This window comes from Arachis stenosperma, chromosome 9 (genome assembly GCF_014773155.1).
Source record: "Arachis stenosperma cultivar V10309 chromosome 9, arast.V10309.gnm1.PFL2, whole genome shotgun sequence".
Taxonomy (NCBI): Eukaryota; Viridiplantae; Streptophyta; class Magnoliopsida; order Fabales; family Fabaceae; genus Arachis; species Arachis stenosperma.
This window is the reverse complement of record NC_080385.1, coordinates 15,547,130-15,619,218: the sequence shown is the minus strand read 5'-3', so window position 1 is coordinate 15,619,218 and position 72,089 is coordinate 15,547,130. Positions and strand designations below refer to the sequence as shown.

At 34.8% G+C, this 72,089-nt stretch overlaps 5 protein-coding genes, 1 long non-coding RNA gene and 4 pseudogenes across 6 annotated transcripts; 6 read left to right on the top strand and 4 right to left on the bottom strand.

The window, feature by feature from the left end:
* Nucleotides 1-18,078: 18,078 nt before the first annotated feature.
* On the top strand, nucleotides 18,079-24,310 carry LOC130947417 (extra-large guanine nucleotide-binding protein 1-like; annotated as a pseudogene).
* A 4,304-nt stretch (nucleotides 24,311-28,614) lies between these two features.
* LOC130948579 (pentatricopeptide repeat-containing protein At4g01400, mitochondrial-like) lies at nucleotides 28,615-32,854 on the top strand. Its single transcript, XM_057877354.1, has 2 exons — nucleotides 28,615-28,983; nucleotides 30,329-32,854. Exon 2 carries the CDS (start codon nucleotides 30,647-30,649, stop codon nucleotides 32,024-32,026), a length of 1,380 nt encoding a protein of 459 aa, XP_057733337.1. The 5' UTR covers nucleotides 28,615-28,983; nucleotides 30,329-30,646; the 3' UTR covers nucleotides 32,027-32,854.
* Nucleotides 32,855-32,919: 65 nt separating this feature from the next.
* On the top strand, nucleotides 32,920-33,456 carry LOC130948580 (uncharacterized). The gene is given in 1 exon segment (XM_057877355.1): nucleotides 32,920-33,456. A coding segment is annotated over 1 exon segment (537 nt).
* Nucleotides 33,457-33,774: 318 nt separating this feature from the next.
* Nucleotides 33,775-35,488, bottom strand: LOC130949133 (large ribosomal RNA subunit accumulation protein YCED homolog 2, chloroplastic-like). Its single transcript, XM_057877945.1, has 4 exons — nucleotides 35,479-35,488; nucleotides 34,970-35,124; nucleotides 34,113-34,158; nucleotides 33,775-33,947 (listed from the first exon to the last, which is right to left on the bottom strand). The coding sequence occupies exons 1-4, from the start codon at nucleotides 35,486-35,488 to the stop codon at nucleotides 33,775-33,777; spliced, it is 384 nt and encodes a 127-aa protein (XP_057733928.1).
* Nucleotides 35,489-36,135: 647 nt separating this feature from the next.
* On the bottom strand, nucleotides 36,136-37,755 carry LOC130948581 (uncharacterized). The gene is made up of 2 exons (XR_009073101.1): nucleotides 36,942-37,755; nucleotides 36,136-36,410 (listed from the first exon to the last, which is right to left on the bottom strand). It is a non-coding gene; the product is annotated as an uncharacterized LOC130948581 (long non-coding RNA).
* Nucleotides 37,756-40,475: 2,720 nt separating this feature from the next.
* LOC130949132 (pentatricopeptide repeat-containing protein At4g01400, mitochondrial-like) lies at nucleotides 40,476-41,842 on the top strand (annotated as a pseudogene).
* A 1,247-nt stretch (nucleotides 41,843-43,089) lies between these two features.
* Nucleotides 43,090-45,578, top strand: LOC130949131 (pentatricopeptide repeat-containing protein At4g01400, mitochondrial-like; annotated as a pseudogene).
* A 1,391-nt stretch (nucleotides 45,579-46,969) lies between these two features.
* On the top strand, nucleotides 46,970-49,313 carry LOC130949130 (pentatricopeptide repeat-containing protein At4g01400, mitochondrial-like; annotated as a pseudogene).
* Nucleotides 49,314-57,397: 8,084 nt separating this feature from the next.
* On the bottom strand, nucleotides 57,398-61,812 carry LOC130948052 (ER lumen protein-retaining receptor-like). Its single transcript, XM_057876759.1, has 6 exons — nucleotides 61,587-61,812; nucleotides 60,755-60,966; nucleotides 58,739-58,879; nucleotides 58,573-58,653; nucleotides 57,530-57,657; nucleotides 57,398-57,437 (listed from the first exon to the last, which is right to left on the bottom strand). The coding sequence occupies exons 1-6, from the start codon at nucleotides 61,810-61,812 to the stop codon at nucleotides 57,398-57,400; spliced, it is 828 nt and encodes a 275-aa protein (XP_057732742.1).
* A 4,713-nt stretch (nucleotides 61,813-66,525) lies between these two features.
* On the bottom strand, nucleotides 66,526-69,590 carry LOC130951982 (cytochrome P450 CYP82J17-like). Its single transcript, XM_057880742.1, has 3 exons — nucleotides 68,917-69,590; nucleotides 68,320-68,671; nucleotides 66,526-67,305 (listed from the first exon to the last, which is right to left on the bottom strand). The coding sequence occupies exons 1-3, from the start codon at nucleotides 69,519-69,521 to the stop codon at nucleotides 66,703-66,705; spliced, it is 1,560 nt and encodes a 519-aa protein (XP_057736725.1). The 5' UTR covers nucleotides 69,522-69,590; the 3' UTR covers nucleotides 66,526-66,702.
* Between the last annotated feature and the right edge of the window lie 2,499 nt (nucleotides 69,591-72,089).

Here is a 72,089-nt window from a genome sequence, read left to right as displayed (position 1 = left end):
ATTGCTCTTGTTGTTCTTTTTAGTTTCAGTGAAGTGCTTATAGGGCTTAACTTCCGATTTAGCTATTTCTGTGATAGAAGAAGAGTATATTATAGAATACTAGTGAATCTTTCTTTAGAGTGCCGCACCTTACCCATCGTGTAATGACAGTGTGCCTTCACCCCATGATCTTAGTGCTCCGATTGAGCCTTCTGTATCTGTAACTGTAAGTGCATATGTATACACTAATTTATACGTGGGTTCCGCTTCGGGGAAGACGAGTTGACTCCACAAAGCAGAAAATTCTTGCCTCGGATATTCCATTAACGGTTACCTAGCCCAGGAAAGAAAGGGAAATCTGCTAGAGGCACCTTCCTATTCCTGCAGAGAAAGGTAGCCAACCTGGGATAGGTTGCGGCAAAGCGATATAGTAAAAGAAGAAAGATAGACTTCTTTTATATAATATAAGGACACCTTGAAAATACGCACCCTCACAGAGATTGAAATGCCGCTCCGTTAACCGCCACTCCTTGGACGAGAGAAGGTCTTGCCATTGCTTTCGTTCCGCAATTTCCACAGCCGTCCAAATCTCATTTTGGGAGACCTCCCTCCCCTTCGACCACCGAAGTTCCTTCCCCTTATTATAGAAAGTGGATTGGATTCCCGGGAACCTGCGGTAGCGTCCTTTGCCCCGCGCTCGCCGAAATGTCGTGAAATCCTTGTAAAAAGGGTTCGACCGCCATGCCCCATACCATAGGGAAGTTCATCTAACATCTCGAATTTCTCCATTCTCGTCATGCCATGCTTTTTCATTCACTTCTTTTCTTCGTCGCTTCTTCCCCTCGTTCCCTTTCTCTTGGACATCTCACTTGAAATGCAATCAATGCATTCATTCTTTTCGATCTTATACTCAGATAGACTGAACACTCCCCCAATTTTCATGAATAAAGAAAGGGATAAACAACGACATCTGTGAACTCGGGTAGGCTTAGTTAGGGCATACCTCTGCCCTAAGCTAACAGCTTTCTTCTCTTATGTATGTAATAGTTGGATGAAAAGATCGCTCCTATCCTAAATGCAGCCGTGATCAACTATACTAAACGATTGATTCCACCCACTTTCAGCTATATCAACAAGGGATCCATCCCTTTAGTCACGGTTGGGCACTCAGTACTGGGCACAACAAAACTCAGGCCATGCGGCTGCAAAAGGATTAGACGTCCTCCCATGCTACGGTTCCCTGCGGTCCGAACCCGGTGCCGCATTAGGTTAGGGAGCTGGGCTTTTTTCGCTCCTCTCACATTCGTTCGAGCTGCTTCGCTCCTCCGCATCCCAAAGCGCGCTGCCCTCCTAGGCGCACAACACTAAGTAATCCAAGCCAACCCACATTACTGACTAACGGTGGATAATCATATTTCTTAGAGGTACTAAATACAACTCCATGAATGAGCAAGATGGAGGTTGCATTAATGATAAAGATCTCTGGGGAAACCGCTAAAAAAAGATTGAACATGTGGGAGGCGAACGAATTCTGTTTTCATTTTCCCCGTATGGAGCGCTGAGTTACTTACGAAAGTTGTACCGAGGGGGTGTGCAACGTCCTTCCCCATATTCTAAATAAAGAAAGCCCTTTCCCACGTTGCCTGCCAACTGGTACTTTCGGGTCATCAGGCCCCCCCCCAAACAGGCTACGCCCGCGGAGCGGAAGAGTGCTCATCCGGAATAATCTGTCCTCTTTCTTCAGCATCTCTAGCGTCTTTTCATCTCGATCTGATACTCTCTTTGGCAACTCCGCCCCTGTAATAAAGGGACTGAACCTCCATTTTTCATTTTTCTCGTAATGCTAAGATAGAAAGAGCTTTAACAACTAGCACAAAAAAGAAGATTAGAAGGAACTTAAAAACTAGCAGGGAATACCTTCCTGCTCCACAACTGGGAAGCACTAACTACGTTCCGTAGCCTTATTTCGGGCAGGGCATTTCCTTGCTCCACTTCGTCTAACAGCAAGATCCGCTACCAAAATCAATTAAAGCACCCAGGCGCCTATCCTAGCTTTAATCCAATAGCTTTGCTATAGTAGTAGAACGGGCTCTCTAAAGGGCAGGGCTTTCATAGAGTTACTTACTCACAAGCATTATAAGAAGAGCGAAGCTAGTCTACTAACTTATGTTATTAGTGTAGAGTAAAGAACTGCTATTCCTTTCCCCCGTCCAGGACCATGGCACTTCTTGTTCCAATGACAGATCGGATACTTTATTCCTTTCTCCTCTACAGGATCAGGAGGCTAACCTCTATTAGAAATGGCTTTCTTTGGTTGTTCCGCGGGATGCCTTTTCGGTGACGTATAAAAGAGACAGCTTGTGCATCTTTGCTTAAGATAGAAAGCTTTTTTTAATTGAATTAGCTATAAGCTTAAGAATGCCATGCTTGATTAATTAGGAGAGTCAAGGGGGAAGGCTATATTACTATTTAGGGGCGTTAGCGTAGCTCACTTCTGCTTAGTTTCACTAATCCTGAATATGAATACCCTGTGAGCTTCAGGCAGGGCAAAATTAGAGTAGCTCCCCGTCGAGTGGGGGAACAATGTAATTGTAGAGTAAGTTCATTTCCCGTTTAGGATTTCTCTTGACTTCCTCTAGTAGCTAGTTTAGAGTTCCCTTCCGAGCCTAGTAAGGTCTTGAAGAGCAATCACTTGGACCTCTACCGTATCTTACTTACCCCAGTTCCGCTTAATCCCTATTAAACTTCTTCTTCAGCCCATGATTGATTTATTGAACTCGGCTTTGACTTCCCCTTGCCCACTAGAGCTGTTCCTTCAGCGGAAGAACTTATCCGTCCTCCCGTTGATTGATAAGGGGTTAGAGAATCTAATCACTCCCTAGAAATGCCATCCCCTCCTTCTGTTCAATCCCTCCCTCGATCCTTTGCTTCGTTGGTTTGGTTGCTTACTGATACCCTTCAAAGTAGTGTTCAAACCCCCCTTTTCTTTCGTCTGTCAATCGTTCCAGTCCCTTTACTAGGCAGCAGCAAGGAAGATCTCTCTTAGCCCTCGTTACGTTAGCAAAGGCAGTTCACTCGTAAGGCCCCAAGGTAGGCTCGGTTCCGGTAGAGCCTGGAGCGACCTGAAGATGGGGCTCACCCTTCCCTATGGAAGCTAAGTTCTTGATGAATGAGAATGTTATTCCAACTCCATGATCTCAGGTTCTTCCTCGGCCCCTTTCTCGTCACTTTTACCCTAGTTTACTGCCTTCTCGTACGAACGCTTACTTTGGGAGTGTCTTTATAGGTGGCACCACTTGCCGACCTACCGACCTCTAGGGGTGGCAAGCAGGGAAGCCTGCCCCGCCCCGCCAGTGAGGCGGTCCTAGAATCCCACCCCACCCCGCCTAACTGCAGGCTGGCAGGCTAAGCCCGCCAAAGCTCCTCTTTTTTTTATACTATTAACTACTAAATAATATATATAATTTTACAACCATATTAATAAATTTATAATTTTTAAAGACATAAAAAAATTATATTTTTTTATATTCACAAACATTAAAGTCTTTATAATTATAAATATCTAATAAACATAATTATAAACCAAATTTTCATCCAAAACATAATTATAAATATTATCTTCAAAGCAAAATAAACATAATCCAAAACATAATTATAAATATTGTCTTCAAAACAACATAAACATAATCTAGAACACTCAATTTTCATCTTCATACTCTTGTAAATTGGGTTGGGGAAGTTGGATTTTGGCAAAAAAAAAATTACAAAAATATCCTCTTACAAAAAAAAACTAAGCCCGGCGGGGAAGTCCGTCCTGCCCTGTCAAAACTCGCGGTTTAAGCGGTGTGGGTTAGACGGACTTTTGCTCTTTGGTAGTCCCAATTTTTCAACCCGACCCACTTTTTTTAGCAGATTACGCGGAACGACCCGGCGAATTTAGACCCATTTGCCACTCCTACCAACCTCGCCACTCTGGTTCTGACCACCTCTAATGATCTTTTCACCACTAATATAATGGATGACTGAACACAACATATAATAAAAAAGAATTCTTTGAAGAAGAAAAAAAAAAGACAAAAAAAAAGTCACAAAATATAAAAAAAATATTAAAAAAAGGCAACGCAGAAGAGGAAAAAAATAAGAAAAAAAAACTTAATTCTATTAAAAAGCACAGTATTACAAAACTTAATTAAATTTAATTACCAATGACTTAACTACCCTACCTTTCTAGTCTTCTTTAATTATATGAAAGTGAAATAAAAAGAAAGGAGCAGGACATTAACACTGACGCGTTTTAGTTTGGTCTTTGGGACCGGTTGGCTGAGGCAATGGAAATTCGCTATTGGACTTGTCATCTTTCAACTCCACTATCACTCTATCTAATCATGTATCAAATTCACTACCAAAAATGAAAAAGCTTTAATTCACCGGTATGGCCAAACAGTTGCACCAAAAGCACATAAAAGGAAACGATTATAATTTATAAATTTCAAAAGCATAAAATTAAATATTATTCATAGCGTCTTTATTCGCTAATGTGAGAATATATGCAATTAAATTTATAAAGATAAAAGTATGTGCAAACTAATTAATTCTTTAGTTCGTAATCAGTTATTCACGAGTGATCACGACACTGATCTCGTGGCTTGTAGGCAGAGACTGATGAGTTCCAATGTATTAATAAGCTTCATTTACTAAATAATGATGATTGAGAGCAGTGGTAGAACCAAAAAAATTTATAAGTGTTTCAGACATTTCTTTTGAACCAATAAAATCACTTAATTCATAGTACAAACTAAATATGATTTGTAAGATCTTGAATAACAACTACTAACGATTTGTATAACTCAAATGATATGAAATGATATTTTTATATTTAAATAATATTTTTATATTTACGTATCTTATCTAAACTTTTTTAAAAATATAAGAAAAAATTAATTAAATTCATCACCTAAATTAAAATTGTATTTGTTTATAGAAATAAAATACTGAGATAAAAATATATAAATATAAAATTACATTTAAAAGATGAGACATTTACACATTATATTAATTAATATATTTTATATTCTTTCTGATAGAAAAGACACAAAAACACTAATAAAAAATATAAGTTATTTTTTTCTATTATTTTTATTAATTTTTTATAATTCTATTTTTATCTATATTTTTCTTTCTAGATCTTTTATATAAAAAAATTAGAATAAGTTGAACTTTTATAATTTATTCTTTTTTATATTTAGTTTATCACTAAATAAAATATAAAAATACTAATTTTAGTATATCTATCCTTTGTATCTTATTTTCAATGTCATGCTTTATCTTATTCTCAAAACCGAATGCAACCTAAGATACAAACAATAATAATCCTTTCAGGTACAGTTTTCACACCCACATAATTTATATTACCATTATTTCACCTCAAAGATTCTTGTGACTTAAACTTCGAAATTTCTTTACAAGTATTCCACCCATGTGAAAATGTCAACGCAGAGATGCAGTCCAGAACAAGAAAATTTATCATAGTTTTATCTTTATTCTACAAATTTATGTTCTATGACTACAAGACGTAATCCTAAATTCACTTTCAAAACATTGGCGCGGTTGCGGAGAACATGATTGCTTGTTGTGATTCTCTTTTTTGAGTTAATTTTTACCACTTACTTATGATAACTATTGACAATATCACAAATCCTTATGGAGATACCTAAAATTTCAACTATTTCAATTATTCAATTCCAAAATTAATGGCAACTCAATTTTTTGATACTGCTCATCGAACAACAGTGGAACATTTATCATTGCTCAGTACCTCGGTGTTATTGACCACGGATGCGCCTCCATTGCTGTTATTAGTTGTACCCTATTCGATTACCAAAAACATCACCATTCAAGGATTATATTTTTCCTATGACTAACTACTAATATTCTGCCATTAATGCCAATAAAAGTAGAAAAAAGTTTGGAGAACATACAAATACTAAAAGTCAAGCTCAAATTGTTTTGGTCAACACCACCCATGGTAGTCACTACAAAAAATTGTTCAATTTTAAATTTTAAATACATGCCAATGAACGAGTCCACCATCATCCTCAAGTTAGCACTGCCATCAAATCAACTTGAACAAATAAAATTGCACTCCTTCTATAACCCTACAAAGCCAGAGTTGTTGCTTCCCATAAAAAGGACAGTTGCAACCACCTCTTTCAAAACATCTTCATGTAGCTATCGCAAATACATCCTAGTGGATGCCTCATACCACTGTGAGCTCTCAGTCATGCCTCACACTACCGCTAAAGAAATTCTATCATCGCCAAATCACATTGCCACGATTTTAGAACACAGTCGCCTCTGCAAGTAAACGACATCACAGTCTCCCTTAATTCATACACACGAAAATTACGATTGACAGTAATGAGGAATAATATTTCACAGCCATTTATGTCAATCTTCAACCCCAAACTAGAAGATTACTCTGGCCAAAAGTTTTATGACTTTTATCACTAGTGGCCAACATTAATGAAACTTGGATGGTAACTGACGATTTTAATGAAATTAAGGATGCTTTAGAAAAGAAATAGTGGAGTGACTATTGATAAAAGGGCTTGTGTAGCTTTTGTAGATTACATTAACAATTGGGGGTGACTGCAACAGATTAAATTGAGTAATTTTTCGATAAGAATTTTTTTAAATGAAATATTTTGATGCTGTGGGGATGGTGGTTCATCCCGCCCACGGTGAGAACGGTGGCTTTGTCCCACTCACGGATAGACAAGTTGAGGTTGGAGATCCCCTCTCTTGTGTTGCGATGGACAAATTAGGTTGAGAATTTCCTCTCTTGTCGCATCGAAAAATTGGATAGAAGGTTGATGATTTCCTTCGGTTCAATTCCCAACTGTGGTGAGGACGGTGGTTTTATCCCGCTCACGCCTTGAGGTTAATTATCCTTATAATAAATGTGAATATAAATAATTACGATTTTGAATTCGAATTTGGTTATGATTGTGATTATGTTTGATTGAAATATGAATATAAAGAGTGTGGCGGACACTATATTCCAAGAGTGTGATGGATACTATATCCCAAGAATGTGACGAGCACTATATCCCAAGAGTGTGGCGAGCACTATATTCCAAAGGTGTGATGGGCACTATATTGCAAAAGTGTAGTAGGCATTATATCCCGGAGTAGTATGACAGGTACTATATCCCAAGAGTGTGACGGGCACTATATCCCAGATAGCACTACCTCCAGTGAGATGGTGGAAGGTTGAGGATTCTCTTCTTTATGTTTCTCCTAGAGAAGCACAACAGAGAGACAATGTTCATGTTTAGCTACCGGATGTGTCGAGTTCAGAAGTTTAATCGACACGTGAGCTCATAGCCAGTAGGGTTCAGAAGTGTTACTAAAATGTTTAAAAAAGTGTGACTTTAAGTGTTGCCAAACTTATATAGCCACCATAATCATCATAACCATAGGCATCATAAACTCTAGCGTACATGCTATGGTGCCTATATATATATATATATATATATATATATATATACACACACACACACACACAACCAGACCTTATTTAAGTTCAAACTAGACTCATTAAATATATTAGCTCAAATCCATTCTCAAGTTCAGTTCACACGCTCATGAGCACAGCTTACCAATGTATTATTAACTCAAACTAGACTCATTAAATATATTAGTGGTTAATTTTTTTAATGTAACTTTATTATGACCTACTTCACAATTATATGTTACTTTTTTTGTAAGCTCATCATTTACTTTAACCTAGTTAACAATTTATAATAAATAAAGTTTTTGACCTCGGTGTTTAATTTTTTAGAGAATAAACATTTTCGATCCAAACAGAGTTACATGGGAACAAAGCTAAATATGTCATAATAATAAAACTGAGCACAATCATCTAAATATAAGATACGACACTGAATACAAATCTGAATACAACGCTGAATACAATATCAACTAGAACAGACTACTTCCTCAGCGCCTTCTTCGCATACAAGGATGTGGTGTATTTGTCTGGAGGCGCAGTCTGTGTCCGTAAGTTATACGGATGACCCTGAGACACACTGGCGTCAAGCCCACTGCCAACGTCAGGATGACTGAAATCTGTCATGCTCGCACCACCAGTGTCATACAAACCGGAGCCACTCATTCCCGGAGCACTCGCTCCACCAAGATCATACCAGTGCTGCAAGTCGTATCCCAAGTCTTCCTCTTCCCGCTCCGGGTACTCATTCAAATCAAACAACTGGCCGCGTGGTGGTGCGGAAGGACCGGGCGGATCTACATCACCGGTTGGATCATCAAAGTCGAAGTCACTGGCATGACCTGAAGTGGCGCGACGACCACCAGAATGCTGAGATGTAGCAGGCCCTTCCTGTGGTGGCGGCGGGGATAGAAAATATGTATCTCTCAGGACCTGAGAGAAGCTGATGGTGTCAGATCCACCCAACGGACTAAAGTGACCCTCGGCTGGAATCACCAACTGTGGTATGTAGGGCTCAGGTGCCTGAGGCGGCTGTGATTCTAGTATATATGCTGCCTGCTGCTGATATGCTGGCCACTGCTGGGCATATACCGGATCCTGAAACTGCTGGGCATATGCCGGACCCTGAAACTGCTGGGTATATGCCGGATGCTGAAATTGATGGGCATACGTTGGATCTTGAAACTGCTGGGCATATGCCGGTATCTGAACCTGGTGCTCATATGCCGGGACCTGATAGTGGTGCTCATATGCCGTCACCTAATTATTAATTAAATACAATTAATAGTAATTACTGATAACAATTTATAACCCTAAATGTTGATAATAATCATCATAATACTAGTAATTAATAATAATACATGTTCCTGCTGCTCACGAGGCGGGACTTACTCCTGAGGGTTAGCTGGTTCTTCCTGTTGCTGCTGTGGTTCATCGGTGCCAACCTCTTCACCTGCAACTCTATCTGACAGTCGCAGGTGCATCCCATACTGCTATGTGTACCACTCGTAGTACACTGGGAGAGGATGGAAGTCAATAATCTCCTCGCCTAACTACAATGTGTTATAGCGATCAAATCTCCACCTATTAACCCATTCACTGTAAATCTCTCCCCAGTCATGGTTCTGTGCTCTTGTCAACCGCTTGCAATGATCACGACCAAGGTCGAACGCCGGGCCTGATGGAAGCTGCTGCATCCCGAACTGTCGTCTAACTCGGCCCGTCGGGTGCCATTCTATGCACTCGAATGACACTAGTGGCGAATGGGTGGAGCAGATAGCCAAGTGGGGAGCGAGGACATCCGGAACTCCCACTCCCATATACGTCCGCCATATAAATTGCACATTAGTTACCAAGAGGCCGATTAGAAAAATTATTCATCTGAATAAAAATATTAAACATTAATAGTTAAAACATACATCGTCAAATCCCCTGTTGTCGAGTGCTCACCTAAAATGCTCTGTAGGCCGCCGTGTATATCTTGTATGTCGGTGTCAATGGCTCCACCTAACAAAAACGATAACAATAATAGTCACAATGACGATAGCAATAACAATAACGATAACAATAACAATAACAATAACAATAACAATAAAAGGCAATACCGTCGCGCGAGTGGAATACCAACATCGACGAGCTGATCGCGGGATATAGGTGCCAGGAACGGCATACGCTCCCATGCCCAAATAAAAAGCAGTATCAATGGGCCATCCTTCTCTTTGCAGTTGTATCGTGATGCACGATACAACGATCTGTATAGGTGTGCTAGACTGGCTGCCCCCAACTGTATGCTAAATCCAGTGGAAAACCCGAAGTAGTGGTAGAAACTTCGAGTTCAACGAAGTGGTCGACTTATCCGGAAACACAACCGTTCCGAGCACGCAGAAAATGTGCGCCCGAACGTAACGCTCAATAGACTCCTGAGTGTCACACGGCTCGGTATCTCTGCACCGCCGGACCCAGGGTATACTAACCTTACCCAATACGTGATCCTGCGGACCGGGCTCCCGACCAAAACACGTGATGCAGTTCTCCACCAAAAATTGGTGACTGCTGTCTGATCTACCGTTAACGGGCCCCCTATCAACCGGGAGGTCAAAAATATATGAAACATCTTCCAATGTCACTGTCACTTCACCGACCGGAAGATGAAATGTATGGGTCTCCGGCCTCCATCTTTCGATCAAAGCACTCAGTAATGCAGAATGACCTCTCAGTTCGCCTACTCGTGAAACGTGTTGAAACCAGTCAGTGCTAGTGAAGTTGCAGCTACCTCGTTAAAGGTCTCTGACGAATCTAATTTTCTGGGCAACAAATTCCTAATAGCTTGCGAAAAAAATTAACGATAAATAATAATAATAAACAACAACAACAACAATGCGGTTACTAATCCTAATAATACTAGTTATAATAATAACAATAACAACATTATTATTATTATTATTATTATTATTATTATTATTATTATTATTATTATTATTATTATTATTATTATTATTATTATAGGATAGGTTCGTGCTGCTCTCTCAACGAGGTTTATTGCCAGCGATGCTCAAAGACAGGCTTTTCTACTATTCGCTACCCGCTGACAGCTATCGAAAATCGTAAGCAACTCCGCGGCTATTATGCCACCCCCAGATTTAGCATGGTGCGAAAAGAATTTATGCGATACATCAGAGCAATCATTTATAGTATCTCTTGCTACGTATAATAATAATAATAATAACACGGATACTAATCCTAATAATACTAGTTATAATAATAACAATAACAACATTATTTTTATTAATAATAATAATAATAATAATAATAATAATAATAATAATAATAATAATCATCGAATATATATATCATTAAACATTAAAAAAATTACTTACTCATGGAGGATGATCTAAGTACTCAATAATGTGTTATTCAGGTTTAGTAAAATCACGAACTATTTTTTATTTTATAATATTTAACCAAAATTTTCTATTCTTCTCCTTCCTCACAAAATTTCAGCAGAACCTTGTAAATTAGAACCCCAGCAACCCTTGCCTTTGCTTCCTGCGTTTTGCTTTCAGTTTGGTTTATAGACTCCATCACCACCCTCTTCAAACACGTGGCGTTCATGCAATATGGGAGCCTGCCAAACGCAACTTGCGTTTTGCTCCTGACTACTGCCAAATGCAACTTGCGTTTTGGGAGTTCCAAGTGGTCAACATGTTTAGCATTGCCTGCATGCAGGGAGCAGGACGGACACATTTCGAGGCTTGAACTTCCTCCTCTGCCAAACGCATGTTACGTTTTGGAGCCAATAGCAGCTCTGCCATTTTCAGGTGTACTCAGGTGTACCCAAAACGTAACCTACATTTTGCAGGTTACTGAGATTTGTAGATCCACATTTGTGGATTACACTCCATGAAACAATATATCAGAACAACACCATTTTGTCTTCCATTCTTTAAATAATTTGTCGCAAAGAAAATGGGAAGGAAAATGATTATTTTCCATTGTTTGGTTGAGGAGGAAAATTAGAGAGAAAAAATGGATGGAAAAAAACTGGTAGGGCCCATCAATTTTTCTCTCTCTAACATTGAAAAGAAAATAGAGAGAAAACTAATGTTTCTCTCTCTACTTTTAATACTACCACTTCACTTTTTCAATATATTTTATAATATAGGGATAAAATTATCTTTTTATAACATTTCTTTCCTTCTTATTTTCCTTCTATCCAAACACATCTAAAGAAAATAAAAATTCACTCAATTTTTTTTCCTTTTCTTTCTTTCTTTTCTATTTCCTTGCTCTCTATTTCTTTCTTTTCTAGGCAATTTGATAAATACTTTTTTATTTGGTTTTAATTACTTTGCAAGAGCATTCTTTTACTTTTTCTATTAAAAGATAATTAGTAAATAGTTTTTTTTTTAAAACACAGGACTCAACACAATAGGTAGAGCAATAGAAAAAGTTAGACACTACAGTCCAAACGTATAGAAAATAAGACCACAACACAAAGAAGAACCCCCTTATGTCATCTTCGGCATAACCATCAACAATTAAAGGAATCCACATATTTCCACTCATTGGAGCTCATCACGGTCATGTTGATAATTTCTTCAACCCTTTTGTTTTTATGCTGAAAAATTCTTCTATTCCTTTCGATCCAAATGTTCCAAATAAACGCACAAAAGCATCTCAATCGCTACTCCCTATCCTCTTTTCTCCTCGGTTCCTCTGTCCAACATAGGAAATATTCTTTCATCAAACTCGAAAAAGGACCATTGTCGGCCAAACACTGATATCCACGCACTCTACACCTGTCAAGCAAATTCACAGCTAAAAAACAAGTGATGTACATGTTCCACATCATTATTACATAAAACACATATATTATCTTCCTGGTTTATAATCCCAAATTGGCTTAGCCTTTCTTTTGTATTCACCCTACCTATTAAGACAAACCAAGAAAACAGCTCCACTCTTGGTGGAACTAAACCTTTCCAAACAATCTTAGTGAAGTTGTAACTGGTAACCTCCTCTGGGAGTATTACCTCCTGCAAAACCTGCACAAATGAGTTAGTTGAAAAAACACCTTGTCTATCATATTTCCACACCACTCTATCCTCTCTGTTATTTACTAACTTCACAGGTCTCAATTCCTCATGTAAATATTTTAGAAGCTCCAACTCCCATTGAAATAGTTCTCGCCTCTATTAGAGGTTCCAAATCCACTCTAACCCATAATCTCCTATAACAGATCCACATTGGTTTGAAACAGAGAAAAGCCTGGGAAACCAATCCTTCAAAGATCCACAAAGTAATCATACATCCTCCCAAAATTGAGTACGTCGCCCATCACCAACCTCCATAGACAAGCCTGTAACCATCTTATCCCTTATATGTTGATTCGTTATTTGTATCTGGCATATATCCTTCCATGGGCCTCCTCTAGTAGGTAGCACTTGAGTTGACAACAGCTCATTAGGATTCAAATTATGACATGAACATACCACCTTCTTCCACAACGGGCATTCCTCCTTTGCAAACCGCCATCACCACTTAAACAGTAGTGCTGTGTTCCGAACCATAGCATCTCCAACCTCCAACCCACCTAATTTTTTAGGTACCTACACTACTTTCCATCTTACTAATGCCATCCCATTACTACCATCTTCCTTACTCAACAGAAACCTTCTCTACAGTGAGATCAATTTCTCAGCAACAAATTTTGGTATCTTAAACAAGCTCAAATAATATACTGGCAAACTATTCAATACTGACTTGATCGGCACAAACTTTCCAGCTTTCTTTAGTATTTTAGCTTTTCACAGACTGAGCTTCTCCTCTACTTTGTCTATTATAGGCTTCCAAGTCTTTACCAACCTCGGATTTGCTCCTAAGGATATTCTAAGGTATTTAACTGGAAGTGTATCTCCCTTACAACCCAATAAGCTACACATATGCTGGACCCAATGCTCGTCACAATTTATTGGTATCAAGCTCGACTTGTCAAAATTAATACTGAGGCTTGACATCAACTCAAAGCATCTCAGAAGCCTCTTGTAATTCTTGATAGTCTCCTCTTCTGGCGGGCAAAACAGAACTGTATCATCAGCAAATTGAAGATGTGATAGCTCTATACTATCTCTCCCAATCGACAACGGAGATATACGGCTGTTCCTGACTGCTTCTCCAATCATTCAATGTAGCACGTCCACAACCAAAACAAACAAGAAAGGAGAAAGCGGGTCACCTTGTCTCAAACCTATTTCCATCTTGAATGACTTAGACGGCAAACCATTTATCAAAACCGATATAGATGCGATAAAACCCAATTTTGTGGTTTGTCTTGTGTAGAATTTAGGGGGTTTTATCAATATTTTCCACACTTATTCATATAAATTGCATGGTTTTGTGTTTCCTTCCTAATTTTGCTTCATGCTTTAAAACATGCTTCTTTGACCTTAAAAATGCTATATTTTAATCCTCTTCTATTACCATTTGATGCTGTAATGCGTTTGTTAAGTGGATTCAGGATCTATAGGGCAAAAATGGCCTAGAAGATGGAAAGGAAGCATGCACAAGTGGAAGGAACATGAAGAATGGAGCTTTGAAGAATTGGTGGCGACGCGCACGCGTGGACGCATGTGGCTAGGACTGGCGCGCAAAAGCTCGCAGACTCAGATGACACGCACGCGTGACGCCCAGCACGTGACTTCATTAATGAATCGTGACTGGCGATTTTCTGAGAGGCTCCAGGCCCAATCTAAGCTCAATTTTGCATGAAAAAACCCAAGGAACCAAGGGGGAAAGGAGGTCACACTCATTTTAGGGAGTACATCATCATTTTAGCTAGTTTTTTGTTCTTGTTTTGTAGAGAGAGAAACTCTCACTTCTCTCTAGGTTTTAGCCTTCTCAATTTCAATTTCACTTGGATCCTTTGGTTAGATCTGAATTAATTCGATTTTACATTGCTTTAATTTGTAGATATCATTCTCCTACTCTCATTTAGTGTTCTTGTTATTCTAGTTATTTTGGATCTTAGATTTGGATCTTGTTTACATTGATTTCTATTATTGCATTGAGGAATTTCATGTTCATTGTTGTTAATTGCTTTGTTGTTGTTAGTTGTTTGTGGTAGATAATTTCAATTTGAATTCTCTTTTCAATTTCACAATGTTTTTCATTCTTGCTCACCAAGTGTTTGAGGTAATGTCACTTGTAGTTATAAAGTAGATTTTCACTCTTGGCTTGGGGGTTGGGCAACTAGAGACACTTGAATTGTCAAAGCCTTTTGTTGATTGATAATTGGAAATTGCTAGTTGACTTGAATGCCACTAAAGCTAGTCTTTCCTTAGAATTTGACTAGGACTTGTGGACTAAGTTGATTATATCCACTTAACTTTCCTTCATAGTTAGAGGTTAACTAAGTGAAACAATGGTCAATTCGTGTCACAATTGATGGAGGCAATGATGATAGGAATTCCAATTTCCACCCCTAGCCAAGAATTTTACATTGATTGATTGTCATTTACCCTTGTTAGTTTAATTTTTGAGTTTTCTTATTCCAATTGTTAATTGTTCATTGCTTTAGTTTCATGTTCATTTACTTCCAAGAGAATTTTTAACCAATGACGTGCATCTCAGGGCAACTCCTAGGGAGAATGACCCGGGATTCTACTCTCAGTTATTGATTTATAATTGTGGTGACACATTTTCTATCTTTGGTGCGGGATAGCTTGTTGGTTTAGACTATACTCACGACGGAATTTTATTGGTAAATTCTAGACCGACAAATATCTCACATCAAATTTTGGCGCCGTTGCTGGGGAGTTTGCATATGTGTGTCATGTTGTTGGTTAGTATAAATATGTTGATATGTGAATACTTGCATTTTCTTTGATTGTTTGCGAACTTAATTGTTAGTTAGGATTTTTAATTGTTTAGTGCATTTTATTGTCATGAGCTCTATATCTCCTTCATTGAATGACGCGTTCATTACCGGATCCGAGCCTAACCCCTTTTGATCATGAAATTGAGAGAACTATATCACATCTTAGGCAAGCTCGGAGACGGATAGCCTTTGGAGGTGGTGAAGGGGTTTCTACCAATTCACCAATCTTATCCGATGTTGAATCCGAAGCATCATTTGAGGAAAGAACTATCTACTCTTCCATTGATACTACTAATACCTCTTCTATTGATTTAGGTACCAATATTATGGCCGCTCCAAGAAGAGTCACTCTTAAGGAGGCGGGTGCTCCGGATTTTGTTCTTCACCTGCTTCAAGTGCGTCATCTGGATTTGAATGCCAATTTTGAGTTCAAAACCGCTTTGATTAATCTTCTACCTAAGTTTCATGGTCTTCCCGCTCAAGACCCTATTAGACACCTTAGAGACTTTCAAGGTGTATGTTCAACTACTAGGCGGGAGAGGGTTCCGATGAGGTTGCCATTTGGTTATATGCCTTCCCATTCTCTCTTGAGGGAAGAGCTAAAGAGTGGTTCTACACCTTGTCCGATGAGATTGTTACTAATTGAAATTTGTTTAGAAAGAAATTTTAGACAAATTCTTTCCTTCGGAGGTGATGGATAGGTTAAAGAAGGAAATTTCATGCATTGTCCAAGAAGAATTGGAGACTCTCTATGAGTATTGGGAATGTTTTCAGAAATTTTTTGACTCATGCCCTCTCCACATGATTGACACCTTAGTGTATATTATAAATCAAAATATTATAAATTAATTTAAAAATAAATAATTCATAGACTAAAGAATTTTTTTAACTAATTCATAAAAGTTTTTTAATTTTGATATTGAATTCATAATAATATTTTTTAATAACGTATGAAATTTGGTGTGTTTTTTTCATATGGAGATCACAAATCTAATCTTTCGATTTGTGAAGTTTAACTTTTTTTTTAATTTTTAAAACACAAAACTGACCCTCTGATTTGTGAACGTATACAAATCTGATCCTTCAATTTGTGAATTTTAATTTTTAAAAATTTTAAAATACAAAATCGTCCCTCCAATTTGTGAACTTACATAAAACCAATTCTTCGTTTGAACTTACACAAATTTGACTCTCAGATTTGTGAACTTTAATCTTTAAAATACAAATCGAACATTCCAATTTATGATTACCTCTATACTAAATTAAAATATACCACTTCTCCACAACTGAAAATAATACAACATTAATTCTATATAAAAAAATCAGCCATTCATAAATCAAATGACAAAAATTTTTAAAATTACTCTCACAAAATAAAAATAACACCTATTAGTTTCTTATGCAAAATGTAAGAAAAGTTCAGTGTTATACACAATAATTTAGAGACTAAATTTTGAATTTAAATGTTTATTTTTTAAATATTTAATAAAAATTGATTAATTTTATTGATAAAGTAAAGTAGTAAACACAATAAAATATATTATTTTAATAACAATTTATTATAACCCAAAAGTTATTATTATTTTTTGGCCCAATACAATAAAAACATATCTATAATGAACGTTTCATTAGAATCAATGTGTTTAATTAGAAAAGACAAAATCTAAATTTTTATGCATGTATTGTGACATCTGAACAAAGTAATAATAGCAAAAGATAGATAACCCATGTCAGATTAGCTTTTTCATGTGTAAAAAAAAAAACTTATTTTTACACCATAGAATTCACCTTTTTAATTTATATATTTATGAATCAATACTAATCGATTTCTCATTTTTATCCACTAAAAATATTGGTCCTATATTTCCTTATATTAGAGATTTGGTATTACAATGATGCACTGAAAAGAAAGGAGACCTTAATAGATTCATGTTAAACTAATCAATGATATAACAAGTGCTAAATTGATACACTAATGGTTACAGATAGGGGTTGCAATGGGTAGGGTAGGATGGAGTTTAGAGTCAATTCTAATCCTATTCGCGAATTGAGAATATCTCAACCCTAACCATACTCGTTCTTAACCCGCGGGTACTCGACCCTATCCGTAGGTTAAAAAAAGATGTAACATTATTATATAACTTGATGATAATTTAAAATAGAACTGACTTTTATGTTAAAAAAAGATATTAAATTATCAATTACTGATTTTCTTTTAATGACTAAGGATCTTTTGTATTTAGCGAGAAGTATTTGGTTTAATATCCACTTAAAATATATTTTATATAAATATATAATATATACATATATAGGGTGCGAGTTGGTCGAGTAGAGTTGAGACTCAACCCGTATCTTACCCGACTCGCACGAGAACTCTAACCACACCATACCCTACCTGCTGGATCAGGTTGGCAACTCTACTCGATCGGATAAAATCGGGTTGGGTACCTGCAGGTAGAGTACATATTGCCACCCCTAATTACAGATTTATTGGGAAAATTTGAAAGTTTGAATAATGAATAATAAATAATAAAAAATTTTATTTTTTGTAACCAGACCAGTAAAAGTCTGATATGTTTTGGAATTTGGACCATCCAAATCAGAGCCGTTAAAATGACAATTTATCCTAAAACAATATTGACTTTTGATTCGATAGTGTTTTCCTTATTTTTAATTTTCAAGTGCTAAAAACTTGTCACCACCTGCAGTAGCAACTAGCAAGTCAAACGAAGCCAGGTTCATGGCTGACCCCAAATCCTCGAGCCTCATCTAGTCACCTTAGCCTTCACGGCTTCACACCCAGTGTGTATATATATGATGCCATAAACAAACATACTTTACACTGCTGCTCCGCGTTTTCGAGAAAATCTCATTCTCAGTTTCACTCATCACCTTTCTTCTTACTCGACAGTCGGTGTTCCTTTTCTTTGTTTACATGGCGGAGCTAGGTACAAGCAAAGGGGGCAATGCCCCCTAATTTTAATTTTTTACATGTAAATTATATATAAATTTCAGTTTAGTACTCCTTAAAATTTTATTTTAGTCTTATTTTATTGTGTAAATATTTTTTGCCCCACTCCAATATTTTATCTAGCTCCGCAATTACATTAGATTCCAAACTCCTAGGCGACCTTTTTTTTTGGTTTAGAAATAAAGAAAGCAAGAAAGAAAGAAAGAAAACTCACACTTTTTCCCTTTATTTTGAAATGTTAATTTGTGGTTTTGGTTTGAACATTAGATGTGCTTGAAGAGCTTCCATTTTTTATTTTCCATGTTGACGGTTCCATTACGTTCATCAATCTTGGCTCGATATTCCTCGGGCTGTGTCGCTAAGCGTCGCCATGTCTATCCCGATGGCGCATCCGATGCCGGCGCCGGCGAACTGCAGCACGAGATTCTCCAAGGAGCTCAAACCGCACGGCACAGGACCAGCGTCTTCTCCTGCTTCCATGAGAGCTTTCAACCGAAGCAGCAATGTCGGTTCCGGCGACGGCAATACCACCGTGTCTCCGACCTCTGTGATCGCCTTCGAAGACGGCGCCGGTCGGAGCAACGACGCGGGCGAGTTCAGCAGCGAGGAACAATCGCACGAGTTGAGAAACTTGCATGGCGTGAAGGAGAGTTCAGATTTCAACTATTCAAATTGGGCGTTCACCGATTCCTTATTGAGTTTGGATTTCGAATCGTCTAGTCATTCATCTGCAAAGAATGCAGATTTTAACGACGAACGTGAATATGCGTGTGATGTTAAACGTGCACCTATTCTTACTTTCACTGTTAATAATGATTCAGATAATGATGATGTTGATGGTGATGGTAATCGTAATGAAGCTTTGGTCGATGAATGTGAACCGGTTAAGCCGGCTCCTGTGACTAATGGAAACAAAGGTTTGTGCTACCGGTGTTTCAAGGGTAGCAGGTTCACGGAGAAAGAGGTGTGTCTGGTTTGTTCTGCAAAGTATTGTGGGAATTGCGTGCTTGATGCTATGGGTTCAATGCCTGAAGGAAGAAAGTGTGTTGATTGTATTGGGTATCCAATTGATGAGTCTAAAAGAGAGAGTTTAGGGAAGTGCTCTAGGATTTTCAGGAGGTTGCTTAATGAGTTGGAGGTTCGGCAGATAATGAAGGCTGAGAGGTTTTGTGAGGTGAATCAACTTCCTCCGGAGTATATTTGTGTCAATGGGAGGCCACTTTCGTTTGAGGAACTGGTTACGTTGCAGAACTGCGCTGCTCCTCCGAAGAAGCTTAAGCCGGGGAGTTATTGGTATGATAAAGTATCTGGTCTTTGGGGAGAGGTATGTTTGTTCTGTTTTTTTATATGCATTTGTATCATTGATTATTGGTTAACTGCTTGTGATTTGTTGTGGATCATGATTGTTTTCTGTAAATTTCACAGGAAGGACAGAAGCCTTGCAGAGTCCCCATCTGAATGTTGGGGGTCCAATCAAGCCGGATGCTAGCAATGGGAACACGCAGGTTTACATCAATGGCAGGGAAATAACAAAAGTTGAGCTCCGAATGTTGCAGGTTGAAATTATATTCCATAATTATATGAAAGGAAAATATTTTTTGTAGGAATTTAGAAGGATGTGCCTTAAACTCCTAATAACTTGTTCGTTGTTAAACAAAATTGTTGTTGTTTGGCAGTTGGCAGGAGTTCAATGCGCTGGTAACCCACATTTTTGGGTTAATGAGGATGGTTCATACCAAGAAGAGGGACAGAAAAATATAAGAGGGAATATATGGGGAAAGGTGATTTTCCTTTTTTTTCTTTATTTCTTTATTTATTTTTTGTTTTGTGAAGACTATTTGTCTTATTTTGTTTGTTTTCTTTCATTATAACACAGTATTCTGTTGCTTGTATAGTCTGGAACGAAGCTTGTATGTGCTTTACTGTCCCTGCCAATTCCTTCTAAATGTTTAATTTTGTGTGGGGAACGAACCTCCAGTCCAGTTAGCAAAAGAGTTCCTGATTACCTTGAGCATGGAATAGTTCAGAAGCTCCTCTTAGTTGGCTATGGTGGATCTGGAACAAGTGCTATTTTTAAGCAGGTGGTTTTTCATTTGTTAGTTACTAGTTGGAAAGATTATGTTGGACAAATGTGGGTGGTAAGTGTGCTCAACAAAATGATAATTCATGTAACTTATAAAACTGACATGTGAAATGCTTTTGGGAGTAGTAGTCTAAAGTTTAAACATAAATACAAACTTAGTCATAATTCTTTTTGTGATATGTTGCAGTGTAGTTGATTGGGCAACAGTTTCCTACTTTGTACTGATTCTTTCTCGAATAAGATATCTGTTTCTAAAAGCTAAGAAATAAATATAGTTAGAGAATTGTAAATGGTTATGGCAGGCCAAGATACTTTACAAAGACATCCCTTTCTCAAAAGAAGAACGTAAAAGTATAAAGTTGACCATTCAAACGAACGTATATTCCTATATTGGTTTACTACTTGAAGGTCGTGAGCGTTTTGAGGAAGAAAGTATGTGGAATATGAAGAAAAGACAATCTGATGTACTTGATTCTACAGGTATGAGTTCAATTTCTCCTTTTTCTTCTACTAAATTGACTACTTGGCCTAGCTTTCTTCCTTCTAAAGCACCATAGACATGGTTTAATATGCATCAAATGGTCACCATCTAGTTGGTCATCCAAATGTAATGAAGCTTAGAGACTTCCTTCACAGACAAGCAACTGAGGCTTACCAATTCCATAATTCTGTTTTCAATCTGTTATCAATTCTGTTTTGAGCAATTGGTAGTTACTTAAGTTATGCAAGACTATATGCGTGTGGAGTGTGTAACCTCTAATTGTATATAAACTCATCATAATGTTCTAGGTCATATGCTGAAAACCCATATTCAATTCAATATACAAAATCTTCAATTCTGTCAATTATCTCAACTTCACATTCTCTGTTTTGCTTCAACTCAATCCTTCTTCAGCCCTATTAAAATGGTTTGCAGCAAGCTTGTATATATGCAGAATTGGTGTGTATTATTAGTGTCTAAAATGTCTTCAAGTGCCATTATGGGTCACAACTTTTAGTGTGTACTAAAATGAAATAGTTATATCTTACCTTGTTCCATCCAAAGTGACAACTGTAGACTGAACATTGAAAATTGTCACACACACACACATAGGACTTTACTACTATGGGATGCTGCTCAAATTAAATTTAGAATTGTAAAAAGGAAATACTGTATATCAAGCAGAGAAATATCAAATTTTGCTTGTCCATTTGTACTAAAGATTGGATGATTCCATTGTGGTTAACAACAGGAGTCAGTTCAAACAACAAGACAATCTATTCCATTGGCACAAGGCTAAAAGCTTTCTCTGATTGGCTGCTGAGAACTATGGCTTCGGGCAAACTTGATGCCATCTTTCCTGCAGCTACTCGTGAATATGCACCATTGATTGAGGAGATGTGGAGTAGTGCAGCCATTAAGGCTACCTACAAAAGAAGAAGAGAAATAGAAATGTTACCAAGTGTTGCTAGTTATTTCTTAGAGCGGGTATGAGCTCATTTTTTTGTTTTTTTGTTTTTTTGTTTTTTTTTTCGTGTACATGTGCTCTTGACACTTTGATTGCATATGATCGTATGGCTGACATTTACATATTTATATAATTGCTTGCTTATGGATGAAAATGCTAAGAGCAGGATGTCTTTTGAGTTGGTGGCGGTGAGAGAACTTTAAGAAAGACATGGGTGGATTTTGTGACTAGATACTGGAGTCCTCTATTGAGTAGGATAAATAAATATTTAACTCTATGATATGTATGAAAGGGAACAGCTAATTAAGGTACTCTTTAAGAACTCCAGGCTGGTAAATTTGTGCTTAGGCAAGAATTTCTTATGGATGATATTGTGTTAAAATTCTGGGTATAAGAAATCTCAAAATGTCAATAACTTTTCACAACATAATCTTTTTGTAATGTTTATTTTGTTCCAAAGAGTAATTATTATTTATTTGAATATATAAATATCTTGTCTGATTCTGGTAGTTTAGGAAATTCTATCTATTATATCAAACAGATTTATCTTTGATCAATTAGGACCCTGTGCAAATAAAAAATGAGCAAACTGATGGAGGGTAGGGATAATGATTTTTACTTGTTGCTTAGGTTAATTCTAATCAAAGGTTTTGGTTACTGCATTCAGAACATTCTATTATAGAGAACCTTAATCAAGGGAAGTGACGGTTGTGCTATAGAAAGCATTTAAGTTCCATATAGAGAGTTTATATGAGCCTAGCATATGCTTTATACTTTCTCAGGTCAATTATTTGGCTGGTCGTCAACCCCTTTCTTTTATGCTTTTAGTTATGCTAGCTAAATAATCTATATGATGCCAAACCAATAAACTTATTCTCTTTTTAAGCGAATATTTTTTCATCAGGAGTGTCTATGAAGTTCTTGCGCCATATTTCTATCTATTATTATAATTATTGCATATATTTCTTTACTTTTCTTTTGAAAATTATTGCTTGATGAGTGGCTTGAGAATCTTGTGCTGCCCAAGGACAATGTTTATGACATGTAAAATCTTTGTTAAGGTTGTTGAGATATTGAGGGCTGATTATGAGCCATCAGATTTAGATATTCTCTATGCTGAAGGAGTTACTTCATCCAATGGACTGGCTTGTGTGGAGTTCTCATTTCCCACATCAACTCCTGAGGAAACTGTTGATACCATCAGTTTACATGATTCTTTTGCTAGGTAAGCCAAAAGTTTTGTGGCTAACTTGTTGCCAATTATGATATGTGAGAAATGTTCTGTTATTGCTGTTATCATGTTTTAGCATAATACAGCGTACCTACTGTAGGAGTAGGGTGTCTATGAAGTTGATGGAAAGTTTACCCCCATCATAAATGCATCGGAAAGTGATTGTGTTATGCTCTGGTTCTCTGCTATTACTGTTGTTATGTTTATCAAACAAAATGGAGGTTCTTTCTACCAACATGAATGTATTTATAGTCAAATGACATCTGGTGAACGGTTTTTTCTTTTACTTCATTGATGCTTAGATCACAGAGGCATGCTATCAAAATGCAACAGTCAGGTTTATCGTGTAAAAGTTGACATATGTTTCCAAGAATGATGCATTCATATGTTTGGAAAACTACCTTTAAACATCTGAAAAATGTTACTTTTATGAACTTAAATATGCCCTCATAAATGAAAAGTTTTTTAGTGGAAAGAATGACATGTGCAGAGCGGATATGAAAGCTTTCTGATCTGTAGTGTGCTTTTCATTCATTGTTAGGTTTACAGGTATCAACTAATTACAGCGCATGCAAGAGGAATAGGAGAAAATTGCAAGTGGCTAGAGATGTTAGAGGATGTTGGCATGGTCGTCTTCTCTGTTGCCTTGAGTGACTACGATCAATTTTCTGCGGAAGGAAATGGTTGCATCACTAACAAGATGCTAAGCAGGAAGCTTTTTGACACCATTGTTACTCATCCAACTTTTGAGAAAATGGACTTCCTGCTGATACTAAACAAACTAGATCAGTTTGAGGAGAAAATAAAACAAGTTCCACTGACTCGGTGCAAATGGTTTGCTGATTTTCACCCTGTAATTAGCCGTCAATGTTCCGGCAACAACAAAAACAGCATTAACAATAACTCTTCTCTTGCTCAGCTTGCGTCCCATCACATAGCAGTTAAGTTGATGCAGCACTTAAATATGCTAGAGAGATTGTAAAATGGAATCAAGAGCGACTAAACTTTAGTTTAAGTGATAACTCTATGTATAGCACTGAGGACAGTTCATTCTCTTTCACTGAATGTTAGTTCAGTTCATGGTGGTTAGTCCATACTCCATACATAACTCATGTATGACTTGCATTCTGTCTGTCTACATATAAATGTTTACAAGGGAGCAGTGCCAGTGACGTGGAAGCACATTCCTTCTACAGGCTACTGAGTTGTAATCTACACTAGATATCTGTTAGAGTATATGTTGTGTTAAAACATGCCAGCACAGATCAAGGTGTAGTGTTCAAATTCATTTATATATATATATATATTGATGTTTTTGTATTCGTGGGTGGCCATTTATAGTTGCAAACTTAAGATGGTGTGCAGGCTGAAATTGCATTAAATTTTTTTAATATGAAAAAAAAACAGAAGTATCTAATGATTCAACAAGACAATATTAAATGATTGCTACGAAGTGACAATAATATTACGTTATTTCTACTTTTATGATACCTTCATATTCGATTAATCAATTATTTCCTTTAAATTTTTTAAATTTCAAATTTTGGCAAAGTTTTTCTGAGCTATTTTGGTATATGATTGTGATTAAGGAGATTTATTCTTCAGTGATTATTGATCACGCTTGAAGAACAACAAAGTTGAATTATTTGCCTGATTTGTTGTCGGACTTTATTTTTTATCTTTCAATAAATGTCATTGCAATATGCTTTATATGATTGGGTGAAGTGATGAACACGTTTTTTCGTAATAAACTCCGCGAAGATTTTCATAATCTTCTGAAAATTGAATTGGACCGATCTATTCAATTAAGTTTAGTGTGAATTGGTAGGTCATTTTTTTGATCTATTCAATTAAGTTTAGTGTGAATTGGTAGGTCATTTTTTTGGTTATGAAAGTTATGCATGTGTTATGTTTTGTTATGGATTTTGAAAGTGCTAGGCAAATATGTGGGAGAGTTTTTGTGAGTTTTGGTATGAAGAAATTGGACCATTTGATTTTTTTTGGGTAAAAAATTTTGTTCACAAATCAGACGATCCATTTTACATGGAGGAAAGATTTGAATTTTGATAGAAGCTAACTGGACCATCCGTCTTCTATATGTATTAAATTTTTTTTTTTATTTTTCAAAAATCAAATCGGACGGTCCAAATTGATTATTATATATTTTTTTTTGAATGAGCTTAAACTAATCGCTGGTCCAATTTATAAATATGTGTGTGTAACGCGTAAACTACTTATCAGATCCCTCTTCTTCTTCTTCGGCTTGTTCTTCTTTCTTATGCTCCCGTATCTCTCTTCTTTGGTATGAAGAAAAAAAATTGATAGTAAAGTTTCTGTTTTTGTTTAGGTGAGTGAAAGAAATGGATGATAGAGTTCTTTTAAAAGTGTATTATTTTGGTCAGATTTTATTACAAACATTTGAAAGAGTAAAATTTATTTGTGAAGATCCGTTAGATGTTGTTATTCCTTTCACAATCTCATTTGAAGAGCTCAAAGGTGTGATTTGTGAGAAGATAGATTTTGAGATGTCAAGAAAAATATCATGCATTTTATATAGATATCACATACCAGTATTTGGTGAATTCGTTCAATTTCAAACTAAATATATAACGGACGAAGCGAGTATACAAGAGATGTTTTCAATGTATATTGAAAGTCGTGCTCAAATCTCGTTCATCGAGTTGTACATTGAATTCGAACAATTTGAGGCCGACCGAAATATTGTACGGGAAGATTACAATAGTGACAGTGAGGAAGAGTTCGAAAGCAATTACGAAGTTGTTAGTCCAAACGGAGATGAAGATCAAGGTGACGGCACTATGGCTCCAAATGTGACAGACGTGGCAAATGCACTCGCAAATGAAGTGCCGTTTGAGGAGCCATCTTTCATGCGAGTTTTGGATTTGGAAGCCATGTATGCTCCGGAGTTTCCAAACAAGATCATACCGATCAACAACATAATGTGGCACATCACGTACCTCAGTATACTATTTTCATCAGTCAACTGTAAACGTTCTTTTAAATCTCGACGCCACGTCAGTTTTATGCAGCTTCATCTACAGTCCGACTTTCTCAGTGCAACCCCAAATTGGTGCAAACACTCCGCCTCTAAAACTTCAAAACTACTTAGAGTCATCCCTGTGACTGGAAGACCATCCGTCGGAAGACCAAAAATTATAGCCACGTCTTCCAGCGTTACAGCACATTCACCAACCGGAAGGTAAAATGTATGTGTGTCTGGGTGCCACCTTTCGACTAGAGCATTTTACCAGTGTTTTCTGACATTGGACTACTCCAATCTTGGACACATGATAAAAACCAATAGATTGTAAATGCTCCTCTACCCTATCATTGTACCGATCCGAAGGGACATGGTGATCACATGTCAACATCCGTAAACTCTACAAAAACATAACAAATTATTAGTCAAATCATTAACAATTACTAATTTACTACTAAAATATAATAATTTTCTAACTATAGCAACTAATTTATTAATCTCATGCTAAATTTTTTGTTAATTACTAAATTTAGTAATTACTATGTTAACCTATCAATTAATTAACTATCATTATTGAAAAAATTTCACAACTAACTAAACAAGAAATATTAATTAAAATTCCACAACTATCATAGATAATTTTACTAAATCTAATTAAAACAAATAATTTTACTGAATCAAATTTATTAAGTAATAATATTTTAACTTTTAAATTTAATTAATAATCTTAGAGATTATTTCTAACTTACTACAAATAATAATAACTAATAGATACTTCCAATTTTTATCTAACTGATAATACCACTGTAATAATATTAAAACCTCAACTATAATAACATATTTATGTCAATTAAAAAGTTAACAATAAACAAATAATTATTACCAAAAAAACAAATACATTATATTTTACAAATCCTAATTATTAATCGAAGTTATCAACATTATTCCAAAAAAAAAATTATATACCGATTTAGTTTATTTATTGTTACGAAAAATTACTATAATTTATAAAATTATAATTTCTAAAATTAATTATAATAGTTAACTAATTAATTATAATTTCTAAAATTATTACAAAAAATTCTAAACAAGTATTTTTTATTACTAATCTATTATATTAGAAAAAATTCTAAACAAGCATTAACTACATTTAAACATACATATTTTTAACTATTATTTAAACATATATTCCTAAATTTTTAAAATTAATTATAACAGTTAACTAATTAATTATAATTTCTAAAGTTATTACAAAAAATTATAAACAAGAATTAACTACATTTAAACATACGTATTTTTAACTATTATTTAAACATATATTCCTAAATTTCTATCAATAATAATAATAATAATTCTGTCACATATATGTTTTTCAGTTCAGCTTCTAACAACAACAATTATAATTAAATTTTTAAGAATAATAATTATAATTTTGAAATATAAAAAATTTAATAAATAAACTTATATAATTAGAATGACTGAGATATTTTACAACATGAAATTTAGGACGATCAATATCTTTAGATTTTTGTTTCTTTGGCATTTTAATTTTTTTTTCAATGAAGTAGATGAAGAACTTGTTCAAGGAGGAAGAAGAAGAGAGAATGGCTATTGGGTGAAGATGACGGTGAAAGTGACTCGGAAAGTGGGTGTAAATGTAGTAAAGTGAGTGTGTTGGGTTAGAGGGGCACCTTTTTGTGGGGAGCAACGCGCATGCGACATGTGGCTGAAGAGGAACAATTCGAATCGCCTGTTTTGTCAATAGAAAATTGGACCGTCCGATAAGTCATCTCCAACTTACACCATCCGATTATTCCATCGCTGACACCACACGTCTCCATAACGGAGTTCTATTCCATTTTAATCTTTGTGTTAAAATTAAAAAGTGTAAATGGGTCTCTTGTGAGACAAAAAAATAAAAAATCACCTGACAAAAGAAGGAAAGATTGGTAAAAAAATCTATCAAACCGATTGAATCAATCAATTCCTCATGTTTGAAAAGTATTAAAGTAAAAAAATAATTCTATTTTTTTAAAATAAATTTTAATTTTATTTTGGATTTAAATTCATAATTAAAATAGTTAATTTGATAAATGAAATGAATAGTGTGTTTTTTATTATTTTATTTGTGTAATTTTTTATTTATCTATATTTATTTATTAAGAATAATTTTAATATTTCAATCTTTAATAATGCTAGAGTTGCAAATCAATTTTTTTTGTATAATTTACTTTGAACACGTGAAAACTAAAATTCTCTTAAAAATTGAAAATAACACTTTTATTATAGGTAAAAATTTAAGTGCAGTCGACTTTACGTATAGTTGATATATAAAAATTATTAAATAATTTAATTAATTTGACTAAATTTTCATCTAAAAATTTTCAGATATAATCAACTTCACTTGAATTTTTGCCTTATTGTATTCCAAACTAAAAAATTCTTTTGTTTGAGAATTCTATTCAAAGGTATTTCAAACACAATTTTATTTTCGATTTTTTGAATTACTAAAAAACAAAAGCAGAACACGCCTTCTCTCTCTCGCAAGTCACAATTCACCAACGAAAGCCCCCCTTATCTCTCTCTCACAATTCACCTGCCCATGGCCCCATGCTAAACCCTATCAGAACGCCACCACTTTCGCCGCCGGCGGTGACAGACAGCGGTCGACGTCGTCGCCTCTCGAAGGTCTGATCGGCCCTCGCCTCCTGGATCCTCTTCTCCTCGACGTCGCCAGAAGGTCTGCTCGGAGTTGTTGGCGTCGCAGTCTCCATCGTCGTCATCAAGCCAGTCTCCGTCGTCGGCCCTGAACTCGTCTTCTCTGTCCTCGTCATCAAGCCCTCTCTCTCTGTCCGAGCTCACTTTCCTTCCTCCTTCGTCGCCGGTAAGCACGCTTCAATTTTTGTCGTTGCTAATTTTCTGAAATAATGGTTGATGGTTGATTTGAATGACTGTTGAATTTTTTTGCTGAGTTAATTTGTCTGAGTTAACCTTGTTGACGGGGTTCTGAATTGGGGTTGATGGTTGATTTGAATGGTTGTTGTTGATTTTGTATTCTGAATTGGGGTTGTTACTAATGTTATTCTGAATTTAGTTTGGATGCTTGGCTTGGATTTTTTGCTTAATTTTTCTGATTTTCTGGCTTTGGAGGCTGAGTTTTCTGTTTTTGGATTCTCAGTTTTTTTTGTTGAATACTTATTAGAAGTCTGATGAAATTTGTTGTGAGTTTAGTTGCTGATGTTTTGAGTTTTTGTGTAAGTTTATATTTTTTATTGTTGAAAATTTTTTTATTCTAAATTTTTGTTGTTGATTGATAAGTATTGTTGCTGATTACTTAATTAGTTAATTAGAACTTAGAAATTATTTAGAAATGTTTTATTTTGTGAATTTTTAATGATAAAATACGTATAAGTTATTATGTCAAATTACAAAATTTTAAATTTTATTAGTTTAAAAATAATAGAATTTGGATATTTGAAATTATATATTAATCGATTCAACTATGGTTCGATCTCGGTTGTACTATTGAATCATTGAATCTGTCACTTGACCGATTCGATTCTCACAACCTTTTAGTAATAAATACTTAAAATGTGCATTGGAGTTTTGTGTTGTCTCATGAACTGATCTCTGTTGTATTTTTTGTCTGGCTCTAAAATATTGATTTAAAAATCTTGTTAACATTTATATGCACTCTTTAGTTTATACTTTGTTGATCAGGGAGACATCTAAAATAGTTCAGTGGTATTCAATTTTAAAAGCAATAAAATAAAAATAACTTATTATGAGAAAAAAGATAAAATCATATATAATTATTTAATTATGACTGGCTTAACTAGTTATCTATCGGTTGAATCAGTAACCCATTAACCAAGCACTCTAACTGGATTGATTGTTGGTTTGGATTTGATAACTATGTTTTTAATTGTGATTGTGTTAGTACGTTGTTATTTGTTAGTGACACTAATCAAAGCAAATCATGCTTTGTTGAATGTTAAAGTCTTCTATTAAACAAGGTCAAAGAAACACTATTTCGACCCTATTAACGTTCTCTCGTTTAACTTAACTTTTGTGGTCGCTGTTTTTCAATTATTTAATTTTAATTTGTGGTTTGAGGTTTCAAATTATGCTGTTTTAATTTTAGTGTTGTTCTAATTTTAGTTTGTGCAGTTCTAATTTTAGTTTAGCGTTCTCTATTCTTATTTTATTTTTTTGTGATATTTCTGCAGTTTGATAATAGTAAAGTGACAGCATTCTTGAACAGAAGTTGGAGTTGATGAAGGTCTTGGTGAAAAACCGAAAAATCGAATCAAATCAATCAATTTCAATTCAGTTTGGTTGGCCTAAAAAAAAATCAAACCAAACCAAACCAAACCAATTAATTTTTTTACAATTGGATCGGATTTTCTTTTTCTAAAAACCAAACCAAACCGCGCTGCGAACACCCACAGTATCCATATCTCCTCAACAGAAACAAAGGACACTAACCACGAATCCACAATTAGCATTGACCTGCCCTCGCCAGCTCACCTTCTTGAGCCACCGCCATGACCTCACCGAGTCTGCACAGATCATTTCTCCGCTCCACCAAAACCCTAATCACCCTGTCCTCTCACCGCATCATCTCCTTCAATTTTTCACAAAACCCAAACCAACAATCTTTCTATTCTTCTCGCTCCAATTCCCCATTTGAGTCTCCATCTAGAGTCCAAAAGCTCATAGCTTCCCAATCGGACCCTCTTCTCGCCAAAGAAATCTTTGAATGCGCCTCTCGCCATCCCAACTTTCGCCATTCTTACTCTACCTACCTCATTCTCATCCTCAAATTGGGCCGCTCAAGGCAATTCTCCCTTGTCGATGACCTTGTTCGACGCCTCAAATCCGAATCCTACCCAATCACTCCTACCCTGTTCTCCTACTTGATTAGAGTCTATGGCGAAGCTGATTTACCCGACAAGGCCCTCAAAACCTTCTACACTATGCTTCAATATGGTTTCAAACCTTTGCCCAAACACCTCAACCGCATTCTTGCGATTCTTGTATCCCACCGCAACTTTGTTCGACCTGCATTCGATCTCTTCAGGGATGCTCATAGGCACGGTGTGTCATCCAATACTCAGTCCTACAATATTCTCATGCGGGCTTTCTGTTTGAATGGAGATGTTAGCATTGCCTACCACCTGTTCAACAAAATGTTTAAGAGAGATATTGTTCCTGATATCGAGTGTTACCGGATTCTGATGCAAGCGATGTGTAGGAAGAGTCAAGTGAATGGAGCTATGGATTTGTTGGAGGATATGTTGAACAAAGGGTTTGTTCCTGATTCTTTGACTTACACCACTTTGTTGAACAGTTTGTGTAGGAAGAAGAAGCTTAGAGAAGCTTACAAGCTTCTTTGTAGGATGAAGATCAAAGGGTGCAATCCTGACATAGTTCATTATAATACTGTTATATTGGGGTTCTGCAGGGAAGGGCGCGCCCATGATGCTTGTAAAGTTATTGTTGATATGCAGAACAATGGGTGCTTGCCTAATGTTGTGTCATATCGAACTTTGGTTGGTGGGTTATGTGACAAAGGAATGCTTGATGAGGCAAATAACTATATGAAGGAGATGTTGTCTAAAGGTTTTTCTCCGCATTTTGCTGTTATTCATGGCCTAGTAAAGGGTTTCTGCAATGTTGGTAAGATTAAGGAAGCTTGTGGAGTTCTAACCAAATCGCTTGAGCATGGGGAAGCTTCTCATATGGATACCTGGGCGATCATAATACCTTTAATATGTGAAGTGGACAATGGTGTGAGGTGCAGAGATGTTTTGGAGCAAGTTCTCAAGATTGAAATAACAGGTCATACTAGAATAGTGGATGCTGGCATTGGTTTGGAGAACTACTTAATTAGGAAGATACGAGCCGATTCAAGAGCATCTTAATGCAGGTTTTTGTCCCCCATGTTGGACCAGCTTCATTTTTAGTTGAAAATGGGTTTAAACTCTATCTGTGGAGTGCAGACACGCTTATTATTTAATTGCAAAGATGCATGAACCAGAACAAAATGTAGTCAGCTTGATGGCCTTCAGCTCAGCAAAGGCAATTTCAGATTCATGAGAGGGAGACATTTGGACGTCTTAGGACAAGCTGTCCTCAGTAAGGGTGCCCCAACATGCAACATGAGGAGTGAGCACTTTGGAAAGGCTACAAGGTGCTGCAGAGGACAATGTGGCTCAAGGCAGATGTTCTTGTCTTCTTGACTAGCGTAATTTGATTGTTGGGCCTACTTGCATCAGTGAATGTGTTCCCGTGGATACTGGACTCCTGGAGAAGCCGTGCAGCATTCTCCTGTAAGTATAGAGGTAGTTGGCTAGTGGCTGAAATAGGCAGATTCTGCTCATGTGACATTAGTGTTTGTCGAAGTTAGAACTTGTAATAATGGACGGTTCTAAAAATGCCTTAACATGGAAGCTTCATGGAAATCGCCAATTGTTTTTGTTATTGAAAACAATTTATGGGCTATTTGGAATTTGGATGTCACATCGGCAACTTCAATTCCTCAGGAACGGAAGAACAGACCAGCATTTGGAATGCCAGGAATTTAGGTTGATCGAATACATGTTTTGAAGTTCAGGGAAGTCGGAAATGATGCATAAGAAAGAATTCCAAACCAAAGAATTCATTTGATATGGTTTGAGCAGTCGTATTGTAATTACAGTAGTTTTTCATACATGATAATGATAATAATATGTCATTTTCCTTGTTGGTGATGTTTCTCTCTTGAATGTAGAGAACCTTGCCTTTTTGAGTAAAAATGAACGTCTAACAAGTAACAATGCTTCTAGACAAGAATGTCATTCATGAAACGCATTATGAGGTTCTCAACGTCAAGAAAGATTTAAGTTATGAAGAAATCCGTGCTAGTTACTGCTCTGCCATACTCAGTTTACATGCTGATAAGCTGTTGAAATCTTCTGATGCATCCGGCAGCAATCAAACTAGCGGAGATAGATTTCTCAAAGTACAAAAGGCGTGGAAAGTTCTTGGCGATTCAAGCTTTTGTTTATTTTATGATAATGAGCTTTGAAGTTCAAGGCGTGATGTCTAGGCTGTTGATGTTGCAGAAGATTTAAGCTTAGAGGATATGATGGGTGAAGATGACGGAGAAGCATTGGAACTGTTTTATCAGTGCAGATGTGGAGATTATTTCTCTATAGACTCATTGGAATTGCATAAAATGGGGTATTCCTTATTGAGGGATGAAAGTAGAATATCTATATTGAACAATGATTCTTTGCTAGGATTACTTATTCTTCCCTGCGGATCATGTTCTCTAAAAGCTCGTCTGGTAATCAATATGGATGGACATTGAAATTGTTTACATATTTTTTTGTGGTGGTGACAATGATTGAGAATTTGAAGTTATTAACATTTTTTATATGAAGAGAGCAAACCAATAATATCTCCTCCTTGGATAAAAGTTCATATAGCATAAACTTGAGTGCCATTTGAAATGTAGAATTTGGATTATATGAAGTTAATTTCGGTCTCAAGTATGCTGACTCACTATAATGACTCTGAGTAAAATGTTCATGGCTAAATGTAAGGATTTAGAGTATGATATTCACCTTCTGTAAGTATGAATATGCAAAATTTTATTGAAGTGTGATATTATTTTGTTGATGAGTCATTACTTATACATACAATCTATTTGCAAATTGTCTATTATTATGTACAAGGAACTTCTAATTTCCATTCTGTATAAATCATGAGTTTTCTTTTTTTTTTTTTTTTTTTCCTTCAGTTCCAGTAATCTAGAGAACCACTTTTTATCAACATAGGCCTGACTTTGTCCACTTGAAACTGAAAAACCAAAACAAACTTTCATTAGTTTTAGTTGAATATTTTACTTGGTGCCTCTTGTATGTATGATAGCAATAAAAAAGGTAAGAAAATTTGAAAAGCAATAAACAGTGGCCTCATTGTTAAGTTTTCAATCTTATCTTTTTGAAAATTGGAGGTGCTTACATAGTATTGTACCCTCAGATTTCTGACACAACTCAGAGCAAGTATCCTGCAAATTAATACGTGAAAAAAGAAATTAAAGCTTCTAAAATAAGAACTTACATGTATTGTTTTCAATCCTCCTTAATCTTTTATATATAATGGTGGTAAAAGCTGTATCCATTCAAAGCATAGTATGTCACAACATAGATAATACCTAAAGTTGACAATAAAATCTTATATTCTTTTGAAAAGTTTTACTAAGTTTTGGAATTGCAAAGAAGGAAAAACCAAAACAAGCTTTTCAAATTTATATGCATAAAGGGAGTCGCAAAGATGATGAAACTCAATGGATTTAAACGACTAAACCTTTAGATCATAGAAGTTTTGATACCATGTCATGAACTACTTCTTCCAAAAGTTTAAGTTTATAAGAAGAAGTACATTAATATTATATCTCTAAACTCTATTATAACTCTCTCAAATACTAGAAAGGAAGGAGAAGAGGGTAGAGATCAAATTCAAAATATCAAAGATACTGCAGAAAAAATATAACAACCAACAATGATCCATGCATAATAATCTGAGTGGAAAAAAAAAGAAAAAAGAAAGAGAATGCCACATTGTGAACATACAGGTGCGACACTTTCTAATGAATGATGTCATAACTCTTCCATCCACTGATAAGCCAAAGCTTGCATGCTGGCATTACCATGCACAAGCATTGACAAGTGACTAATCAGACTAAATTTGAAAATTTTGGAGCATGAATTCTAGGTCAATGTATGAACACATAAGTAAACATATTTCAATACCATGTCAGTAACAAATTTGAATCTAAGTTGCTACTCAAACATCAAAATGAAATACTCTGGAACCACCTTTTGAATGTTGAGTTTGATGAATAGTTGTGCATCCTTGTGTTGCTCATTATCATCAATCAAATCCTGTAACTGCAGGTCTTGCAATGATACATCATAGTTGCTTGTCCAATCCCCATGATATCGGCCGTCACCCTGCTTGCGTTCTTGCCAATCTAAGTTTGATCACACACAATTGCTAGCTTCAGAATATGAAGCAGAAAAAGAGAAGATGGAAGACACCACCTTGTATTACAATTTTTGCTTTGTATATATATCATAGAGATCAGCTTTGATACACTATTAGCATAAAAATTTGAATCTTTTAAGGTGACCAATTTGCTTGAAAAAGCAAGCTTACTGTATTGTACTCTCAACTTATTGAGATATATTTAGATGATACTTTGTTTGTTTCACAATATCTATCATTTTGTAAGTTTTGGAATATTCATAAGTCAATTATACAATTTATTACCAGATTTATTGAATTACAAATGTATCAAATTTCCAAATTTACTCTAATAATCAACTGTTCAACATATTCAAGATACATAAGCACACATAGAAACAAACAAACAAACAAGGGTGAAGAACTTAAAGAGAAGGTAGTGAAGAATGAAGAGTGAAGAAAATAGTTAATTAGTTAGTTACCAATGGAGAGTGGAAGTTATCATTTCTTTTGGTAGAGGCGACGGCATTGTTGGAATGAGTGAGATTTCAACTGAGAGTGCAACCTGATGGTGTTGGAATGGTGGCATGGATTGAAAACTGAATTGAAGATCCTTGGGGACACCAAATTTGAAGCTTTGGTCAGAACAAAGGATAACTCACTGAAAAGAAGAGAACAACACAAGTGATATTTATCTTTGGTTTTATGGGTTGAAACCAAGGTTGCGAGAACCGAACCAGTTAATGAATCGGTCGAGTGACTAGTTTAATGATTTAATAGTCTAACCGAAGCGAACTGTAATTAAACCGGATTAATTAAATATAAATGAAATTATTAAAAATTTAATATATAATTTTAAAATGCATAATGTTTCATCTTTAAAACAACAAATTTTTAATCAGTTTCTAATCAACAAGGTAACAACTAAAATATTAACACAGAATCAAAACAATAGTACAAAATTAAGTAAGAAAGTTAACAACAATCAACAATAATTGAAGCAGAACAAAAACAATAATCAACAATCAACCCCTAATTTTTTCCAATGATTACATATAGTGATACAAATACATGTATTTTGAAAAACTCTGTTCATTGTTCCAGTAACAGAAAAGCTTAAAGAAGCTTGAATCTAGAATTGAACAACTATATCTGAGCTTTGAGGTGTTAAACAATCCATCAAAAGAGTGAGATTTCAGAAATAAAAACACTTCTATTCTATCACGAGCATAAATATCTTCATCAAGGCACCCTCACATTCAATTAAATAAAACATATCTTCTGCTACAAGACCTGTAGATTTAATAAACAAAAGATATATCATGTATGCATTGTGGCAATTCAGCAATGGAATAAACATTTAGAAGGATAATATATTAATATTAGCCTTAAGTAATATGAAAGAGCAAAAGCTAACTTCCAACACGTAATATTCCATGATAGTTGTTTACAAAGTCAAAATGCAGGAGCCTTAGAATGAAAGATTTGTTGTGCTTCAGAAAAAAGGAATACAAATAAAATTTCATCTCAGTGAATCACAAGTTCGACAAAGTTAAGAAGCAACAATCTTAATAGTTGTGTATAACTGGAGTATCAAGAAAAGTTCAACAGAATCATTCAATTCAACTATTATTTCAGAAAAACAGCAACTCAGAACAAGCAAAAATTAACAAAATCAGTATTAACTACTATTAACTCAGCAACTCAGAAGCAGATAATCAGTAAACCCAGTCTTATTAACAAAGGTATTAACACAATCAGCAACTCAGTATTATTAACAAAAGTACAAAACAAGCAAAAATAATTTCAAGCAGCAGTGCTTACCAGCGGCGAGAGAGGAAAGGAAGTGACGGCGACGGAGGAATGGGAACTGACGGCAACGGAGGAACCAAAGAGAGCTCGGACAGAGAGCGAGAGAGAGATCGAAGAGGGACGTTGAGCTCGGACAAAGACAGGGAGAGAGAGAGAGAGCTCGAAGAGACCACGACCGACCAACCCTTCGCGACGGCGACGCCCCGAGCTCACGCAGACCTTCCTGCGATGACAGGAGAGGAACCAGGACGAGCAGAGCTTCCACACGCGACGCGGCACCCACGGTCTGTCCCCGCCGGCGGCGACAGCACCCTCTACCGGAGGAGAAAAGTTCGGCGATGACTTTGAAGATGGATGGTGGCTGCGGGCTGCATTCGAACTTCGAAGGAGGTTTGGGGTATTGGGTTGGGTTCTTCAGAGAGAGAGAGTGGGGTGGGTTGGGTATTGGGCATTTCTGAAATTTTTTTTTTTGAAATTCAAAACGGCGCCGTATCCGTCACTCTCAAAAAACAATTTGCTACGAATATTACTGTTATCCTAAGTTCAACTAAATAGATCCAAGAAGCAGACGTAGCGTCACGCGTGAAGAAGAAGAAGAAGAAAGCATGAAAAAGGATCCCGGGAATCTAATGGATTTGATTAAACTTGATTGGTAAATCACTTAGATGTGGAGTTTTATTGATAAAAAAAATTCGATCGATTTCGGCAATTCATTGGTAATCACCGATTCAGTCGATTCTTAGACCAATTTTTTGCAACGCAGTTTTCATCATCACTCGAACTAACCGAATGAATGATCGGTTTCTAATTAATTCGGTTAAACCGAACAATTCGATTCAGTTTTCAGAATTAAGATTTTTTATATCCATAGTTTTTCAACTGTGTTTACATGTTTTTTTTTTTTCTCCTTTTCATTTTTTGTATTGTTTTCTTTTTCTCTTTTTTTTTTTTGGGTCATTTTCTTTTTCTTCTCTTACATCTTTTATTTTATCTCATTCTATTTCTTCTCTTTGTTTTTTATATTTTGAAAAATTTTATGAAAAAAATAAAAAATTCTATTTAATAGGTCATCATTTAAAAATTTATTATCAAAATATCACATTTTTTAAATTATTTATCTTAATATTACTTTTTTATTATGGTAGCATTTTATATTTTTTTTGCTTGTTGACTAGAGATGTCTAATTCGACAAAAAATGATATCGATACAAACAATTTGAAAATGGTAATAATATGGTAATAAATTTTTAGAACAATGATATATTAAAAAAACTACAAAAAATAATAAAAAAGAATAAAAATGGATAAGAAACAAATGGGAGCTTGCTTAATGTTGTGTCATATCGAACTTTAGTTGGTGAGTTATGTGACAAAAGAATGCTTAATGAGACAAATAACTACATAAAAAACAGAGACAACATAATGAACTACCTTCAAGGCCACCCGAAGACGTGCATTTCTCCTTGGCATTGAGAGCATGCCGACAGAGCGGGGTAGTAATAGTGGTATCAGCAACACCTATGCAAGCTAAGAACAAGAACAGAGACAATAAAATGAACTACCCTCGAACCCACCCGAAGACGTGCATCACCCCCTGGCAATGAGAGCACGCGGGCGGATCGAACTTATTAGTAGTAGCAGAACCCTCGAGCCCATCCGAAGACGAGCACGCGGACAGATGAAAGTAGTAGTAGTAGTATCAGCAACACTCGTCCAAGCTAAGAATAAGAAGAATAAAGATAATAAAATGAACTACCTTCGAGCCCACCTGAAGACGTGCATCTCCCCCCGGTAGTGAGAGCACGCGAGCGGATCGAACTTGGTAGTAGCAGCAACAGCAGCAGCAGCAGCAGCAACAGCAGTAGTATCAGCAACACTTGTCCAAACTACGAACAAGAAGAATAGAGAAAATAAAATTAACGACAATCAAGCTCACCCGAAGACGTGCATCTTCCCCTAAAGGTGAGAGCACGCGGGCGAAGTGGGGGATCGAACTTGGTAGTAGTAGAAGTATAGTAGATCCGTGGGCTACGCATAGTCTCCATTTTAAAGCTATTTTGGCATTAATTATTTATAAATTCTAGCACTTCAGATTACATGTTGCAATTAATTAATTTTTTCAAATTTCTATTATTGTTTTCCTTTCTTCATGAATGAGATTAACTGGATTTTGGAACAATACCTTCAATTTTCTTACTTATCATGAGATTTGAATCTATGTTTATATTCTTTTTAAGATTAGCCTAACTGATGTAGTACATGGGTTTTAATTTACGCTATTGTTTTTCTCCTAATTTTTTATTTCCTGATAAGCAAAACAGATGCACTTTGTAACAACAAGTTTTAAACAATATGCATAACACATTTTTGTAGTCTTCATTTAGAATATTGAATAGTTTATTTGGTCAAAATTATTGTGAAATTCTGATGCTAAGAATAGTATTCATTCTCTTATTTTGCTGTAAATTTTTCTTCTCTGATAACATGTTTAGTTAATTACGATGAACTTGTCTTTGAGGAGGATTTGTTAAGTCTTCATATTAGTGAACCTGGTTGAGATAATCACTGTCTGATCAAAACTTCTTTCTTGATGGTAGGCATTGAAACAAGAATTCGAGAAGAGAGGATGATCGGGTATATGCAGAAAACATATCACCAATGGTAACAATAACTACTTGAGTTTGACTTTGAATAATTTTTTAATTAGACCATAACTTATTGAGCCGCTGAATGAAAGACATTTTTTTGTTTATTGGAATAGAAGAACTCATTTAATGCATATATGTAACCATAGTTCAAAGAATAAAATTATTATCTAAGTATTTTCAAGTTCATTCATTTATGTATTCCTTTACTATAAACACCGATTATGGTTTGGCATTTGGACAAAGGTCCAAATTCCATGCTGGATTACCCATTAAATTGAACTTGCATTATTCTTTATATAGCAAAAATACACATCAAGGATACTTTTATTACCCCTTAAGCTTTGTTGAATGTTCAAGTCCTCTATTAAACAGGGTCGAATAAATACTATTAATGTTCTCTCATTTAACTTAACTTTTGTGGTTGCTGTTTTTCAATTATTTAATTTTAATTTGTGGCTTGAGGTTTTAAATTATGCTGTTTAAATTTTAGTGTTGTTTTAATTTTAATTTGTATTGTTCTAGTTTTAGTTTAGTGTTTTCTGTTCTTATTTTATTTTTTGTGATATTTCTGCAGTTTGATAATAGTAAAGTGACAGCATTGGTGAAACAGAAAGTGGAGTTGATGAAAGTCATGGTGAAAAACTGAAAAATCGAATCAAATCAATCAATTTTAGTTCAGTTTGGTTGACCTCGAAAAAATCAAACGAAACCAAACCAATTAATTTTTTTACAATAGGATCGAATGTTTTTTCCCCCTAAAAACCAAACCAAACCGTGCAATGAACACCCACAGTGTCCATATCTCCTCAACAGAAATGAAGGACACTAACCACGAATATATGACAACCACAATTAGCATTGACTTGCCCTCGCCTGCTCACTTTTTTTATCCACCACCATGACCTCACCGAGTCTGCCTGTATCATTTTTTCATCCCACCAAAACCCTAACCACCCCGTCTTCTCATCGCATCATCTCCTTCAATTTCTCACCAAACCCAAACCAACAATCTTTTTATTCTTCTTGATCCAATTCCCTAATTGGGTTTTCATCTAGAGTCCAAAAGCTCATAGCTTCCCAATCGGACCCTCTTCTTGCCAAAAAAAAAATCTTCAAATGTGCCTTTCACCATTCTTACTCTACCTACTTCATTCTCATCCTCAAATTGGGCCGCTCAAGGCAATTCTCACTTGTCGATGACCTTGTTGGACGCCTCAAATCCGAATCCTACCCAATCACTCCTACCTTGTTCTCCTACTTGATCAGAGTCTACGGCGAAACTTATTTACCCGAGAAGGCCCTCAAAATCACCTACACTATGCTTCAATATGGGTTCAAACCTTTGCCCAAATACCTCAACCGCATTTTTGAGATTCTTGTATCCCACTGCAACTTTGTTTGACCTGCATTCGATCTCTTCAAGGATGCTCATAGGCACGGTGTGTCACCCAATCTAAGTCCTACAACATTCTCATGTCGACTTTCTATTTGAATGGAGATATTAGCGTTGCCTACCACCTATTTAGAAAAATGTTTAAGAGAGATATTGTTCCTGATATCAAGTGTTACCGGATTCTGATGCAGGCGATGTGTAGGAAGAGTCAAGTGAATAGAGCTGTGGATTTGTTGGAGGATATGTTGAACAAAGTGTTTGTTCCTGACTCTTTGACTTACACCACTTTGTTGACCAGTTTGGATAGGAAGAAGAAGCTTAGAGAATCTTACAAGCTTCTATGTAGGATGAAGATCAAAGGGTACAATCCTGACATAGTTCAGTATAATACTATAATATTGGGGTTCTGCAGAGAAGGGAGTGTCCATGACGCCTGTAAAGTTATTGCTGATGTGCAAAACAATGGGTGCTTACCTAATGTTGTGTCATATCAAACTTTGGTTGGTGGGTTATGTGACAAAGGAATGCTTGATGAGGCAAATAACTACATGAAGAAGATGATGTCTAAAAGTTTTTCTCTGTATTTTGCTTTTATTCATGGCCTAGTAAAAGGTTTTTGCAATGTTGATAAGATTGAGGAATCATGTGGAGTTCTAACCAAATTGCTTGAGCATGGGGAAGCTCCTCATATGGATAACTATGGAATTATAATACCTTTAATATGTGAAGTGGATGATGGTGTGAGGAGCAGAGATGTTTTGGAGCAAGTTCTCAAGATTGAAATAACATGTCATACTAGAATAGTGGATGCTGACATTGGTTTGGAGAACTACTTAATTAGGAAGATACGAGCCGATCCAAAAGCATTTTAAAGCATGCTTTTATCCGCCATGTTGAATCAACTTCATTTTTAGTTGAAAATGGGTTTAAACTCTATCTGTAGAGTGCAGACACGTTTATGATTTAATTACAAACATGCATGAACTCATTATAATGCAAAAAAATGAAGCTATCTTGGTGGCCTTCAGCTCAGCAAAGGCAATTTCAGAATCACGAAAGGGAGACATTTGGACGTCTTAGGACAAGCTGTCCTCAGTAAGGGTGCCCCAACAAGCAACATGAGAAGTGAGCACTTTGGAGAGGCCACAAGGTGCTGTAGAGGACAATGTGGCTCAAGGCATATGTTCTTGTCTTCTTGACTAGCGTAATTTGATTAATGGGCCTACTTGCATCAGTGAAGTTGTTCCCATAGATATTAGACTACTGGAGAAGCTGTGCAGCATTCTCCTATAAGTATAGAGGTAGTTGGCTAGTGGCTAAAATAGGCAGATTCTGCTCATGTGACACTGGTGTTTGTCGGAGCTAGAACTTGTAATAATGGACGGTTCTAAAAATGCCATACCATGGGAGCTTAATGAAAATTGGCAATTATTTTTGTTTTGGAAAACAATTTATAGGATATTTGGAATTTGGATGTCACATCTCATGGCAACTTCAATTTCTCATGAATGGAATAACGGACCAGCATTTGAAATTCCAGGGATTCGAGTTGATCGAATTCATGTTTTGTAGTTCAGAGAAGTCGGAAATGATGCATAAGAAAGAGCCAGGGGAGATGGACTAACTATATAAACCTAACTACTTTATAGAGGTTATTAGTTATTCTTTTTCTTTTCCTCTCTCATTTATCACCAAAGTTTGTGGAACTATTGTCAATAATGATAAGATTACAAGAACCATATATATCCATTTGATATACTTACAAGGACAAAGTATTTGATGCATATTTTTATGAGAGTTACATTTGATGGATCAGCCTTAAATATTTACGGAATTGTGCCAATTTATTTTTCGTATTTATCCATTAGAGACAAAACTTTATATATTCTTTAAACAACCCCGCACATGATTACAAAATCAGCAACACTTGTCCAAACTAAGAACAAGAAGAACAGGGATAATGAAGTGAACTAACTTCGAGCCCAACTGAAATGTGCATCTCCTCCTGGCAGTGAGAGCACGTGGGCAGATCGAACTTAGTATCAGCAACACTCGTCCAAGCTAAGACCAAGAAGAATAGAGAAAACAAAATGAATTAGCATCGAACTCACCCGAAGACATGCATCTCCCTCGAACTTGGTTGTATCAGCAACACTTCTCCAAGGTAAAAACAAGAAGAATAGAGACAACAAAATGAACTACCCTCGAGCCAACCCAAAGACATGCATCTCACCCTAGCAGTGAGAGCACGATGGCAGAACATGATAGTAGTAGTGGTATCACCAACACTTGTCCAAGCTAAGAACAAGAACAAAGACAAAAAATGAACTACCCTCGAGTCCACCCGAAGACGTGCATCTCTCCTTGGCCGTGAGAGCACGCGGACGGATCGAAAGTTATAGTAGTAGTAGTAGTATCAGCAACACTCGTCCAAGTTAAGAACAAGAAGAACAGAGACAATGAAATGAACTACCCTCAAGCCCACCCGAAGACGTGCATTAGTAGTTGTAGTAGTAGTAGTAGTAACTCTACTGATCTCGATCTGTAGGTCGAGCATAGTCTCCGTTTTAAAGCTATTTTGTCTTTAGTTATTTATAAATTCTAACACTTCAGAATATTTTCAAATTACTATTATTGTTTTCCTATCTTAATGAATGAGATTAATTGGCTTTTGGAACAATACCTTCAATGTTCTTACTTATCATGAAATTTGAATCTATGTTCATATTCTTCTTGATATTAGCCTAATTGATATAGTATATGGGTTTTAATTTATGCTATTGTTTTCCTCCTGATTTTTCAACTTTGGATAAGCAAAACAGATGCACTTTGTAACAACAAGTTTTAAGCAATCTGCATAACACATTTTTGTAGTCTTCATTTAGAATATTGAATAGTTTATTTGGTCAAAATTATTGTGAAACTCTGTTACTAGAGAGTAGTATTTGTTCTTTTGTTTTGCTATGAATTTTCCTTCTCTGATAACATGTCTAGTTAATTATGATGAACTTGTCTTTGAGGAGGATTTGTTAAGTCTTCATATTAGTGAACCTGGTTGAGATAATCACTGCCTGATCAAAACTTCTTTCTTGATGATAGGCATTGAAACAAGAATTCAAGAAGAGAGGATGATTGGGTATATGCAGAAATCATATCATCAATGGCAACAATAACTATTTGAGTTTGACTTTGAATAATTTTTTAATTAGACCATAACTTATTGAGCCACTGAATAAAAGATATTTCTTTGTTTATTGGGATTGCAGAACTCATTTAGTGCACAAAACCCTGTCTTCGCATCGCATCATCTCCTTCAATTTCTCACAAAACTCAAACCAACAATCTTTCTATTCTTCTCGCTCCAATTCCCCATTGGGTCTCCATCTAGAGACCAAAATCTCATAGATTCCCAATCGGACCCTCTTCTCGTCAAAAAAAATCTTCAAATGTGCCTCTCACCATCCCAACTTTTGCCATTCTTACTCTACCTACCTCATTCTCATCCTCAAATTGGGCCGCTCAAGGCAATTCTCGCTTGTCGATGACCTTGTTCGACACCTCAAATCCGAATCCTACCCAATCACTCCTACCTTGTTCTCCTACTTGATCAGAGTGTATGGCGAAACTGATTTATCCGAGAAGGCATTTAAAATCACCTACACTATGCTTCAATACGGTTTCAAACCTCTGCCCAAATACCTCATCCAAATTCTTGAGATTCTTATATCCCACCACAACTTTGTTCGACCTGCATTCGATCTTTCAGGGATGCTCATAGGCATGGTGTGTCACCCAATACTCAATCCTACAATATTCTCATGTCGACTTTCTATTTCAATGGAGATATTAGCGTTGCCTACCACCTATTCAGCAAAATGTTTAAGAGAGTATTATTCCTGATATCAAGTGTTACTGGATTCTGATGCAGGCTATGAGTAGGACAAATCAAGTGAATGGAGCTGTGGATTTGTTGGAGGATATATTGAACAAAGGGTTTGTTCCTGACTCTTTGACTTATACCACTTTGTTGACCAGTTTGGGTAGGAAGAAGAAGCTTAGAGGATCTTACAAGCTTCTATGTAGGATGAAGTTCAAAGGGTACAATCCTGACATAGTTCAGTATAATACTATAATGTCGGGGTTCTGCAAGGAAGGGAGTGTCCATGATGCCTATAAAGTTATTGCTAATATGCAAAACAATGGGTACTTGCCTAATGTTGTGTCATATCGAACTTTGGTTGGTGGTTATGTGACAAAGGAATGCTTGATGAGGTAAATAACTACATGAAGGAGATGTTGTCTAAAAGTTTTTCTTTGCATTTTGCTGTTATTCATGGCCTAGTAAAATGTTTCTGTAATGTTGGTAAGATTGAGGAATCTTGTGGAATTCTAACTAAATTGCTTGAGCATAAAGAAGGTCCTCATATGGATAACTAGGGAATTATAATACCTTTAATATGTGAAGTGGACGATGGTGTGAGGAGCAGAGATGTTTTAGAGTAAGTTCTCAAGATTGAAATAACATGTCATACTAAAATAGTGGATGCTGACATTGGTTTGGAGAACTACTTAATTAGGAAGATACGAGCCAATCCAAGAGAAATTTAATGCAGGTTTTTGTCCCCCCATGTTGAACCAGATTCATTTTTAGTTGAAAATAGATTTAAATTCTATCTGTAGAGTGCAGACGTGTTTATGATTTAATTATAAAGATGCATGAACTCATTATAATACAGAACAAAATGTAATCATCTTGGTAGCCTTCATCTCAGCAAAGGCAATTTCAGAATCATGAAAGGGAGACATTTAGATGTCTTAGGACAAGCTATCCTCAGTAAGGGTGCCCCAACATGCAATATGAGAAGTGAGCACTTTGAAAAGGCCACAAGGTACTGCAGAGGACAATGTGGCTCAAGGCAGATGTTCTTATCTTCTTGACTAGCGTAATTTGATTGTTGGGCCTACTTGCATCAGTGAAGGTGTTTCTGTAGATACTGGACTACTGGAGAAGCTGTGCAGCCTTCTCCTATAAGTATAGAGGTAGTTAGCTAGTGGCTGAAATAGGCAGATTTTGCTCATGTGATGTTGGTGTTTGTCAGAGCTAGAACTTGTAATAATATACAGTTCTAAAAATGCCATAACATGGAAGCTTCATGGAAACTGGCAATTATTTTTGTTTTGGAAATTAATTTATGGGCTATTTGGAATTTGGATGTCACATCTCATGGCAATTTTAATTTCTCAAGAATGGAATAACGGACTAGCATTTGGAATTTCAGGGATTCAGGTTGATCAAATATATGTTTTGTAGTTTAGGGAAGTCGAAAATGATGCATAAGAAAGAGCCAGAGGAGATGGACTAACTATATAAACCTAACTACTTTATAGAGGTTAGAAGTTATTCTTTTTCTTTTCCTCCCTCATTTATCACCAATGTTTGTGGAACTAGTGTCAATAATGATAAGATTACAAGAACCATATATATCCATGTGATATACTTACAAGGACAAAGTATTTGATGCATATTCTTATGAGAGTTACATTTGATAGAGCTGCCTTAAATATTTACAGAATTGTCCCAATTTATTTTTTAATTTACCCATTAGAGACAAAACTTCATATATTCTTTAAACAACCCCGCACATGATTACAAAATCAGCAACACTTATCCAAGCTATGAATAAGAAGAACATTGATAATGAAATGACCTACCCTCGAGCCCAACTGAAACGTGCATCTCCTCCTGGCAGTGAGAGCATGCCGGCAGATCGAACTTAGTATCTACAACACTCGTCTAAGCTAAGACCAAGAAGAATAGAGACAACAAAATAAATTAGCATCGAACCCATCCGAAGACGTGCATCTCCCTCGAACTTGGTTGCATCAGCAACACTCCTCCAAGGCAAGAACAAGAAGAATAGAGACAACAAAGTGAACTACCCTCGAGCCCACCCGAAGATGTGCATCTCCCCCTGGCAGTGAGAGCACGTCGGCAGAACATGATAGTAGTAGTGGTATCACCAACACTCGTCCAAGCTAAGAACAAGAACAGAGACAAAAAAAGAACTACTCTCGAGCCCACCCGAAGATGTGCATCTCCCCCTGGTAGTGAGAGCACGCGGGCGGATCGAAAGGTATAGTAGTAGTAGTAGTATCAGCAAAACTCGTCTAAGCTAAGAATAAGAAGAACATAGACAATAAAATGAACTACCCTCGAGCCCACCTGAAGACGTGCATTAGTAGTTGTAGTTATAGTAGTACCTCTGTTGATCTCGATCCGTAGGTCGATCATAGTCTCTGTTTTAAAGCTATTTTATCTTTAGTTATTTATAAATTCTAACACTTCAGAATTTTTCAAATAACTATTATTGTTTTCTATCTTAATGAATGAGATTAATTGGCTTTTGGAACAATACCTTCAATGTTCTTACTTATCATGAAATTTGAATCTATGTTCATATTCTTCTTGATATTAGCCTAATTGATATAGTATATGGGTTTTAATTTATGCTATTATTTTTTTCCTGATTTTTGAATTTTGGATAAGCAAAACAGATGCACTTTGTAACAACAAGTTTTAAGCAATCTGCATAACACATTTTTATAGTCTTCATTTAGAATATTGAATAGTCTATTTAGTCAAAATTATTGTGAAACCCTGTTACTGGAGAGTAGTATTCGTTCTCTTGTTTTGCTGTGAATTTTCCTTCTATGATAACATATCTAGTTAATTATGATGAACTTGTCTTTAAGGAGGATTTGTTAAGTCTTCATATTAGTGAACCTGGTTGAGATAATCACTGCCTGATTAAAAATTTTTTCTTGATGGTAGCCATTGAAACAAGAATTCAAGAAGAGAGGATGATTAGGTATATGCAGAAATCATATCATCAATGGCAACAATAACTACTTGAGTTTGACTTTGAATGATTTTTTAATTAGACCATAACTTATTGAGCCACTGAATAAAAGGCATTTCTTTATTTATTGGGATTGTAGAACTCATTTAGTGCACAAAATTTTGTCTTCACATCGCATCATCTCCTTCAATTTCTCACAAAACCCAAACCAACAATCTTTCTATTCTACTCGCTCCAATTCCCCATTAGGTCTCCATTTAGAGTCCAGAAGCTCATAGATTCCCAATCGGACCCTCTTCTCGCCAAAAAAATCTTCAAATGTGCCTCTCACCATCTCAACTTTTGCCATTCTTACTCTACCTACCTCATTCTCATCCTCAAATTGGGCCGCTCAAGGCAATTCTCCCTTGTCGATGACATTGTTTGATGCCTCAAATTCGAATTCTACCCAATCATTCCTACCATGCTCTCCTACTTGATGAGAGTCTATGACGAAGCTAACTTACCCGACAAGGCCTTCAAAGCCATCTACATTATGGTTCTATACAGTTTTAAGCCTTTGCTCAAACACCTCAACCGCATTCTTGAGATTCTTGTATCCCACCGCAACTTTTTTCAACCTGCATTCAATCTCTTCAGGGATGCTCATAGGCACGGTATCTCACCCAATACTCAGTCCTACAATATTCTCATGCGAACTTTCTGTACGAATGGAGATATTAGCATTGCCTACCACTTGTTCAACAAAATGTTTAAGAGAGATATTTTTCCTGATATCGAGTGTTACCGAATTCTGATACAGGCGATGTGTAGGAAGAGTCAAGTGAATGGAGTTGTGGATTTGTTGGAGGATATATTGAACAAAAGATTTGTTCTTGACTCTTTGACTTACACCACTTTGTTGACCAGTTTGGGTAGGAAGAAGAAGCTTAGAGAATCTTACAAGCTTCTTTGTAGGATGAAGATCAATGGGTGCATTCCTGACATAGTTTATTATAATATTGTTATTTTGGGATTCTGCAGGGATGGGCGTGCCCATGAGGCCTGTAGAGTTATTACTGATATGCAGAACAATGGGTGCTTGCCTAATGTTGTGTCATATCAAACTTTGGTTGGTGGGTTATGTGACAAAGGAATATTCGATGAGGTAAATAACTACATGAAGGAGATGCTGTCTAAAGGTTTTTCTCTGAATTTTGCTGTTATTCATGGCCTAGTAAAGGGTTTCTGCATTGTTGGTAAGATTGAAGAAATTTGTGGAGTTCTAACCAAATCGCTTGAGAATGAGGAATCTCTTTATATGAATACCTGAGTGATCATAATACCTTTAATATGTGAAGTGGACGATGGTGTGAAGAGTAGAGATGTTATGGAGCATGTTCTCAAGATTGAAATAACAGGTAAGACTAGAATAGTGGATGCTGGCATTGGTTTGGAGAACTACTTAATTAGGAAGATACGAGCCAATCCAAGAGCATCTTAATGCATATTTTTGTCCCCCATGTTGGATAGCTTCACTTTTAGTTGCAAATATGTTTAAAACTCTATCTATGGAGTGTAGACATGCTTATGATTTAATTGCAAAGATACATGAACTCATTATAATGCATAACAAAATATAGTTAATTTGGTGGCCTTCAGCTCAGCAAAGGCAATTTCAAAATCATGAAAGGAAAACATTTGGATGTCTTAGGACAGGCTGTCCTCAATAAGGGGCTCCCAACATGCAACATGAGGATTGAGCACTTTAGAAAGGCCACAAGGTACTGCATAGGACAATGTGGCTCAAGGCAGATGTTGTTGTCTTCTTGACTAGTGTAATTTGATTAATGGGACTACTTGCATAAGTGAAGGTGTTCCCATGGACACTGGATTATTGGTGAAGCTGTGCTGCATTCTCCTATAAGTATAGAGGTAGTTGGCTAGTGGCTAAAATAGGCAGATACTGCTCATGTGACATTGGTGTTTGTCGAAGCTAAAACTTGTAATAATGGATACTTCTAAAAATGCCTTAACATGGAAGCTTCATGTAAATTGGCAATTATTTTTGTTATAAAAAATAATTTATGGGCTATTTAAAATTTGGATGTCACATCTCACGGCAACTGCAATTCCTTAGGAATGGAAGAATGGACCATTATTTGGCATACTATAGATTCAGTTTTATCGAATACATGTTTTGAAGTTTAGGAAAGTCGAAAATGATGCATAAGAAAGAGCCATAGGAGATGGACCAACTTTATAAACTTAACTACTTTATAAAGCTTAGTAGTTATTCTTTTTCTTTTTCTCCCTCATTTTATCACCAATGTTTGTGAAACTAGTGTCAATAATGACAAGATTACAAGAACCATATATATCCATGTGATATACTTACGAGGACAAAGCATTTGATGCATATTTTTATGAGAGTTATATTTGATGGAGCTGCCTTAAATATTTACAGAATTGTCCTAATTTATTTTTTGTATTTATCCATTAAAGGCAAAACTTCATATATTCTTTAAACAACTCCGCACATGATTAAAAAATCAGCAACACTCGTCCAAGCTAAGAACAAGAAGAACAAAGACAATAAAATGAACTACCTTCGAGTCTACCCGAAGACGTGCATCTCCCTCGAACTTGGTAGTATCAGCAATACTTGTCCAAGTTAAGAACAAGAAGAACAGAGACAATCAAATGAGCTACCCTTAAACCCAGCTGAAGACGTGCATCTCCCCCTGAGAGTGAGAGCACGCGGGTGGATCGAACTTGGTATTAGCAATACTTGTCCAAGCTAAGACCAAGAAGAACAGAGACAATAAAATGAACTAGCCTCGAGCCCACCCGAAGACGTGCATCTCCTTCGAAATTGGTAGTATCAACAACACTCCTCCAAGCTAAGAATAAGAAGAACAGAGACAATAAAATAAACTATCCTCGAGCCCCACCCAAAAACATGCATCTCCCTCTAGCAGTGAGAGCACGCTGACTGAGCTGGGTAGTAGTAGTGATATCAGCAACACTCATCCAAGCTAAGAACAAGAACAAAGACAATAAAATAAACTACCATCGAGCTCACCCGAAGAAGTACATCTCCCCCTGGCAGTGAAAGCACGCGGGTGGATGGAACTTTGTAGCAGTAGCAGTACTCTCAAGTCCACCCGAAGACGAGCATGCGAGCGGATCGAAAGTAGTAGTAGTAGTATCAACAACACTCGTCCAAACTAATAACAAGTAGAACAAAGACAATAATTATTTTAAATCATAATTATAAAATTAGACCGAAAAATCTCTCATCCAACCATCTTGCATAAAATCGATCAGAATCGGTAAGAACCAATTTGAACCATTTGGGTTTCATAAAAAACTGGTGAGGCCATTTTTAAAAACCAAACCAGATCAAATTTTTATTATTTTTTTTTAAATCCCCCAATGCGACTGCCATTTTAGTATGAATAAATGAAGGCCAACTATATGGTACAGATTAATACATACAGATGTCATAATTTGTTGACAAGTGTGCAAGTTGTTGGCTGGAGGGAACAAGCTTGGCAGAACTCTGAAAGCTTGTCTGTCTTGGTAGTTGAAAGGGAAGCCAGCTACTGGAATAAGCCAATCAGGAGCAACTGTAAGGGAGTTGGGCCGGGCTTGTGTTTTCTTTTTTTGTTCCAAAACTCTTTCCTTCTCTTTTCTCTGTGTGTGCGCGCATCAAAAACAAAATCTTTCTTCCGATGGGTGCTCCGGCAAGATGGTTCAAATCATTTCTATCTCTGAAAAAGATCTTAACTACTGATCAAGTGAGTGAACCTGCTTTTGCTCTGTTTGGTTGTTTTGTCCTGTATATCATTTTTTTGTTACTTAGAAAAAGGTTAGCTCTGATAACAAGAGTAAGAAGAAGTGGAAGATATGAAAGAACTCTTCAGAATTGAAGAAGGGTGCTACTGTTGTTGCTGCTGCTTCTCAGAAATCTAATTCTTCTTCCTTCACTTATGCCATGGCTGCACTTGTTCGAGCTCCATCCAAAGATTTCAAGCTCATCAAAGCATGAATGGGCTGCCTACGCATTTAGGCAATCTTTCGAGCTTTTTTTATAACTATCAAATTTCAACCTTTCAACCACTATGAAATTGTGCTATAGATCTCATGTTCACATTCTTCTTAAAAAATTTCAATTTTCAATGTTAGTTTAGGAGTACAAGAGATTAATTTTAGCATGTTACCCTATGAAGTTTTATACTTTATTATCTAATAGATCCAAATTTAAGTGATGGTGCTTTTGTTTTAAGGGGTATATGATTTAGAATTTAATTAGAATCAAGCCTTGTGTAAACATTTGAAAATTTGGGGGTTTTCAAAATGATCTTGTATACTATCTATGTGAGGCTTGGGTAGTAACTACATCTTTATGCTCTTACCTTAATTTCAGGCTAGGAGAGCTTTGAGAGCCTTGAGGGCAGTGGTAAGGTTGCAAGCTATATTTCGAGGCCGGTTAGTTTGAAAGCAAGCGGTTGTAAATTTAATAAAATTGTAAGAGTTTACTTTATTATGGAAGGAACACTTCAACGTAAAACATAAAAAGAGAAACATAAAAGTAAAGTTCACAAATACAGTTGTGGATAAACCAGCTAATCGTGCTACCACATACAAAATCAGTTTCAAAGGAACCATCAAATCCTGGCTAAAACTATTGGCTCCAGAAAAGAGCCAAACTCCACCCATTTTTCGTAATTTTACCCATACAGCGTTGTTTACATGGAAATGTTAATTGCTTTATAGTATGCATCTAAATAAATGATGAATATAAAGCTTGAAAGAGCTGACTTCCTTGTTCATCATAAACAATTACAAAATTCCCTACTCAGGTTCATTCATGACATAATGGACGCTGACTCACGTGGCACCAAGTCTCATAAAGCATTTTCGAATGGCAAAATATCCTGCACCCCTGTTATCAAGTTTACTAAAAATATAAGAAGCAATTATTGACTTCAAAAAAGGTTTTCACCTTCGCCCAAAGCATTGAAACATTCTTGACATTATCCTAACCGATACAACACCTTTCAAGAGAAAGAAATGATCCCAACGGGCAACAGCCAACGGCAATAATTAGTTACATAAAAAATGCAAACTTTTCCACAGAGGCGCCCTTTTTCATTAATTTAACCCCATCATCCTTGTAGCCATTACCTCCTACATTTGTCTTTGAACAATTTTTCAAAAAAAAAACAGAAACTAAAACAAGCCTATAGAATTAAATTAACACTGAAATCCACATGATTCATTTTCACCTCAATCACACAAGACTTTCAAATTTGGGTATGAAATAAATTATGGGTACATGATGAAAAAATTCACTACTCATCGGAGACCATAATCTAAAACGGCTAATGCTGCAAGGTTGAACCAGATGAAATACACCTGTGGTTGAGTGATACAGCTCCCAGAGACAAGTGAAAGAAAGTGTATAGTGTGAGAGTCCCGTTTTCGTGTGTCTAATAGGAGAAGCTTGTGAATATATACAGTATAATCCAACAGAGCAAGAACAACCAATTTCATACCTCCGTTGATGGCCGAACTCGAACAGCACCAACTTCCGATCACAACGGCAGCGGAAGCGTCTACGGCCACACAGACTCAACGCGGGATACGAGATAAACCCCGAGCGTCGATCGTTTCCGGTTCCAGGCTTGAACCTCCACCACGGCGACGCCTTCAGCGGCTGTATCCCTGTCCCTTGAACCTAGGGCTTCGTTTTTGGGGATACCATCTTCCTTATTGCTTCGGCCTCCATGGATGCATCAGCACCTGCGTTTCTGTTTTCCTCCTCCCATTGACAAAGGAACCAAAAAGAAAAAACGAAAGCCTCCACCGTTAGATACCGAATTTTTTTGTTTGCCAAAGCCCAACTCAAACAGCCCACCAACAGATACCCAACCAAAAAAGAATGGCAAACGGCTCAGCCAGCTCTTGCCACTGGGAGACAAGCCCTGCATCAACATAGCAACGTGTCAACCTCATGTTCATTCAAGCAAAAAATCTATAAATCTGTATCAATTTAAATCTGTACCATAGATTGACCCATAAATCAAACCTAATTCAATGGTACCCCTAAATCATTTCCAACCTCAAGTCACACTCGGATGCTCAGAGCTTTGACTCACTCACCGCACCTCACAGAGCTTTACTCAGACACTCACTCTCACCTCTCACTCACAGCACGGTTGCTGCCGATCATCACCCGTCACTCTCTTCGCCGGCTCCTCTGCCTTGTTCCAACGCCATCAATGTTTGCTCGCCTCTGCTTCCTCCGTGCATGTGCCTCCTCCGACTGTGTCATCCTGGCCGTGACTCGCTTGTCTTTGCCTCAGCCTCAGCCTCAGCCTCGTGCCTCATTTGGCTCTGCTTCCTCCGTCGTCATCGTGTTGGCTCTTCTGCAGGCTCTGCTCTGGTCCTCTTCGAAGCTCTTCCTCCGTCGAAGCTCCACTCTTTTTCGCCAGCGGTATGATCTACAATGGTGCAATACGGCAACGACTCCAAGTTGAAAATTCATCCCTGACTGTTTCTGACTTTTTTCTTCTACCGTAGGTGAGATTTTTTTTAGTTATTCTTAATTAATTTTTTATACTAGAATTTTGCTATTTTAATGTATTGATGCTAATGGTATTTGTATATAAAACTAATTGGTTTAATTTGTAATTGTTTCATATGAATTGTATTTGTATTTAAAACTAATTGATTTAATTTGTTGTTGCTTGTATATCATTATGCTATTATTTTAGGTTATTATATCGTTGTATCAATTCATTTTTGTGCTTGAGGGTTTAATTTTTAAGTGGTTAAATTCTTATCTTTTATTCTGTCATGGACATATCTGACAAGATCATCAATAAGAAAATTTTTTTTACTGTGGTTTATAAGGATGATAAAGTACTCTTTCAGCCTTCGATCAAATCCTTAATTTTACTATGTTACAGCTTAAGTGTAGTCTAGTAGTGCCGTAAATGAATGCAGATGTAGATAAAAGCAATGAAATAAAATTTAGTGCTAAATTTATATCTGATAACAAGAAATAATATTAATATCGAAGGCATACCTATTTAAAAATAAAGAGTAAAAGAATATAAATCTGATTGAGTAACCTAAAAAAAATAAATGTCATGAGAAGGAGAAGGAAAATGAAGAAAAAACTTAAGTTATAGTACAAAAATGAACCTAAATTATACCACTTTGGATAAAAATATGTGTAAAAAAATAGAAAAATTTAAATATTTAAAAATAAATCTCAAACGATTTTTTAATATATCAAAAGTTTAACTTTTTTAAAATAGTTATACTGTTAATGTGAATGGATATTCTAGAATTAGAAGTATGCATTTAGGTATATAAATATTTATATTGTTTTAAGTTATTTATAATCGTTGTAGCCATTCATTATAATATTACATAATAAACAATTATATTAGTTTTAATTGTATTTAAAATTTATATTATTTGTGTTGTGACGGGTTATATTATTTGTTTGTAACCGATTGTAGTCATTCATTACATAATAGACAATTAGGTTATTTTTAATTGTCTTTGGAAACTAATATTATAGTTGATAAATTATGAGAACGATAACGGCTCTTTTATATTGTTTTGAATTGTATTTTTTTTTAAAGAATTTAAAACTAATTTAATATAGAAGCAAAAATATTGAAAAGTAATTTAATTACATAAATAATAAGAAATCCGTGCTAGTTACCGCTCCGCCATACTCAGTTTGCATCCTGATAAGCTATTGAAATCTTCTGATGCATCATCCGGCAGCAATCAAACTAGTGGAGATAGATTTCTCAAAGTACAAAAGGCGTGGGAAGTTCTTGGCGATTCAAGCTCTTGTTTATTTTATGATAATGAGCTTCGAAGTTCAAGGCGTGATGTCTAGGCTGTTGATGTTGCAGAAGATTTAAGCTTAGAGGATATGATGGCTGAAGATGACGGAGAAGCATTGGAACTGTTTTATCAGTGCAGATGTGGAGATTATTTCTCTATAGACTCATTGGAATTGCATAAAATGGGGTATTCCTTGTTGAGGGATGAAAGTAGAATATCTATATTGAACAATGATTCTTTGCTAGGATTACTTATTCTTCCCTGCGGATCATGTTCTCTAAAAGCTCGTTTGGTAATCAATATGGATGGACATTGAAATTGTTTACATATTTTTTTGTGATGGTGACAATGATTGAGAATTTGAAGTTATTAACATTTTTTATATGAAGAGAGGAAACCAATAATATCTCCTCCTTGGATAAAAGTTCATATAGCATAAACTTGAGTGCCATTTGAAATGTAGAATTTGGATTATATGAAGTTAATTTCGGTCTCAAGTATGCTGACTCACTATGATGACTGAGAGTAAAATGTTCATGGCTAAATGTAAGGATTTAGAGTATGATATTCACCTTCTGTAAGTATGAATATGCAAAATTTAATTAAAGTGTGATATTATTTTGTTGATGAGCCATTACTTATACATACAATCTATTTACAAATTGACTATTATTATGTATAATCTATTTGCAAATTGATTATAACAAGCTGTAAACCAAGTTCAGGCCAAGTGAATACATGACAGGCCAGGCCTGTTAAGACCTGTCCTCTTTTCACCCCTAAACATAATAAGCATTAATTGTACAACCCAATTAGAGAAGCCCAACTGGACCGGATCACAACTCAAAGAAGAACCCGACCCGGATCCTTCAATTGGCAACTCCATTTGCTCCTCTCGCTCACCGCGCTTTTGTCAGTCTTCACAACGCAGAAGAAGGAGCAGCTCTGATTTAGTTTCCATTGCCACCAAATCTGCTCCAAGTCATCGGGTATGGTCTCCTCCGACACAGAAAGTTCTGGTGTGTATCCATGTAGGAGGGAGAACGGCGATGATGCTGGCGGTTCTGCTTAATCCACGAAACACGACGGTGACTTCATCAATTATCCTCCTACCCAACTCAACACCTTTTTTCAGACTATCCCCATGGCCCAAAAACGAACGAACAAAGAGACCCATAACCCAAACTCACCAACTCACCAATTTGCCTGTTACGGAGGACAACACACAGAGGGGTGAGTCGCATTTGCTAGTAAAAACCTGCTCCATTTTGCAATGACAGTACACGCGTCAACCAAATGACGAGTTTCTGTATATCTATATCAACTTTGATCTGTACCAGAGAGTGACCCTTAGTTGAAAGATTTTATCACCGATTGTGATTAATGGTGATTGGTGGCTTGGTGCCATCAAAGTTAGAAAGACGGTGATTTGAAAGAGTGGGTTCAAATCCTCAAGGCCAATATTTTAAAGGGATATTTACTAATTAATTTTAGGAGAAACTACTTACCTGGTTCTTCAAAGAATAAAATATTAATAACTTATAACACTAAAAATTTGGATGCATTTATAAAATGTGTAAAATCATTTTATATATCCCTCAGAACATATATTGTCACATAAAAATAAGAAAAGCACATGTATCAACAACTGGTCTTAAGTTTGGTTGTTCTTAAATCTAAACACACTATAAATCTGTAACTCAGGCCTTAAATTGGCATTTTCCTCAAAAGTTGGCCTTGTTTGAAGCTGGAAAAGGGAGAAAAAATTGAACAAATATTATAACTCATATAGAATCTAATTAAAAACAGTAATAAATGGGGAAAAAATTAATTATATACCTTTTTAAGTAATAGTAACAAAAATCAGCCAAAATAAACGATTGTACCATTTCTGCTAGCAAGGCTGCCAAGAACCAAATATTGCCACTACCTAGCAAAAATAGATATGTTCCTCGAGTCTTATAGATCTGCAAAAACAACATGAAAACACCGGAATCTTCTAAATAATAATAATAATAATAATTGTTAAATTTTTGGAAGAGGAATAGAATAAAAAGATAATATTATATGTAAAGTTGTTGTGTTAAAGTTATTGTTATACGATAAGAATCATCCTATTTATAGAAATATTACCAATTAATTTCATAACTAACTATTAGTTATTACTAACTTAACTCTTAATTACTAACAACTCTAATAATATTTTAATATACTCTCGCAAACTGGTGGATGAAAAAAAGTTAATAATCTCCAATTTAATATATCATCGTAATACTTTATTTTTGCGTATATTATATACGGTCTTAAAAAATGCAAGTGAATATGACTAATGAATTATATACCTATTGATGTATGTTTTTTCTGAATTTTGATAAGCTTTATTATCAAGATAATATGACTTGATTCTACAGTTGGAATGATAAAGTTTATTATGCATAAGAAATTATTCGATGTGTAAATGAGCAAAATTTATACCTAATGTGGACAAATCCTTCATGTGGTATATATATAAACATATACATTATACTTAAATCAATATAAATAAATATGTTTACTTTGTTCTTGCATATGGATGATTGGATGCTACATATATAGTTTTATTTGTTTAACATATTTATATTTCTTCTCCTTTGTTGATTTAGGCTCCTATAATTTTTTTAGTCGTATATATGTCATATTTTATTAATTTAAATTAAAAAAATAATTTTATAACATGATATCAAAATTTATACGACAGAAAAATTTAAAATTTGATTCTTATTATTTAAAAAATATATATATCTAAAAAAGATTTGTATAAAAATTTTTATTTTAAAAAATATGTTAGATATATAATCATTCGCTTTACATACTAATAAACTCAATTCACAATTTTATCTCACCTGAATTATCCATTGAGCCAATGCCAAGAATCTTGAAATACCAAGCGAAAACACATAGTATCCTGTAAATGTTTCAACCATCTAGAAGCAAACAAGGAATACCATAGTCTCAAAAATGGTTAAACTAAAATTTATTCAATTTGTAGTGTAATATATAAGGACTAACCTTTGCATTTTGCATGAAACGAAGTTGAGGGAAAACTGAAATGGCTTCCAAGTACACACAGAATGCCCAAAGGGTGTTAGTGAAAGAAAAATCACTTGAACGCGGGTGGATTATTATCGCAAGGATTGCACAACTCACCACCTAGTACATTATCAATATATAGTATATGTTATTAATTATTCAATACCTCTAGTACGTGTTCACCCCGGCCCAAACAAAATGAAAATCTTAAATCACAATGAGTTACATATAATAAAAACTAATACCGGAATGATGGGCCAATTCTAATGATGTTTTGTACTTTTATGTCGAATTTGTCAAAATTTACCTATTATATGATTTTGGAGAGAAAATGTAAAATTCATCGGCATTGTAAACAATGCCAAAAGAATATTGCTCCTACTAGGTCATTGTCTAGGACAACTGTGCAACACTTTAAACATAAAACCAGGGGAAAAGAAATTACTCTCATTTTGAGGGGTTAATAATCAAATTAGTCTCTGAAAGATAAGATATTTTTTAAATTTATTTTTAAAAGATTTTTTCAATCAAATTGGTCTTTCAAATATTAAGAATTAATCATATCTGTCGTTCAGTTACTCCACTCACAATTTTCGTCAACGATTGATGATGTGAAATGTTAACTGATAGCATATATGACACACATGTTCAATTAGATGTTGACTAAATATGTTTACGAAAATCTATCAATTTAGTCATTAGGTCATATTAGGAATAGGATTTTTGTAATTGAGAAAAATGATTAAATTAATAAATTTTTATAAATATATTTGGTCAATATTCAATTAGACATATCAGATATTATATATGTTATTAATTAACGTTTTACAATATTTTTTGAAAAAAAAATGTTAATGAAGTGATTGGAGAACAAATATGATTAATTCACAATCTTTGAATGACCAATTTAATAAAAAAAATCTTTTAGAGATGAGCAGGATTCGAACTCGTAACACTTACTTAAACAGGCTAATAAACTAACCACTAAATCAACTCAATTTAGTTACAGACAGGGGTTTCAAAAATCTCCAGGAGGTAGGGATCCCCGTGGGAACCGTCCTGAATGGGGCCCCGTTGGTGGGAAATTTTTTCTGTGGGGATGGGAATGGGGAACAAAATTCCCCCGAGACAGGCGCGGGGACCCGAGCGGAGATCCCCGCCCCATCCCCGATAATTCTCCGAATGTTTGAAATTTCTTAAATAACTTTATTTTATTTCTAACATAGGTGGGTTTTTTAGTAATTTCACCAATTAAAAAACCCTAATCCTATTATTCAGTCTTCCCTACTCACTGGATTGTATAATTTTGATTTTCTCTCCTTCTATGTATCTAAAGCAATTAGACATATAGGGTTTATAATTTTGAAATAGTTAGGGTTTGATTTTGAAATAGTTGCTTGATTTTCTCTCCTTCTATGTATCTAAAGCAATTATGATTCCTCTTGCTGAGTATGCTGACCATCAAAGAATACTTGATGTTAAAGATTATATCTTATTGCTTTTTTTAGAATAGAAGTTGTATTTTAAGATTTTATTTTATGTATTATAATTTGCTATGTTGTATTTCTGTACTTATAATCTTGGATAAGATATGTTTGTGTGTTTGTAATAGTATTTTGTAGTTTGTTTTTTATTTTTATTTTTTTTTTTTGATATTTTTTACTATAATTTTCATATAAATGTTAAATATAAGGGGATGGGGAATGGGGCCCCGCAAAAAATATGGGGAACGCGGGGAATGGGGATGGGGACAATTATCTCCCCATGACGAAGATTGGGACGAGAATAGGGATTAATTCTGGGGGCGGGGACGGAAAGCAGGGAGACATCCCCCGCCCTCGACATCCCTAGTTACAGAAATTACTCTCTTAATATTGCTTGTCTAGGGAATTTGATGATAACATAAATCTTATAGTATCCATAAATTAAACTATGAGTGTTCTATGTAAATCACATAATATATTCACATAAACAAAAGAAAATTAAGGGTATTACCATAAAAGGCACTCGTACGGTGTCAAGCTCTTTAATATAGGAGGACTTCAATTTGAACCTTATCTTCCATATTGTGAGTAATGTTGACAAGAGAAATACCAAGTCTAGCATAATGTACATGTAGATGCCAACAACATTTCTCAACAGCATGCCACAAATTAATCTTCCTGATAGGTACAAAGCTGTGATCTCTTGGGTTTTAAGTGATAAACCTGAAAATGCCAAATAAAACTTTTTTTAATTTTCCCCTTTTATTTCTTTAGGGTGTATTTGGAACCAAAAAATTTTACAATTGAATTGTAGATCAAACAATGTGTTTGGAATAAATGACATAACATGAGAATTGAATTGATAATTTGGAAATCATTTTTTTTATTTGAATTGTATATTAATAAGAATTGATTGAGTTGAGCGCAGAGTTTTATATTATTTTTTTATATTATTTTACACCCGAGCCTCAATTCAGTTCTTAAAGTTTCAATTGTTTCAAAATTGACTCTGTGACGAAAATCACCGCAGGACTAATACGATTAAAATTTGAAAAATTTAGAGACTAAATTGAGATAATTGAAATTTCAAGGACTAAATTGAGACTAGAATGTAACTTCAAGGACCAAACAGAATTTTTTTATCCTCTGCTACTATCGAAACGATCTGCGTTTAAGTTCTATGAAATCTTATAAAAAAAATTGGAAGATTGGAGATTAAATTAACTTAATTCTTATTTTGATATTATTTATAATTAGCATTTAGAATATTATACCAAAAAACATGAAAAGTTAAAATATCAAAACCCATAATTGAAGAATATGAAATATGAAATGTAACATACCAGAGCAAGTTTTCTTGGTGAAGAGCTTGTATAAGAGGACAATAGTCCCAGCAAGATGAACAGCTTCAGCGACTACGAAGAAATATTCATGATCTTTGATGGTAAAACCTAGAGCCACCAAAGCACAAAGCGCAACCAATGTTCCCAAAAAGATTTTAACTTTGATAGATAACTTCATCAACCATCCAAATAAAACGTTCATTTCGGATCCCCTCTTTTTTCCCATTGTAATCAAAACTTATTGCCTATGCTCTGTTTATTTCTGTATTCTTCAATTCTCTTTTCACGCATTAACATAACAATTTGTGTAAGAATGGGTTTAGTTTTAGGGAGTGATACAAATAAGAATGATAAATGATGAAGAGAAAGAGCTTTTTAGGAGATACCCAAATTACCAAATAGAGCATATATTAAAGAGATTGTCAAATGTAATTGGTGCTTTTTTGCAAGGAAAATATAATATTTTCTTTTGAATATAGAGGAAAATATCTTCCTTCAATAAATGCAAACAAATTAATTGATTCTCTTTAAATGAATTTGACTAATTGGTTAATTTTGCTAAGTATAAATTAACTATTATTTTATTTAATAGATATTTAAATTTTATAATGAAATTAAGGATATTGAAGATATCAAATAATAATATAATTATTTAAAAGAAAAAATATTTTACATAAATAATAGTTAAATGTAATTTTATGCGTAAATAATTTTATTATAAATATGATACGTGATAGAATTTAATATCGTTTAATTTATGTATTTGACTTTATCTAATTAGATAAAATTTTGTTATTGGTTGAAATAATTAATGTAATTAGATATCGTCAGGGAACCACGGAAAATTGTCTATGCATATGTACTATATGAGAATGGTTATCATAGTTCATATTAAACGCTCGCTCATCATAAATAAACAATGAACAAAAATTAAATTAAAAAATAATACTGAAAAGTGTTTAGTCAATGAGAATTGAGAATAGTCAACTTCAAAATAAGTTTGGTAAGTAAGTATTAAAACTTTGTACTTTTCAATTTATATTATCAATGCATTGCATTGCCATTCAATACATAAAAAACATTTGAAAATATAATAATATTAAATGAAATTAAATGTCACTTATAAAAATTTAAACACTACCATTTTAATCACTTTATTTAAATTCTATATTGATATTATCCTCTATTTGCTTTCTCTCAAATAATACACCCAAAATACTTAAAGTGTTATTTTATTTATTATATTTATTACTACATATTTTTTAATTTTAATAGTCAAACCAACACTTATTCAAAAATATTATACTAAATGTTTATCCAGAAAGACTACTCTATTTCTATTTATCTATCTATTTTATTTATTTATTAATAATATATTAAAACAGAATTCAAGATAATCTATAAATATATTGTTAGTTTTCTAATTTTTTTTTATTATACCCCGTCAACTCATTTAAATAGCTAATTCACATAATTTAAACATAATCTTCTATCTTTGTATTTATACCATAGAATTTTTATTATATTTTTTTCTCCTTATAATAACTTATCTTTATATAATATTATACAATTCTTTTTTAACTTTAACTTTCATATTTTCTTATCCTTATATAAATTATATTATTGTTTTTTAATATTAATGTTAATTTTTTTAATAAGTATTTTAATTAAAATCTAATTCTTTCTCTTCTCCTTTCATAAATATCACCTATTCTTATAGGATAAAGTACTAAATTGATCTCCTATGTTTGAGCGTAATCCTGTTTTCATCATTAAAGTTTAAAGTATTCTATTTGAATCCAAAAAAATTTTATTTAGCTTCAATGTAGTCCCATAGTGAGGTCAAAGTTAAATAATTAAGGGAATGTCCTACATAATAGCAGTACAAGAACAAGGTTGATAATCTGAAGAACAAGTACAAGTTCCAGAGGCATAAAATCAACCGTGGATGCACCAATATATTTATTTATCATTCTCCTTAGTTTTATAGAAAATATTTCATTTAAATTGTAAGAAAAATGATAAATAAATGTATTAATGCATCCACGGTTGATTTTGTGCCTCTAGAGCTTGTACTTGTTCTTCAAATTATCGACCTTGTTCTTGTACTGCTATCATGTAGGACATTCGATTAATTATTTAACTTTGACTTCACGGCGGGATTACATTGAAGTTAAATGAAACTTTTTTGTATTCAAATAGGACACTTTAAGGACTAAAACAATATTACGCCCAAATATAGGGACCAATTTAATACTTTAACCATTCTTATATTTATTATATAAATCAATATTCAATTTTATATATTTTTTTATCTTCTCTCACATCTCATACCTCTTTCTCTTTCTTCTTATCTCTCTCCATTCTTACTAATTTTTTGTACAACTGAAATTTGGTTGATGACTATAATTTTTATTTTTTTTTTAATTTGCTAAACGTATGTATTAGGTAGGTGATTGTATGATTATATTCATTAATTTTTCTATTTCTTTATATAATTGTATTCATGAGTTATATAATATCTTTGTTGTCTATATATCACTTCTTTTTTTTTTTCAACAATTTACACTTTTTTAATATTATTTAGTTGTAATAATATTGTTGAAAATACATGTTGTCATAATTCATGAAAAATAAAATTAGAAAATTGAATATCATTTATAATTATCAAAACATTAATAATATTTACTATATAAATCAACATTCACTTTACACATTTTTTATCTTCTCTAACATAATTTCATGTCTTTCTCTTTTTTCCTTTCCATTCTTGCTAATTTCATACAAAATTAGAATTTGGTTGATAACCATAATATTTTTTTTTAAATTTGTTAAATGTATGTATTAGATGATTGTGTGATTGTATTTATTAAGTTTTCTATTTCTTTATATAATTATATTTATAAGTTATATAATGTCTTTGTTTGTCTATATATTATTTCTTTTTTTTTCAACTATTTATATTTTTTTAATATCATTTAGTTATAATAATATTTTTAAAAATACATGTTGTCATGATTCATAAAAAATAAAATTAAAAAATTGAATATCGTTTTTAATTATTAAAATATTAATAATCTTCATACTTATATTTTATCTAATAATTTTATCATTGTACTATAGTATTTAAATATAACCTAAAAAAATTAAAAAAACCAAAAGTAATTATTTAAAAATAAAAATAAAAAATAATTATATAAAATCAAGTGAATAAACGTTAATTGAATATTTTTATTATTTATAGTCTAATTTATGTATAATTTTATTTTTCATAATTATTAAATTTTAAATTAATTTTTTATTTAAATTGTTATTTATCATCAACCGTTATAAAATTTAAATTAATTTTGATATGCTACTAAACAAAATTTTAAACTTCTTAATCACTAAATTTAATTTATATTATTATTCAATTGAATTACAAAGTAGTAAATATTAAATATAATTATTATCTATATTATAAAATGGTATATATTTTTTTATATTTCTTTTTATTGAATAATAATATTATTAAATTATATATAAATTGTCAAATTAAATAAATATATCGTACAATATTTTCTACAAATTAACTTCTAATTTAATATTAATTTACATATAATTTAATATATCTCTAAATAATGTATATAGTACTTTAAATTTATACTATATAATAAAATTAATTTAACTCTCCGTGTATTAAACGAATCTTAATCTAATTTATTTATATAAAAGTTGATACCCATATTTTTTTATAACTAGAGATTAGAGAATGACATCTCCTCTATCTTATTCTATTGCCACATTAACTCTTTTGCCAAGTTGTAGTCTTTATAGAATTTTAAATTTATTTTTTATTAAGTATATATCCTCATCTAATAGCCTTTATTAGCATTATTTCTTAATTAATAATGAATTTAATATCATTAGTAGGTTATTTTTCAATAAAAAATTATCATATTATTTATCTGTCATTAATTCTATTTATTAAATTATTACTCCATTCTTATATATTTTACATTATAAATGAAATAATCTATGTATTTTATTTTTTTATAGATTTTTGAATTTTTAAAATTAAATTATAAATTATAAAGTCAATTGATATTCAACAATATTAAAATAAATTGTTACAAAAATACTTAAATTTATCGAAATCAAATAGAAAAAAGAGTCAATATTTTTTCTTATACTTTGTTAAAAAATTCTACTTAAACAAATACTTTAATGTATATCCATTATAGATTGTCAAATTTATATTTTATTATACTATAGAATTTATTATGATACAATTCTTTGTCTTTAACTCTTAAGAGTAAAAAAATACCAGTTAAGCAAATACTTCAATATATATAATAAGGTATACATTCATCAAATTAGTTTTTATTATATTATTATCATTATATTATACTATAAAATTGATTATATTTGTTTAAATAAAAAGCTAAATAGATTGTTCTATAGTTAACTATAAAAATTTTTCTGTTACCATTTTAGTTATAAAAATTTTTTATTAATTTTTTTCACACTGTATAAGTCTACGGGTCTAAATTTAGTTGTTTTGAGAATTTTTTGTTTTTAATATTGGAGTAGCAACGGTGTTTTTTTAAAATATGGGTTGATGAGATGTTATTCTTAAATATGGGACCGTTTAATTAGATAAACAAAAATCGCACCGTCCGATTTGTGAGAAGTACAAAAATCGGATCGAGAGATTTATGAGAGTACAGAAATCCGACAGAGAAATTTCTGTTAAAAAAAATAAAAAATTTGAAGTATAGAAATCGGACTCTCCAATTTGTTTATCTTCCACACTTTTAAAAAACACAAAAAATTACAATATTAAAATATATCACTATTTTTACTTCTATATAACAAAAAAAGCCTTGTTTTAAAGTCTCAAACTAAAATTTATGCTTACACAAATAAATGCATTCATATATATGAAAAGAAAAATTAATTTGAGTTAGTAAAGTGATCAACATACTATTTTATTTAAGTAAATATTAAAAATTTAAATTTTATTTTATATACACAACAACTCGTTAACGGCAAAAAAATTCTTAAATAAAATTCGGATTTAGCAAACAAAAAGTAAAAAATGATAGAAGCAAGGCAAGTGATATACATGGCATTATTAGCGTGGGGTCAAAATGATTTGCAAGGGAGTTAACTTGGGCAAGGTTATGCCCAACCCTTCTCTCATATCAATAGCCTCACCCTTTATTGGAACTTCCAAATCAAACTTTTGAAGCAAGCGAGCAAGTGTTATCAGAATCACTTGAATGGCGAATGTTGATCCAGGACAAGCCCTTCTACCTGAACCAAATGGAAGGTATTCGAAATTCTGATCTTCATTAACTTCTCCATTTCCATTAATAAATCTTTCTGGTGAAAATTTCTCAGGTTCTGCCCAAATGCTTGGATCTCTATGTAGCTTCCATACATTGGCAAAGACACGTGTCCCTTTTGGTACGTAATAGCCATGAATGTAACAATCTTCTCTTGCCTCATGAGGTACTAATAGAGGCCCTGCTGGATATAATCTTAGAGTTTCTTTCAAAATTGCTTGTAAATACACTAGGTTTTTTATGTCGGATGCTTTTACCATTTTGTCCTTACCCACATGAAGGTCAATTTCGTCCTTTGCACGCTTCAAAGCATGTTTGTTGTTCAATAAAAGGGATAGGATCCATGTCATTGTGCTGGACGTTGTGTCTGACCCCGCCAACATTATATTCTAAAGTTTTTGTTGCATATTGTTAGAACTTAGAAGAAAAGAACAAAGGAAAAAGAAGGTAAAATATGTTCCGTTTCGATTTGAATAAATGGTCAAATTAGTTTTTGAAAGATTATATATTTTTTAAATTGATTTTTAAAAGATTTTTTTAATTAAATTTATCCTTTAAAAATTTTAAATTAGTCATGTTAGTCCTTACGTCACTTTCTTTGTTAATGATGTCAAAATTTACTAATGTGACACGTTAAGTGATATCATAATACACACCTAAAAATCTTAATTAACTATTAATATAATAAATTTATAAAATTAGATAAAAATAAAACCTAATTAAGGGAAGAATTTGAGGCATTAGAATTCCTCAATTTGGGTTTGATGTGGTCTAATTTCATAAACTAATCATGTTAATAGTCAAGTAGGACTACTAGGTGTGTATTGTGATGTTACTTAATGTACTACATTAACAAAATCTGACGTCGTTAGCAATGAAAATGACAGGAGGATTAACATGACTAATTTAAAATTTTTAAAGAACGAAATTGATTAAAAAAATCTTTTGGAGACCGATTTGAAAAGCGAGTGATTTTTTAAGACTAATTTGACCATCTACTCATTTCGATTTGTGATTTTTTTTAAAAAAATATTTTTAATATTAATTTTATTTAATTTTATCTCTAATATTTTTTATTTATTCAATTTTATTTCTAACGCTTTTTATTTATATTAAAATTATTTTTGAATGTTTTATTTTATCCCTAACATTTTAGATGGAATTAACATTTAGAATAATTTTATCAAAAATAAAAAATATTAAGGATAAAATTAAATAAAATTAAACAATAGAAATATTTTAAAAAAAATTTCACAAATATAAAGACAAAAAAATATAATTTATCGGAAAAAAAAATCGACATGTGTGTTTGAAATCACTTGATTATGATGATTTAGCCAAATCTTTACTTGTGTACCTAACATTATTAATTTGAATTCAGATAAAAAGAAATAGATGCTTACCATAATATTTGCCTTGATGATATTGTCCCGGGTATGGCCAGAGGCAGGATCATCTTCAATAACAGAAAGCATAAAGTCAATGAAATATTGTTTCTCACTTGATGAGTAGTTCTTTTTCTTTTGATCATCATTCTTCACATCATGCTCTTCAACCCAATTTCCCACAATTGTATCCAAATCCTTTGCAATTCGTTTCATGTTCTTTAGCACTTGCCCTTGTACTGGTAACCATCCAATAATTGGAATCAAATCTGAAGGAACAAGCTCACCAGAAATGTGCATGAACTCTTTTACAAGCTTCACAATTCTATGTGATTCTTCATCGTCCGCATCTTTCAAGTAGCTAAAATACCTATCCATGTTGAAATTCAGCCAATTAAGAAAAATTAAGTAATTACGAATATAATAATAAGAATTTAATTTTGATATACTGACAATCTAAAAAAAAATTATTAGTCATCCAGTTAAGTTCATATTTTTAGATAAGAATTTAAGTATAATTGATTTATAAATTAATTATACCAATATATTATTGTACCAAAATTAAATTCTACTAACCAATTAACTCATACTTACAATAATATCTTTGATTAATACCTCTTTCCGGCAATCATCTTTATGATTATATTGAATGTGAGGCGTTCCAACCACTCACTTATGACAACCTTAACCCCTGAATCTGCACCAAGATAAGACAACAAATCATTGATCAAAGTATCAACCTCGGATTCATAAACATGCCTCAAAGATTCGATGCGGCGCGGCGATAGAAGTTCAAGCATGGCTAGCTTCCTCAGCTTGGTCCAATAGGGGCCATAAGGAGCAAATCCAAACCCTGCAAAGTTGTAACCAAGGTGAATTCCATGGCTTGACTTTGGGCGCGAAGCTAAAACGACGTCGTTTGTAGTGAAACACTCTTTGATTGCATCCTTGTTGCAAATTACAAGGGCAGGGTATGCTCCTAAATGGATTTGGAATATGGGGCCATGCTTATCGGCTAAAGAAGCAAAGATTCTTGCAAGTGGTGTTTTGGCTCCTAGTAAATGGAGGTGACCAATCAAAGGTAAAGCACCTGGTAGTTCTGGTGCTTGAAGCTTCTTGGTTTCATCATCACAACTTTTGTTGATCTTCCATATGTTGTAGATAAGAAATAGAGCTAAAGCTACCAGAATTGTTATTGTAGGAAGTGAAAGGAAATCCATGGTTTCTGGTCACAATAATTATTAGAGTTTAATAAGTGAAGAGTGAAGAGTGAAAAAGCATTTATTAAGTACAACTTATTCCCAAAGATAAATAGTGTTAATGAAAAGTCATTGAAGAGAGAAAACAAACATATCACTTCAAATTTGGCCGAAGACATTTTTGTCACACAAATGACGTGAACCCAATGAGAGTGATTGCTTTTGACTATTCTTGCTAATAATACATGGAAAAAAAGGTTGGAACTTTTGGAAGTATCATCCTGAAATTTTGACTTCGCTGTGCGGCTCATTAATTTAAATATGGGAATCATTTTAGTGTATTGGGTGAAAATGGAGCAACTATGTGTATACATGCAGATGGACGTGTCAGATGAAGGATCCAACACGCAGGGGGCGTGGTGTCCACAACACGTGGGGGCGTGGAAACTAGGTGGCATGCTGTGGTCGAGCCACGTATACAGCACGCAGGGGGCGTGCTGACGTGGCAGAACGTGGTTGGACAGGAGTAGCATCACGCGGGGGGCGTGTTGAGTCAGCACACATGGGGCGTGCTGACGTGTCGACGAGTGATTGGTCCACGTATGAACCACGTGGGGGGCGTGTTGATTCAGTACGCAGGGACGTGGTGACACGTGTCAAAGCGTGATTGGTTGCGGCAGGCAGCACGTGGGGGGCGTGTTAAGTGCAACGGTCTATATAAGGTAGAAATCGAAAGTGTTTTCCATACCGAGTGAGTTTTGAGTGTGTTGTGAGGATTCTTTGAGGCTGTTGTTGGTGTAATGGAGGGCACCGCAAATTTGGTGGTGTATCGTGAAGGTGAGATAATACGTAATACTCATGAGGGAGTGAGGTTTGTGTCCCAGAATCCGTTTTCGTTTGTGGTTCCATGCACGATGACGTTAATGGAGCTGCAGAACGGCCTATGTCAAAGCATGGAGAATGGTACGTTAATGAGAGTGAGCAGAATTCTGTACCAGAATCCGGTTGTGGTTTTTGGTGGTCTAATACAGTTTGACACCATTCCGATCACGGATGAAGCGAGTATGCAGAATATGTTTCAAATTCACCGGCAGACTTATACGAGACACCCACAGATTGAGTTGTACATTGAGTTTGAAGCTGTAGAGGCGGTAGCAGTCCAAAATGATATAGATGTAAATGATGATATAGCTGCAGTGTACGAAGGAATGAATAGTGATAGCGAAGAGGACTTCGAAGCCATTTATGAAGCCGGCAACGAAGATGAGGATGGTGATGTGGGAGTTGAGGCAGCAGCAGAGAATGTAGTGGTGCATCCGTCGAGCAGTCAATCGATGGACGTTCCACCTTTTATGCGTGAGTTGGATCTCGACGCCATGCATGCCCCCGAATTTCCGGAATATGCTAACATAGGTACGTGTTGACTAAATAAGAAGTTTTTGTTAGTTTATACCTTGGACTGTGCAATAAACGATGATTTCGGCTTTCTATAGGAATTGCTGATCCTGAGGACGGAGAGTTCCGAATTGGAATGGAATACAGTTCTAGAAAGTCGGTCGTCGCAGCAATTAGAAGTTTCACTATATCTAGAGGAGTTGACTATGATGTGTATGAGTCTGATCCACAGACGTTCTATGCAAAATGCAAGATGTACGGGCGTGGATGTGACTGGCTTATCCGAGCCAGCTTGATACGGAAAAAAGGTTGTTGGGAGATACGCAGATACAACGGTAGGCACATGTGCACGATCGGAACGATTTCACAAGATCATTCCAAGTTGGACTCGGATACAGTTGCTGAGGCTATAAGGCCATTGGTCGAGACAGACCCGTCCATGAAGGTGAAATCTATAATTGCGGAAGTCCAGTCAAGGTTCAACTATACCATCAGTTACCGAAAGACTTGGTTGGCAAAGCAGAAGTCCGTTGCCAAAGTTTTTGGCGATTGGGAGGAATCTTACCAAGCATCGCCATGGTGGCTCTCGGTCATGGTGGAGAAGATTCCTGGTTCAGTTGTCCAAATAGAAACACGACCATTGTACAACGGAAATGAGGAGGCACAAGGTGTAAAAATACTTCATCGTGTATTTTGGAGTTTCGATCCATGCATTAGGGCTTTCAGGCATTGCAAGCCCCTGGTTCAGGTTGACGGCACACACTTATACGGAAAATACAAAGGTACACTTCTAGTCGCTGTTGCACAGGATGGGAACCAGAACATTGTGCCTATCGCCTTTGCCTTGGTGGAAGGTGAGACAGCTGATGCGTGACACTTCTTTCTCAGGAATCTGCGAACGTATGTTGTTAGAAAAGACGGTGTGGGTATGATCTCAGACCGACATGAGTCAATACGGGCAGCAGTTAATCGTTCCGGTGGAGACTAGCAACCTCCAAGAGCATGGTGGATGTTTTGTATAAGACATATCGGCAGTAACTTTTTAAGGGCATTCAAAGTCCCTCACTTGCAGAAGCTTGTTGTCAATATAGGGTATTCAAGAACGGTGGAGGAGTACAACATCAACTATAAGAGGTTGGAAGAGCGAGGCGAGGCATATGCTAGGTGGTGCGATGCCATCGGACTCAGACATTG

What these genes read in the sequence shown, in the direction of transcription:
- LOC130951982 (XM_057880742.1), bottom strand. Translation starts at nt 69,521, where the DNA reads ATGGATTTCCTTTCACTTCCTACAATAACAATTCTGGTAGCTTTAGCT. An exon ending in AAGATGATTGCCGGAAAGAG is followed by an intron (nt 68,672 to 68,916) that starts GTATTAATCAAA and finishes CAACATGGATAG; the next exon opens with GTATTTTAGCTACTTGAAAG. An exon ending in TCATCAAGGCAAATATTATG is followed by an intron (nt 67,306 to 68,319) that starts GTAAGCATCTAT and finishes CAAAAACTTTAG; the next exon opens with AATATAATGTTGGCGGGGTC.
- LOC130948052 (XM_057876759.1), bottom strand. Translation starts at nt 61,812, where the DNA reads ATGGGAAAAAAGAGGGGATCCGAAATGAACGTTTTATTTGGATGGTTG. An exon ending in GTTTCATGCAAAATGCAAAG is followed by an intron (nt 58,654 to 58,738) that starts GTTAGTCCTTAT and finishes GTTTGCTTCTAG; the next exon opens with ATGGTTGAAACATTTACAGG. An exon ending in TGTTACTATTACTTAAAAAG is followed by an intron (nt 57,438 to 57,529) that starts GTATATAATTAA and finishes TCCCTTTTCCAG; the next exon opens with CTTCAAACAAGGCCAACTTT.
- LOC130949133 (XM_057877945.1), bottom strand. An exon ending in TCAAACTCAACATTCAAAAG is followed by an intron (nt 34,159 to 34,969) that starts GTGGTTCCAGAG and finishes ATTAATTTGCAG; the next exon opens with GATACTTGCTCTGAGTTGTG. An exon ending in ATCTGAGGGTACAATACTAT is followed by an intron (nt 33,948 to 34,112) that starts GTAAGCACCTCC and finishes TTGGTTTTTCAG; the next exon opens with TTTCAAGTGGACAAAGTCAG.
- LOC130948579 (XM_057877354.1), top strand. Translation starts at nt 30,647, where the DNA reads ATGACCTCACCGAGTCTGCACAGATCATTTCTCCGCTCCACCAAAACC.